The sequence below is a fragment of the Haliotis cracherodii genome, unplaced genomic scaffold, assembly GCF_022045235.1.
Source record: "Haliotis cracherodii isolate W230 unplaced genomic scaffold, xgHalCrac1.p SCAF_3, whole genome shotgun sequence".
NCBI lineage: Eukaryota > Metazoa > Mollusca > Gastropoda > Lepetellida > Haliotidae > Haliotis > Haliotis cracherodii.
This window is the reverse complement of record NW_027266286.1, coordinates 11028692-11100780: the sequence shown is the minus strand read 5'-3', so window position 1 is coordinate 11100780 and position 72089 is coordinate 11028692. Positions and strand designations below refer to the sequence as shown.

The window sequence follows — 72089 nt, the reverse complement described above, 5'->3', positions numbered from 1 at the left end:
GTGTGTGTTGGTGTTCGTGTGTTAGTGTTAGTGTGTATGTTAATGTTAGTGTGTGTGTTAATGTTAGTGTATGTGCTAGTGTTTGTTAATGTTAGTGTGTGTGTTAGTGTATGGGTTGGTGTGTGTGTGTTGGTGTTCGTGTGTGTGTTGGTGTTAGTGTGTGTTAATGTTAGCGTGTGTGTTCGTGTTCGTGTGTGTGTGCTAGTGTTCGTGTGTGTGTTAGTGTTAATGTTAGTGTGTGTGTGTTAATGTTAGTGTGTGTGCTAGTGTGTGTTAATGTTAATGTATGGGTTGGTGTGCGTGTGTGTTTGTTGGTGTTGGTAAGTGTGTGTGTGTCTGTTTGTGTTTGTGTGTGTTGGTGTTAGTGTGTGTTAATGTTAGCGTGTGTGTTGGTGTTCGTGTGTTAGTGTTAGTGTGTATGTTAATGTTAGTGTCTGTCAAAACACCCTGTTAAACTGGTTTGGGAATGTAGACCGATCAATTTAGAATAATTTCGACCCTGACCTTCAATGAAGACACATCACAGGGGCTCACTGCTGACCTAGTTTCTAAACTGTGTAATAAACACACTTACCTCTCTTCTTGGTGGTGCAGGCACTTGTCAGGGGTGTAGTCTGGGACACCTAAATTAAGTGGACCCTTGGAAAATACCAGATAAGTAGCGATTGATTCATCAAACGCGGTGTTGTGAGGCCGACCCTGTTGCTGGTAGCCTCGGGGCTCGTCAAAGCTGGCGCGGGTGAAAGGTTGCGCTAGACTGAGCCGCTGCTCGTATGTCGTGCACATAGCGCTGAGTCACTGCTATGACACTATAGTTACTGTGGTTGGTGTTAGTGTGTGTGTGTGTGTCTGTTTGTGTTTGTGTGTGTTAGTGTGTGTGTTGGTGTTAGTGTGTGTGCTAGTGTGTGTTAATGTTAGTGTGTGTGTTAGTGTATGGGCTGGTGTTCGTGTGTGTGTTAGTGTTAGTGTGTGTGTGTGTCTGTGTTTTGTGTGTTGGTGTTAGTGTGTGTTAATGTTAGCGTGTGTGTTGGTGTTCGTGTGTTAATGTTAGTGTGTATGTTAATGTTAGTGTGTGTGTTAATGTTAGTGTATGTGCTAGTGTGTGTTAATGTTAGTGTGTGTGTTAGTGTATGGGTTGGTGTGTGTGTGTTGGTGTTCGTGTGTGTGTTGGTGTTAGTGTGTGTTAATGTTAGCGTGTGTGTTGGTGTTCGTGTGTGTGTGCTAGTGTTCGTGTGTGTGTTAGTGTGTATGTTAATGTTAGTGTGTGTGTGTTAATGTTAGTGTGTGTGCTAGTGTGTGTTAATGTTAATGTATGGGTTGGTGTGCGTGTGTGTTTGTTGGTGTTTGTAAGTGTGTGTGTGTCTGTTTGTGTTTGTGTGTGTTGGTGTTAGTGTGTGTTAATGTTAGCGTGTGTGTTGGTGTTCGTGTGTTAGTGTTAGTGTGTATGTTAATGTTAGTGTGTGTGTTAATGTTAGTGTATGTGCTAGTGTGTGTTAATGTTAGTGTGTGTGTTAGTGTATGGGTTGGTGTGTGTGTGTTGGTGTTCGTGTGTGTGTTGGTGTTAGTGTGTGTTAATGTTAGCGTGTGTGTTGGTGTTCGTGTGTGTGTGCTAGTGTTCGTGTGTGTTAGTGTGTATGTTAATGTTAGTGTGTGTGTGTGTTAATGTTAGTGTGTGTGCTAGTGTGTGTTAATGTTAATGTATGGGTTGGTGTGCGTGTGTGTTTGTTGGTGTTGGTGTGTGTGTTGTAGTTAGTGTGTGTGTTGTGTGTGCGTGTTTGTGTGTGCGTATTGGTTTGTGTTAATGTGCGTGTGTGTGTGTTAATGTGCATGTGAGTTTGTGTGTGTTAGTGTGTAAGATTGTGTGTGCTAGTGTCAGTGTGCTGGTTAGTGTTAGATATAGCTCAGTTTTAGTTGGGGTAATTATTTTATACTTCAGTGTGAAAGACTGAGTTTTGAGAACTGAAGTTGAGAAAAGTGATATTTTCATTGCAGTGAACATAACAGTCACTTGATATATACACTACCGTACAAGTCAGTATGAGGTGGTGTAACTGTTCAAGGATTGCTTATGTCTGTGGCCAGTGATACACAAAATTCCAAGGGTACCATTGCCCACCTCGGACAACTTTGTGGCATTATCAAGCCTCTGAAAGTTGAATTCTTCGAGATAGAATACGACTGTTCGTTTGGAGTAACACACACGCCCACAATATTTACATCATATGTGATCTGAAAACACTTTAGTGGTCGCTGTTGAGAACGTATGTGCAGTGGCTTAATCATCAGCCACAGTTGGTTAGTGTGCCAAGCCCTTCACAGTCCAAACTATCACTGAATCTACATAAATATAAACAACAGTGTAACTGTGACGTATTTAATTTGTCATTTTTTACCAAATACTTATTAATATGTTCAAGACCATCTCCTTCAATACCAAATGGTGAAGAAACGACTCATCGAAGGTCCGGACTCTGGTGTCTCCTCAAATTGCCGACATAATGAAGTGCATGTCATGATAACCTGCTGATAACCCGAGTTTAACATAGCGAAGTACATCAAACTAGCGTATAACAACAAAGCTGATAACATTGAGTAAGTATTTAAGTTTCATTTTTACATCAAGTATAAAGTACAGTAAACTACGGTTATAACGAACACGCTTATAACGAACTGACGGATATAACGAACTTACTTTTTGGTCCCGACTATTTGCTGTAGTTATGCTGTATATATGCTTATAACGAACTACGGTTATAACGAACTAAAATTACAAGTCCCTTTGAGTTCGTTATAACCGTTCTTTACTGGAATGCAAGAGAAACAAGACTAGTATGACACTTTCTGGAAGATAGTGTTGGACAAACACATACAGCATAAAATGTAACTGTGCAAGTCTTTTTTCGATGATTGCGTGACGACAGCTTATGTGACGTGTGAATGAAGTTCCTAAAAAGCATAATACTTCCATCAACGTCTAATGCTCAGCACCACTCAGTCACAATGTCGAAAAAATATGTATTTTTAAAGGTATGACCTCTTTTGTTGAGAATGGAATCTTTCTCTGTGCTGTGATGTCAAAGGCAAATTTTTGGATAAACTTTTCAATCTAGTATCTACGCTGGGTGATATGTTTGCACTACATGTACACTATATAACGAACAAATATCACACATTACACTCTTCAAAAAAAGAAACGCACAGGTAGTATGTAGTTCACTGAACCTGACTACACAAAAAAATCCGGTATATAAATTGGATTTATGTTATTGGAAAATGTTAGTGGCCTGATATTCGACAAAAATGGCGTCAAATTGGTGGTGTTGTCGATTTGCAACGTCATAAGCAGAATTGTTTTCAAACTTGTTCAAAAATGTCATGGAGAAAAACAGTAACACAAAATGCACATGCAAAGTATGGCATTCGTAGCTCGTGGTAGTGGGTATAAAAAGGCAAGCATAAGCCAATAATTTGTCATTCAATTGTCAACATTTTTCAAGTTCGAAAATGCCGAAACTCAGCGCTGCCGATCGGAACATCGCCATAGGACGTATCCAAAGAAGGGAATCGCAGTCTGCTGTTGCACGCCACTTCAACGTCCACCACAGCACCATTTGCTGCCTTTGGACCGATACACACATTTAAATTCCACTGCTGACCGTCCGAGAACCGGCCGACCAAGAGTTACCACCCCTGCACAGGATCGCTACATTCGACTGTTCCACGTACGTCATCGCAATGCCACAGCTACAGAGACTGCAGGACGCATCCATGGTTTGAGGAGGATATCGGACCAGACTATCAGGAACATTCTTGGCGAAGCTGGAATCCGACCCAGAAGACCAATTATCGTCCCTGTTTTGCAAAAGATCCATCGACAGCGACCCTTGCGTTGGTGTCATACCTTACAGCCTTGGAATTTGAGAAACCGGAGACGAGTGTGGTTTAGCGATGAATCACGATTTCTTCTTCATCAGCGAGATGGAAGACAACAAGTTTATCGTCGTCGAAATGAGCGTTTTGCCCCACATTGTCCACGTGAATTCGGCAAATTCGGTGGCGGTAGTGTCATAGGGGTCCATATCCTACACCACAAGATCTGACTTGGTTGTGGTTCAGGGAAATTTGACAGCAAATTGCTACATGAATCAAATTCTTTAAGCACACCTTCTTCCAATCACTGACCGCACACAGCTCGTGTCATGGTACACTACCTCCATAATATCAACATCAACGTCTTGCTCTGGCCGTCCAGATCTCCAGATCTCAACCCAATCGAACACCTCTGGTATGAATTCATCGACGTGTAAGTCAACGTCAGAAAACGCCGCAGACACTCCCAGAACATGCCAACGAGTTACAAGCAGAATGGCGCAGAATTCCGCAGGACTGAATTCGTACACTTATCAGTGCCAAGGTGATGCAGAGCCGTGATTCCTGCCCGGAGCGGTCACACGAGATACTGAGAGCCTTTTGGCCTTATGTGACATGGCAATGAAAAAGTTTTCAGTGCCTTTGTACAACGACAACATGTGACTATCGAGCTCCAAAATGTCATATTTGTATCTCTGATATTTAATTTAATATATCGAGTTTATGAGGAACAATAAATATACTAAACATCTACCTGTGCGTTTCTTTTTTTGAAGAGTGTTCACTCAATGTTTCAAAACAAAATAATTATCAAATAAATATAGCACGGTATAATTACAAGGATAACTTATTAGGGCGTTAAATAAACAAAAAACACATTTGGTACCAAAGTTTAAAGGGAAAATTAATTCAACATAGCTACTTGAGATGTTAATACTTTAGGGCATGCTTTATCACAAATACTTGACCAAAATTAGATTTGAAAAATGGATTTGAAAATCGTTCCCAAAACGAATTTTCCGTTACTGGGGTTAAAACGGCTCGCGGTGTTTGACGCGCTGCACATTTGCAGCGACTGGGCGGTGCCCACTCTGCCTGCTAGAATCGCTTTAGGGGGCCTTTTCTGTCTGTGCATTCGTATGATTACCGTTTTTGCAGCTTACGTCATCTTATATGCTTTATTAGTAACATTGAAGACGCCTTCAGTTGTCTACTCAGTGGATTAACCTCTGACAGGCGTTCCTTGAGTGGAATAATACCGCGGACAGCAGCAGGTTTTTTAGGGTACCCAAACAGGGGTTTGGTCCTAAAAAGGTAGTTACTGACAATTCACAATGTCAAAATCAGAGGTCGTTTCACACACATAACAATGTATGTATATCTAGGATGAACAGAAATAGCAACACTTTTAGATTTCTCTTGACTGGCCGCTTCCTGATCGGTGTCTGTTCAGCTGCGAAACATCACAAAAAGTGTATATAATAGATAGAAGCGGCAACCAAGTCGACATATCAGCCAATGAAATCATTTGTCAAGCACTGCTGCTCAGGTGCACCAGTAGATGTAGACCATGCCCCCAAATAGATTTGTTGGGGAATCAGATTACGGAGCGTGTGATTTTAACACTTCTTTCACTTGGACATTTAAATACTTTCTACGGATGTTCGGATTTTTTTCTCTCGGAAATTTACTCAATGTGTCTGGAAAAATTCACATTCGCAACAAAATTACAAGCATTTTTTCTCTTTATTTGCCCTTAAATGACTGACTGTCTTAAAATTAAATCTCAATTTTTACGCAAGAGAGGAAATTTCATAAAAGTTCAGGGATGTCCTAATCCCATGCAAAAGAAATTATCTCACCACGCTCTTTCCACAAGGTGAGCTCGGAATCCAGTTTGATGTTTGGTTAGAGCTGCGTGCACTATTTTCATCTTTATTTCTACAACATTCTGCATGTTGTCGGTAGTAGAAACAACATACAATATACATTACATGTCACTATACATATGACATGGATGCCAACTAAAATGTTCATGCAGTTATTTTTATTAAATGATCTATGTCTGTGGCGCATGAAGAACTGTTCGTTTTGAAGGGTAAATTGGCACTGTTGGCAGTGGTCTGACAAACCTGACCCGCGCAAGCCCCTTACAGTGATAACTCATTCGCGAAGGTCTCTTAACTATCACTGGTACCAATCATACTGTACAAGGCGGGAGTTTTTTTTCTTCAGGGGTGCCAAACTCCTGTTTGCTAACGAAGTTGCCGTGCTACATTCTTTCAGTGACTGTCATAAGCTACTGCTTCAGCATACTGAAGGCCATAATTTGTTTGTTGTCCGTGATCCCCTAAATTCTGATTCGACTCAAGACGCTTGACTCACCCCACGTGTATGTGTGTGTGTGTGTGTGTGTGTTAGTGTGTGTGTGTGTGTGTGTTAGTGTTAGTGTGTGTGTGTGTGTGTGTGTGTGTGTGTGTGTGTGTGTGTGTGTGTGTGTGTGTGTGTGTGTGTGTGTGTGGTATGGTTGATGTTGTGAGGAATGTCCCATGTCGTCACTGGGTACGATGACCTGCATTAAACCAGGTCATGGAGTATGACACACGATCCATTTAAACAAGCAGTTGGGTTACTGGGAACCTGTTCTAATGAGAACCCCCATGTAGAAAGTAATATTATCTCAGCATAGTCATATTTACACATGCTTTGTTAAATCTTAAATATGACCAGGGTAGGAAGTCTAATTTGCCTAAATTGTACATTACATTAGACCTTTTATGTTTTATCAGTTGTTTTACACAAATTTAAGTAAAAAATTCAATGTTGGATGTCGGGTCAAAAAAAAGTTTCAACTTCCAGATTACTGCTGACAGAAACTTGTAGGTCAAACTTTTAGGAAGTAAGATTGCAAAACAATACGAAACTATAATTGATTTTGAATGTTTTTGTTAGAATATAGATTTGTATGCATATTATTCGCCATTTCTTATGAACTGTGGTGATACAATCTTGTGTTGTTATTAATTGCACCTAATTGTAAAACAGTGTCGTCAAAAACACAAAATTGTTTTTCGAATTTAAGGTCTTGTCTGTTTTTCTCAACGAACATAATAGTCCAACTGAGAGTAGTTTGATAAAGGCTCTCTTTGGTCCACAAGATCGTCATAATTTAAGAAATGAGGAAATCTTTTAGAAATAGTAAATGTAGCATCAAAATGTTAACATGGTTCACAGTGTAAGAACTGAAAGATGTTTAATTGTCATGTTATTTTTCTGTTGTGTACAGAGTTACAGATAAGCTGCGTATTAAGTGATCACTTGCTTGATAACAGTGTTAGAACCTACACCAAAATGTCGCTCTTGTAATAAAGAGGTTGTTCATCCATTATATGTTATCTTTATATATAATATCAGTTGTCTGATGACTCAATTGTCATGAATTACACATAACACAGGAATTAGTTATGTAGTATAGAGTGGACAAGTTGGGGTTAATTACTGTCAGACATACATGGACTTGGTGCATGCAGACATTACTATAAGGTTGCATTTTTCACTAATAGGTTGCACTGGTGCATGTTTTATATAGTTAATTCGAGCCCTGGTACTGGGAATGATAAAACTAGAGGAAGGCGAAGTGGCATCTGTTAACAAAGAATCTCAGTGGTGCAGTCGTTAAAGGATCTTCTTGAAAAAAGCCTCTTCTTCTCGTATAATTCGTTATAAACATGTTGATGTGTGAAAATGATCTGATTTTCTGTCTCGTAATTTCACATGCATAATTATTCTTTTACAGTGTGTCATAGTTTTCTTTTAGTGTTCGTCAATCAGTTGTGATATAACGTTGTTTCCTTTGTTCTGTTGAGTATGTCTCTGTGGTGTGGAAATGAAGGTTGTTAAAGAGATCACACCTTGGAGCAGATATTCGAAAATAGTGAAACTGAGGTAGTCCTTTGTCGAAATGTATGGTTAACCAGATTTAGTATATTCAGTTGCTTTTTACATATAAAATGGTTACACCGTTAGGATGTCATTTTGAAATATTTATCCAAGAAAACATCAGATTTTTACATTTGATGATGGAGGGACTGGATTTAGTTGTTTTCATAGGATGGTAACTTAATTTGGGTCCATGTTTTGGTTGTCTTGACTTTACGGGGAGATGACTTCAAGTGCAGATTTAGGTTGTCTTCACAGGGTTGGGATTTAGGGTCTAGATTTAGGTTGACTTCACAGGGTTGGGATTTAGGGTCTAGATTTAGGTTGTCTTCACAGGGTTGGGATTTAGGGTCTAGATTTAGGTTTTCCTGTACAGGGTTGGGATTTAGGGTCTAGATTTAGGTTGTCTTCACGGGGTTGGGATTTAGGGTCTAGATTTAGGTTTTCCTGTACAGGGTTGGGATTTAGGGTCTAGATTTAGGTTGTCTTCACAGGGTTGGGATTTAGGGCCTAGATTTAGGTTTTCCTGTACAGGGTTGGGATTTAGGGTCTAGATTTAGGTTGTCTTCACGGGGTTGGGATTTAGGGTCTAGATTTAGGTTTTCCTGTACAGGGTTGGGATTTAGGGTCTAGATGTAGGTTGTCTTCACAGGGTTAGGATTTAGGGTCTAGATTTAGGTTGTCTTCACAGGGTTGGGATTTAGGGTCTAGATTTAAGTTGTCTTCACAGGGTTGGGATTTAGGGTCTAGATTTAGGTTGTCTTCACGGGGTTGGGATTTAGGGTCTAGATTTAGGTTTTCCTGTACCGGGTTGGGATTTAGGGTCTAGATTTAGGTTTTCCTGTACAGGGTTGGGATTTAGGGTCTAGATTTAGGTTGTCTTCACAGGGTTGGGATTTAGGGTCTAGATGTAGGTTGTCTTCACAGGGTTGGGATTTAAGGTCTAGATTTATGTTGTCTTCACAGGGTTGGGATTTAGGGTCTAGATTTAGGTTTTCCTGTACAGGGTTGGGATTTAGGATCTAGATTTAGGATGACTTCACGGGGTTGGGATTTAGGGTCTAGATTTAGGTTGTCTTCACAGGGTTGGGATTTAGGATCTAGATTTAAGTTGTCTTCACAGGATGGTGAATAAGGGCTCAGATATAGGTTGTCCTCACCATCAAATTCCTGTGTGTTGACGATGTCATGGGATGGTATTCAGTTAAGCAAGATAAATCTACACTTTGATACTTGAGATTGCTAACATGGAGGGTGTGTGTGCATGATGGTTACTTAGCACGTACATTGGTTTATTGTTACATGTAAATAGAGGCATTTCATATTTAGATATATACCCAAAGAATGTTTTTTATTCTGTATTTGATCATGCGCAACAGATTTTATGGCAGTGTTCTTCTTGTCATAGATGAATTGTTTGTATATTTTTTATACTATTGAGTACTGATTTTTGGCAAATAAATTGTTATGCTGTTACTCAAATGTGTGTTTTTCTTGAAATATAAACATGTTTTAGCTCATGTTGATGGAAAGCCATGTTAATGTCTTCTCTGAAACCTCTGGATCAATGAAACTGAAGCTTTGCACGTTTGTTCTCTCCAATGATGTCTGAATTTGTTTAAGAGATTTTAACCTGACTTTCAATATGGCGACCATTAATCGACATAACTTGGCCATTTTTCTTTTTTAAATTGAATAAAATTTTGCATGCATGTTGTAGGTGGTGGGGCTCACCATACCTCTTCACCTCTGAAGGTGATCGGTGAAGCTGCAATTTCATTTAACTCAGATCTCTTAACTCAATTTCGATACCTCTGACAAGCCCTCCATAAGAGGTCGCATCCGTTGAAGTCTTTCGCAAGTCAGTGTGCATCATTCTAGAACCAATCGGGCAAAGCATTCACAACAGCAGTACTGATTTCTGTATCTCGAATAGGAACATAAACAGGTAGTCCCAAATACAAATTATATAAGTGCTATTTTAGTTATTGGATATTTTCTGAGCGCAATGGCATCTACACGCAAAAGGGTGCATTGTCGAGAGAACATCTATGTTCTGTGTGGCCCTTATCCATTTCCCCCTCATCCTCTGCATCTTGTAGTGTGGTAACATTTAGTCCCAGAAATATAGTTATCTAATTTAAAAATATATACCCGGTATCCACAAAATAAAAAGTAAAATTCAAATCAATCTAATGAAAATCAGATCTTAGTTCTTGCTGCAGCTAAACAAAGATCTTATGGGCCATGTAAGAGTGACCTTTTGAGAACTTTGACTGACCAAATGAATGACTAATAAGAAGTCAACATTAGCCAATCAGAAACCAGCTTTCTTGAGCTATACAGCACTAGTTACAAACTGATGACATCCATTCCAGACTACGATCTCGATTAAAATTTTTAGAGCTGAACAAATGAACATTCTGGAATGTCTAATATATGGTTGAGATTGTATGGCAGTCCTTCCCACAGGCTATGCATGTCTCTTCCGTTCAAATGTTTATATGTGTGAAGCCCATTTCTGGTGTCCCCCGCCGTGATATTGCTGAAATATTGCTAAAAGCGGCGAAAAAACCATACTCACTCACTCACTCACTCACTCACTCACTCACTCAAATGTTTATAACCCTTTGAAGTGAGAGATAAATGATGATGTTGACGGAATCAGACGTACAGACGTTACTGTTTGTCAGAATACCCTGTGTTAAACATTTTGAGCTTACATGATTAGAAAACAGATTCCGACAGTCACTTTCCTGATCTGGTAAGCGACACTCTGATTGGTTGGATGAAAGATTGTTCTGACTTGACCCATAATAGGATGTTCCCAGATCTTTGTTTCGCGTAGCGAGAATTAAGATCTTAATTCAATGAGATTGAATTCAAATGGAGCCCAGGACAATTCATGATATCAGAGACTAACCAGATCTGCAGTCCCCGTCAGACCTTCTCCAACAAAGCTGACGACAACAACAACCAGGACAGCTTTGTATTTGGGATTTCTACCCATCTAGATGGCAGCCACAATGTCAGTACCACAAGTCCTTATCATTCACAGCCTCAATGTCAGCACTTCAAGTCCTTATGATTCACAGCCTCAATGTCAGTACCACAAGTCCTTATGATTCAGAGCCCTAATGTCAGTACCACAAGTCCTTATGATTCACAGCCTTAATGTCAGTACGACAAGACCTTATCATTGACAGCCGCAATGTCAGTACCACAAGTCCTTATGATTCACAGCCTCAATGTTTGAACTACATGTCCTTATCATTGACTGTATATGCAGCCTTAATGTCAATACAAGTCCTTATCATTGACAGCCTCAGTGTCAGTACGACAAGTCCTTATCATTGACAGCCTCAGTGTCAGTACGACAAGTCCTTATGATTCACAGCAGCAATGTCAGTACGACAAGTCCTTATCATTCACAGCCTCAATGTCAGCACTTCAAGTCCTTATGATTCACAGCCTCAATGTCAGTACCACAAGTCCTTATGATTCAGAGCCTTAATGTCAGTACCACAAGTCCTTATGATTCACAGCCTTAATGTCAGTACTACAAGTCCTTATCATTCACAGCCTTAATGTCAGTACGACAAGACCTTATCATTGACAGCCGCAATGTCAGTACCAAAAGTCCTTATGATTCACAGCCTCAATGTTTTAACTACAAGTCCTTATCATTCACAGCCTTAATGCCAGTACCACAAGTCCTTATCATTCACAGCCTTAATGTCAGTACTACAGCTCCTTATGATTCACAGCCTCAATGTCAGTACTACAGCTCCTTATCTTTCACAGCCTTAATGTCAGTACTACAAGTCCTTATCTTTCACAGCCTTAATGTCAATACAAGTCCTTATCATTGACAGCCTCAGTGTCAATACAAATCCTTATCATTGACAGCCTCAGTGTCAGTACTACAAGTCCTTATCATTGACAGCCGCAATGTCAGTACGACAAGTCCTTATGATTCACAACGGCAATGTCAGTACTGCAAATGCTTATCATTGACAGCCGCAATGTCAGTACCACAAGTCCTTATGATTCACAGCCTCAATGTTTGAACTACATGTCCTTATCATTGACAGTCGCATTGTCAGTATTACAAGTCCTTATGATTCACGACGGCAATGTCAGTACTCCAAATCCTTATCATTGACAGCCTTAATGTCAGTACTACAAGTCCTTATCATTGACAACGGCAATGTCAGTACCACAAGTCCTTATGATTCACAGCCTGTTTGAACTACAAGTCCGTATCATTGACTGTATATGCAGCCTTAATGTCAATACAAGTCCTTATCATTGACAGCCTCTGTGTCAGAACTACAAGTCCTTATCATCGACAGCCTCAGTGTCAGTACTACAAGTCCTTATCATTGACAGCCTCAGTGTCAGTACGACAAGTCCTTATCATTGACAGCCTCAGTGTCAGTACTACAAGTCCTTATGATTCACAGCCGCAATGTCAGTACGACAAGTCCTTATCATTCACAGCCGCAATGTCAGTACAAGAAATCCTTATTTTTGACAGCCTCAATGTCATTACTACAAATCCTATTCATTGAGAGACCGGTATATTAAATCACCTGTCCGTTTCCCAATTTCCACCCATTTCATCGTATCACCTGTCTAGGAACTACCAGCATGGGCAAGACATGTGACAGAAGGCCCTCACATTACACCACATTATGTAAAACCCTGTTGACACAAGGACAGGGATAAGCTATCACTCAGGTCATACCTACACAGTCCGTTTGACTCCAAATGAGAACGATGAATTGCAAAATAACTCGAAATCCAGAAAAATGTATGAAACATCAATACGGTACTTGACCATTAATACCCTGTACCCAACAAAATCTGAATTTTGTTTATTTTAAGACCCACACACGGATGAAGTTCCTTAAGAAACTATCATGTAATTTTGTATAGAAATGTGTACATGACACGTAGGGGGGACAAACCGTGGAAGGCACAGCGCAAGCACGCATGCACTGCACGTTCTGTGGTAGGGGAAATGACAGAGCGTTAGAGGGGCCGTCTCATGATAATTTCAGTCGCAATCTGACTCGCTCATGCCATAGATGTCGTCGTCGGAACTGTTGGTGCCTGAACTGACTGCCACTATTATAGGTTGGACTGTTGCTGGCCGTAGTCCATCTCGTGACCAATAACGTGGCTCTATCTCGTCAACGACTGTGGCCACACAACGCCTCCATGTTTCTACTGTTACCCGACCAAGGGATTCCTTTACGAGTTGTTCAACGTCTCGTAATTTGAACGTTGTGCTCGATCGTCCAACGTCACCCTTGACGGTGCCCCATACCAACTCGATTGGATTCAGGTCGCAGTGATACGGTGGCAGTCGTAAGACAGCGTGACCCTGACCCTTGATGTAACTGTCAACTATATACACGGGGTCAGGTTTCATAGTTTTGATGATTTCATAGAGCTGTGGTTTCGTCGCTCGAGAAGGAAAGGTAATGTTCCTCCGTTGCAGCCAAGTAACCATGTCTCCTTTACGGTTATTAGAGGTTGGAGTCTTGCTTCCTGGATCCTGTACACTATGATACGGTGCATTGTCCATGACAATGAGAGACTTGGTAGGCAAAGCAGGGACTAATTTATCTTTCACCCGCTCCAGAAATACATTGCCGTTCATTTCTGTGTGGTAGTCCCTGTTGTCTTTGGCCTTGGCTCTAAAGACGAGGTCACAGTCTGGGAGAAAACCCTGACTAGCAGAACCAGCATGGAGAACTATGAGTCTTTCACCTTTTCCCATTGGTAACTTTCTACCAGACTCCTTACAGTCACCACTGGGTACCCACTGACTGCTGGCTGTGTGTGACGCATTTACCCATGTCTCATCTAAGAAGACGGGCTCATATCCTTCTTCACGTTTCTGCTTGATGGTACGAAGGTAATGATTTCGGAGACGAACAATGTCAGACCGTTCACACAACACAGCCCTATTTTCTCCAGTTATCTTTTTGTATTTGTAACCAAATGTATGCAACAGCTGCCATAGTTTGTACTTTGTAACACGTAAATCATGATCAGTTTCAAGGTGTTTCTTCCAAATTCTTAGGGACAGGTACTTTTAACAATTGCACGTCTGACTTAAAGGGGCACTGATCTAACGCAATTCCCCGGGACTGCTTGTTGCCTTTGTTATTGTTTTTTCCCAGTGAGTACTCGGATGTATAGCAGAAATCTAGACTAGTTCGCGACCTCTGCTGCGCCATTCGTAAGCGCATTAGTCACTTTTATGGGTAGTAATAAGGGCGTATGGTCACATTGATCAACAAAATGAAATACAGTTTTCGAGATAATAAGGAAATGTTGGTATCTTTGTGGGTAGCATCGGTAATCGTGACGAAGTTTTGATAATTCGCTGGCTTGGTAATTTTGCGATTTTCGTTTACACTATTTTGACTTGCAACACAAAGTAAATATTTCACCTGAGCATTGCTTTTTTTATAGTGTGTATATTTATTACTGTCAATTGTGTAACAAATTTATTAAACGTCTAAATATTCAGTTATTTTACAAAGTGACTGAAAAACATTTCCATCTGTATTATTATGATAACGAATTCCAAACATTTTGATGTTTAATGTCCTCACCAAGAGACTGAAAATGTTACGTTGAAAAGTACATTTCTATGTTGTTTGGCTACTAATCCTACGTAATAATCTGTTGTGATGTTTGTAGGCCCTTTTGATCGTCTTAATCAATCTGGACAGATTTTTTAGTCAAAATGATTGAAATATTTACACATTTTATAAATTGCCTGAAGGAATCACATTTTACAAATTGACGGTAGTATATACACGCTTACAAAGGAAAAGACCTGTGAAAACAACGTCTATCGCGCATTGAAGAATTTCCCAACCAAGACGAATCGGTTCAAATGAAGAAAAACAAAATGCAAATATCATAATTACAACCTACCAAATTTATGTGTATAAATTTTAGGCAGCTTCCATGTTCGAGGAATGTATCCGTGAATATCCACACAAAGGAACAATATCCCACTCGTCTGCAGCTGTGCAAAGAAACTTATTCGATGTCACGTGTCTCAGTAACAATCAAATATTTTAAAATATATATACTTGGATTGTTTCAGGTGTTTTACATAGGTGTCAAGTCTCAATGGTCGGCTGAGAAAGCCCACGTGACAACTATTTTCATAACGTCCACGGTTCCTAGTGATAGATAACAATGATCAATCAATCAACGTACTATCAGTTAACCCTTTGAACAAAGTATGTTGTTTTTACATCGGCACTTCACGCCATGATATGAGTGTATTCCCTTTGTTTTAGTAAACCTAGACATGTAAACACTCTTGACATATCCACTGTGCAAGATAACAGGGATTAATCAATCAACATATTTTCTGTTAATCCTTTGATGACTAGGAACAATCCGTTGATTTACAAAAAAAAGTAAATCAACTGATCATTCATCTCTTGCTGGGCTGCCACGTGCATATTACATAACACACATTTCACCTCACTTCAAACCTGGATTTAGACTGAATAATTACCCCAGACACAATAAATGCCAAATGGGCACCTACGTCAGGTAATCTAAGTGGTGCTACCACTAATTCTACCTGTAATAAATTCATTAACTGAGCATCAAGTGAATGACGACATATACACAAGTGTAGGGTTATAAGAGAAAACGTGGATGACAACAAGGGAGTAGTAATCGTATTATCGACGGAAGCCGAAATCCGAAAATGCTTAAACTGCATTGATACTTTTTTTTAGCATTAAACTATAACCATCTGGGGTATTTCCAAATGACGACATCCTATGAGCTCCTATGTTCTTTTTTGTCTGTTTGTTTAGGCTGAAGAAATTAATTAACATGCGCCCTTTGTCGAAATCTTTATAGATCACAGTTAACCAATCAGTGTTTATGCAAAAATGCGTAAAACAAATATTGCCTCCAGCTTCCAAGTTTATTTAGCTGTCCTTGCAGACGGTAGCCCAGTCTCTGGTCACGCTCAGTTGCGTTGCGTATCATCCGGGTACTCACGGGGGAAAAAACTCTGAAAACTGTCTAATTTATCAACCTTGCGTGGTTTTGACATGTTCCCTACCTCCTTGGCCTGACTATTTGTATCTCGTCGACTAACAACATTTTTCAGTTTCTGAGGGGACATACCAAGAGCTTTTGAAGCTCGTTTCAAGAATTTATTAATTGCATAAAAAGGCTTTGCTCTTTCTGCTTCACTTCTAACATAACATAATCTGCACCTTATTTTTATTATCCTGCCTTCTGCAGTTGCCTCCCCTTCATTGGCCCATGTGCATGTCCATGTGTGCTGTGTTGTACAGAGCTGGTAGAGAGGTTGCCAGTCTGTGGGGATCACGTACAAGGATGGAAGGATTCTGTCATGGACAGCCTTTGTGGGTAAGTTCAGCTTTCTTCATTGAATTATGTGCGCCATATTGATAAATGCCATGGCTGTTATGGTGATGTCAAAATTAAAGTTTAAATGTCATTTAAGCATTACTACATGCCCATCACCACCAATGTTCCACACATTTTTTTGCAATTGCATATTGAGAGAACTAAACTGAAGTACAAAAGAAAGTACACACCCCACTATTCTGACAGTAAAAGAAGACAGGGAAAACTTTATTGTGATTGTAATGTTTAATGTCATTGTTGAGTCATTTTCAAACATGTTTAGAATGGATTTAAAGATTTGTGGCCACAATAACGTCCATAGGCGGTCACTCATCAAAAATCACACTTGTAGAAATGATGACAGTCCCAGGTATGAAGGCCATGCGAGTGGTCTCAGTACCTCGTATGACCCCCATTTGAGTTAATGCAAGCCAGGACACGCCTTCTCATGGAAAAGGTCAACCGTCGGATGACGTCATTAGGGATCCGCTGCCACTCTTCTCGCAGAGCCTGTTCCAGCTGTGGTATGGTGGTTGGTGGCTGTGCACGTCGTCGCAACTGTCTACCGAGATGGTCCCACAGGTGTTCAATGGGTGACAAGTCCGGAGAGCGTGATGGCCAAGGCAAAAGCTGAATGTTCTGACAGTTCAGGAAGTCCATAGTGAGTCTAGCGGTGTGTGGTCGGGCGTTATCTTGCTGAAAAAGAAACCCCTGCCTTTGCCTCTGCATGAAGGGGATCACCACCGGCTGTAACACTTGGTCCCTGTACCTCTGGGCTGTCAGGGTCTGGTGGAGAATGACCAAATCCGTCTTCTGTTCGCCGCAAATGCCTCCCCAAACCATAACGCTGCCTCCGCCAAAAGGATGAACTTGTTGGACACATGCTCCAGCCAGTCGCTCGCCTCTACGTCGGTAGACTCTCACTCTACCGTCAGCATGATATAGGTTGAATCGACTTTCATCGGTAAAGAGGACTCGTGACCAGTCAAGACATTGCCAGCGTCTGACTCTTCTTGCCCAGCAATGACGGCTGATACGGTGTTGAGCGGTCAAGGTCATCCCACGGAATGGTCGATAAGCCCGGATACCAGCAGCTCGTAGTCGTCTCATGACTGTGTTCCTGCTGATGTGGTGACCTAACGCTGTCGACGCTGTTGATGCCATGGTGAGGAACCTGTTGCACAGGTGTAATGTGCGTATGTACCGGTCTTCTGCAGGGGTCGTCACTCTCGGTCTTCCTCTTCTTGGGTGGTCGGATGTCTGGCCAATCTGGTTGACACGACAAAGGAGTCTGATAATGGTTTGCCTGGTGCAGCCAAGGGTCCTTGGGATGTGACTGTTCGACGCCCCCACTTGGGACATTCCCACGGCTCTCTCTCGCTCCGCCGCTGTTAAACGTGGCATTTGTCTTGTGTTTTTTCGTTGAATGTGTAATGAACGATAGAATCCACTGCCTTTTATACTGTTTCTACGCACATTGCACGTGCAAATAGAGAAAATTGCCATTTTCACAATGTGTGCTTTCGTTGCCTATCATAATGTCAAGGTTACGTTTCTGCGATATGCTCTCAATGGTTTTGTTCATTACATTACGATAGCGCCAAAAATGTAACAACTTTTTCAACCATATGCGTAATATATGATGTTTTAGGGGTGTGTACTTTCTTTTGTACTTCAGTTTATATGTAACAGGCTGATCTAGAATTGTGTCTTGCAACATCATTTTTATGGCAAACAATGTCTTTTTGCAATAACAGTCTGAAGCATAATTATGTTTAAAGCATTTTGGGGGACAATTGATTTTTTTAGACAAAATCCCAGATCCCCCTCAAATATCAAATCTTTAGCAGTCTGGTAGTTGGTGATCACCTTAATTATAGTGACTAGCCTACAGTGTCTAACTAATCACAACTTCAAGATATAGGCCCCATAATTATCAGGATATGTTGACAAATATGTTTATCATCCAATACTCACCAGGCCTCCACAGGAGATATTGTGTGGATTATGAAATTGCATCTCAATGCTCTGCAGACCATTATGAGGTCATCAGTTACCATGACATCACAATCAAATGACACAACTAATCTCCCTGCCACTGAAGCTGGTTACCTGTATTTTGTACACTCAAGACATTGGTTATTGCTGTTTACAAACTGAAAAAAAATTGGGAAAATGATGGTGGATGTAAAATAGAATCTCACCCAAGTGTCTTTTGATATGAGAAATATCTACACTTGTCGATAATGTTTACAAACTTGTGGTGATATATATTTGATATCAAAAGTGAGAGGGTACGTAAAACCTATTTCATTCAAAGTATTTTTCATCTCTCTGTGATTTTAATCGTAGAATACTTGTTGGTTTTAAATGTTTTGGCTTGAACTTCCTGACAATCACAAGTAGCCAGAGGGATGGTGTAAATCCTGCTGGGGTACCATGCAGGAAGCAGATGTACCATAAGTTCCCATGGTCCCTAGTATGGTGGCCTAACTTTGGTTGCTGGTGATCTCTAGCCCAGTGTTACAATGTATTGTTCAGAATAGTCACCTGTTTATAGTAACATGCTAGTTTTAAATCTATATCTGTGATAGTCTAGTGATTTTACTGTCATTAGTCGACAGATTTTATAGTCTATATTTATATCTTATTCCTGTACAACTTGAACTAGTCATGATATGGCTGAAATACTGCCGATGTGACTATAAATCTTACCTCACTCACTCATTGATATCAAAAAACACTTGGGTGAGATTTTCTATGTATTTCACCAGACAACCCATGCTGATAACACTTGGCCTATGACTTGTACAAGGAAATGAGTGTGACGATAGGCTTGGTTTAAATGTATTGCAGATTTGGACAAAAGCATAATGTTTGATAATTTGAATTTATTAAATTTAGAGGTATTATAATAATGAATTCATTCCAATAATGTAAAACTACCAGTATTTAGTATAATAGTTTCATCATTCTTGTGTTGGTCTTGTTGTCCACAAAGAACCATTGATGATATGAAATTTTAACTGATATTTCCCATCACATTTGATCATATTTTGATCATATTGTCAGCCTCTGTGAGTACATAGATAAATTCCTCTCTATTTAAGAATTCCTGGATGGGGTAAGTTGATAGTTGCAGTGTCTCCTGATCACATAGATGTCAGAGTGACAGACCAAGATCACGATTAGGGAACATCTGAGATTCAGACCCATTGCCCCCCAAACAAATTAAATTGGGTGACAGAAAAATCAGAGCATACCTTGAGCATGTGTTGGGTAGAGTCAATATATGAGTAGTAACTCACAGCTCAGGTATGTAACTTAATGTTTCTGTTATGAAATGTGACAACAACGAATATAAGTATTTAGGTGTTACTTTGGGAATTAGGGTCTTTACGTACAGTTATATCTGGGGCACAAAATGAAATTTGAGAGTTTTTTTTATGAATTATCATGGCTCAACTATAAATTGTAAAAAACCTTTATAATGTTTTTTTTAATAAAGTATTCATATTCATACTGTCAAATCATTATGTAGAGAAAATATTATTGCATTGTTTACCTGAGTGTGAAATCATATTCATTAAAATTTTGCTCCATGTACTAAACCATCTCAATAAATCTATCTGTTGAAATAGTACTTAATCTTATACAAATCATAAATACATGTACTTGACATAGCACTCTAACTAACGAGACCAATCTGTAAGTAATATGAATAAGTGCTCCCTACTAAAACTACACATTTTGAAGACAATCCATTTTTTCTTGTGTGTATTCAGATATTTTTACAGGAAACAGCAGCGTTGAAGTGGTATATACCTAGTAACTATTATCGAAAAGATGTAAGTTCACTGTTCGATCAATGACAACAAATTTAACTCATTTATAGTTGTAATAAGCACCCCTTTGTCAATTTTCTAAGTGCAAGGGACTTAATTCATTCTAATGAATACAGTACTCTAGGATTTAACATTGGGTGTACACATATTAATGGTTATAAGCTTACCTAAATACAATTATGGATACACGCTCCTTAAATAACATGGTCCACATCAGTTAAATCCATGCACATATCGTAAGTATAGGAAGCAGAGTTCACATGGATTTCAGCTTCTTTATTCTTGCAATTCAATGTTTCAGTACAGGTGCTAGTACATATATCAGGGGCACAAATGGCCCAGTCATCCAAGGCGCCACGATTCGCTGTGCAGAGGTGCGTCCCTTGGGCATGCCAGAGACCTATGATTGTGGGTTCGCATCCCGGTTCGCCCCGATTATGTTTCTAGGTTTGTCAGCACCATACCCGTGCTTGTGGGTTTCACCGAAGTGGTAAACATCTGAGACCTGCATCACTTCGGCTTTCCTCCCGAATTAACTATAATCAGAGGTACCTGTCTTAACTCCCTTCCAAGTCCCTCCCAAGCAGTGTGCTGAACCTACAGCTTGGCAGGCTTTATCATCACGTTCAACAATACAGGGGAATCTTTATTGTAGCATGGTAGAGGAACTAAGCTTTCTCAAATGTTATATTTGGGATAACACTTCCTTAGTAAAGTACAAAGTCTTATACTTTCTTGGGTTGAGTCCCATCTGGGATTCGAACCCACACTCTCAGTGTGAGGTACAAAATCACTAGCACACCCTCAGTCACCGAGGCTTCCACAAAAATGAAAGTCCAACAACTGGTAGTCTTGATCACATACTTTGTGTACCCCTCTGACCAGTGTAAATTGGCACTGCTCCCATGGCCGAAAGCTATGAATATACAATGTCATTATAAATTATGGAAGTATTCGAATTTGTACTTTACTAAGGAAGTATTATCCCAAATAAAATATTTGTAACATCTGACCACTTGCTAAACTGGATTGTATAGCCATATATCCTTACAATTTAAATGATAATGGCATAGTATCGCAATAGCGTTTATAACTATTTTATTGCAAATACCTTTACAGTCAGAACCTGGGACTTTGACACTTTGTGTTAGAATATGTAGTAGAATATATAAGTATTTGCTTGTCACGCCGAAGACCCGGGTTTGATTCCTGACATGGGTACAATGTGTGAAGCCCAAATCTGTAAAACCAAACTCACTCACTCAATGTAGAGCATGGTATATTCCTAAATATTTTAGTTTGGTACTGTTGTTACATGTTTATAAACATAATAATTGGTTATCTTGTTTTGAAATATACATGTGTATACATAAATGCAATTTGACTGTACATAATATATATTTAAAGATCACTGTATAGTGTATGCTTATAGATATTTTGTCAATAAATCTATACACTGAATCATGTACAGTGCCACAGATTACAACTCTTAACAATAAGTGTATATGTTAACTCAAAAGTAATTGGAAAACTTATTCATTTTGGGGCATTTCATATTGACTGGAATAACCTACCAAAGAATTGATAACAATCTGTTGGGAAAATATATTCAGTTCACTTATTTATTTGAAAGGCTGTTCCAAAGTCTACAATTGTATTTGTGGTAATGGCTTGAATACAATAAGCAGAATTGAAAGTGAACCCATGTATTGCCTTTTATTTGTATTTCAATGACAAAAAACCTGGAACATCAATGGCCTGCTATTTATTACAGTAAAAGAGCTAGGGATGTATTTTGGAAAAACAATTTCAAAAGCGAATAAAATGGGACCCTATTGATTTTTTTTTATCCTTCCCAAACCTGTCATGTTTTTATAAACACCACACCCCTGTTAAATAAACTTGTTCTTTTATGAATAAAAATCATGACCAATTTAAAGCAAAGTAATCTAACTAGTTCATATGTGCAAATGCAATATATCATGATCGCAACTATACTGAACCGCAAAAGAAACATCACCCCAAGTGACATTGCATGAAAAGTTATCATTTAAATATCTGGGTAATTTTTGTCAAAGTTTCTTAAATTTAACATTACCTTGTCCACTGCTGGTGGCACCAATGCTTGTGCTGTGTTGCCCACTGAAGACGGTCCAGGCGATGACGTGGTGGCAGTATGGCCTGTGGCACTGGAGGTGTCTGTTCGTCAATCGTAGACGCACAGTGTCCGCACTTAGGTGTCGCTGGTGTGTCACCATGGTCTGTCGAGCTGTTTCCGCAGCAGTATCAAAGCGACCTTGAAGATGCTGTCGCACAATCTGACGATCCTGACGTCGGGTGGTGACCCTTGGTTTTCCACTAAGTGGTCGGTCATCTGTAGTTTTGGTGGTCTGGTACCATTGCTGGAGCCTGTATATGGTCCTTACGTGGACTTGAAATGCATTGGCTACTTGCCAGGCGGTTTGTCCAGCTTGCAATCGTCCAAGGGCTTGGTGTCGCTGATTTCTTGTCAGTCTTGGTATGTGGTAGCAATTCAATAATGAATGAATGTTACCGATCCAGGTGGATTTTTATAGGGCAAGAAATGGGGGAATGCATGTGCATTTCAATTTGCACGGAACTCACGTGCAGTGGGTTACCATGGCCATTGCCGTGATGCGTTTGGGCGATCGGTTTTATTGTCATCTGCTTTGTTTTTTAATCCTCAAATTTCATTTTCCGGACAAGGTCATGTTAAATTTTAGAAACTTTGACAAAAATTACCTAGATATTAAAATGTTTTCATGCAATGTTACTTGGGGTGTCGTTTCATTTGCAGTTGAGTATATTTACTTTTATTAAGTCTCCCACTAGTAATATACACCCTCATAAAAAATAAAATATTATATATCAATTCCATGTCTACATCTCTATTTGTACTTGAAGCCAGCTGCAGTTTTAACTCCACGGCATAATGACTTTCATATAAATAAACAATTGACATAGCTATTTATTCTTATTTTTATTTCGACTAACTTTGTGTGGAAAAGCTGGAATAAATCTGTAAAACATAAATCAAAAAAGTGTCGCTTTAATCATCAGTTATCAGTGAAATACAAGTCAGTTTGGTCTCTACAAAGCCAGAACATTAGTTATGACTATATTAACATGAATCTGGAACATTTATGATTGCAATTTAGGACTTTTTACTGATTTGCTGCCGAATGACTGAGCAGTTCTAGATAAATACATGCCTATTTTCCCAAGCCTTGATAAAGAAGACGAGTCCACCTGTCGTCTCATTAAATGTTTTTCTGTTCCAGGATACAAACCTAACATGGTACAATACTTGGCCAGAGTTGACCAGCTGCTTCCAGGACACACTCCTTGTGTGGATCCCATGTGGATGGCTGTGGCTGCTGTCACCACTTTACGTGTTCTACCTCACATCACAAACTGATGATGTCATCAAATTAAGCCTTTTATTCATAGCCAAGTTGGTATGTTTTGTAACACAAATTCACACATTAATTGTTTGATAGGCATTACTTAGAAGTTGTTGGATGACAAGATAGACGCAATCCTATTGATAACAACTAAGTTGTTATCAATAAAATTGTGTCTATCTTGAAATTCACACATGTCATTACCTTTTCATTGACTTTCCTATAATCAAAGCACAGATGATGATCTATCGACTACAAAATGGGTTTTTTATAACAATAAGATGATTTATGTATTTGACTGATCTCTATAACAATTTTATTATTTACCATTTTGATAAAAACTTGGTACTGAATGATATTCACAGTAAAAGTATTATACCTTAGTGATTAGTGATGTACTTAGTGATATTCATAGTATTATAATACTTCCGAGGTAGAGTATAACATGACATTTACACTCATTATAGAGGCCATAACTGAGGCTTGATATGAGGTGAGGTGAGATGAAATGGGGTTTAACGTTGCCTCCAAGATTATTACACTTATATATATATATATATAGCGATGTGCATGCATGTGTGTGTGTATATGTTTGTGTTCGGCTGCTTGTACTAGTCCGGACTGATGTTGATTTATAGTGGTAGCCAAATGAAATACCATGCCGCAGTTGAACATGAATACCCCACTCAGACACAGTATACTGACTCCGAGCTGACCAGTCCTTGTTTTAGTTCCTTAATGCCGAGTGCCAGACTGGGTAACAACAAGTAACACCTTTAACGTCCTTTGGTATGATGCGGCCGGGGATCAAACCCCGGACATTCCGCTCTACCACTAGACCACGGAGGCAGTCGCTTGATACGAAGTAGTATTCAAACTATACAGGTTATAACAGGCTTGGTACTTAGTGATATTCACACTCTACAAGTTATAACAGGCTTGTACTGATATTCACACTATACAAGTTATAATGGCCTTGTACTGATAATCACACTATACAGGTTATAACAGGCTTGTACTGATATTCACACTAAACAGGTTATAACAGGCTTGATACAAAGTCATATTCATAGTATTATAACATGACTTGCACATGTTAACTGGTACCCATTTTCATTCACTCCAGAAAAATATTGTTTCACTGGCAGATAGCCTTGGGGTTTTTAAGCTATCCACTCTGCAGTGAATTACAAATGGAATATCTATCTCTTCACTATTGTCAATACATTACACATTATGTGGGAATATCACTACATCATTTAGCGTGAAGATCCAGGTTAGAATAGGTCTTCTTAAACCCATGCATGCCGTAAAAGGCAACTATGCTTGTCGTAAGAGGCGACTAACGGCATCGGGTGGTCAGGCTCACTGACTTCACTGATGCATGTCATCATATCCCAATTGTTTGGACCGATGCTCATGCCATCAATCACTGGATTGTCTGGTCCAGACTCGAATTTATTTACAGATCACTGTCATATAGCTGGACTATGCTGACAAAACACACAAACAAACAAACATAATTTGGCAAAGGCACCACAAAAATAAAGGAATTATATATTTGACAGCTGGCAGATGAGGCAAACGTTACTTTTTTTTACCCAATGCATTCGGTTAAACATTGGTTCATTTCAGCTCAACAATACCTGATAAGCAAGTAACCTGAGGTGTGTTCCGATTGATTTCTCAGTAGGGTACACAAGCGGGCTTTATGAGCGGGCTTCTTAGAAATTAATCTCCTGCTCCTTAATCAATCACAAGCTGATGTTATTATGTAAGGTGAGATAACAGCTGGGACCCGTTCCACAAAGAGATCTTAGCGCTACGACTGTCATAAGCCTATGTTAAAGTATGGGAGTTACGATCATCTTACCGTTAAGATCGCTTTGTGGAACAGGGCCCTGAATCTGTTTTATGTTTATGTCTTTTTATCATGCTTATTATTCTCTTGTAGTTCACATCTTGTCTGTTGATGGTGACCACTCTTGTGAACATGATACAAGTTTTCAGCCATCACCATGACAACCAGTCTCCTTCCTATTTTACTGCTGACGTCATCTCACCTATCATCCTCTTCTTCACATTGGTAAGTAAAATATACACCTGGAAAAGAGTTAAACGCCCATCTGCCTTTTTCACCAAGAAGTTTGAAAATCTGTGCACTGGCCCCAAATCTGAGACACTGAGAAATTAGACATGATACTGTTTCCTGAAAGAGTAATTCCTTGTCGATTATTTTGGACAACAATTATGACATTTTATAAAGTCGTATTCTAATTATGGTGGACATTTCATTGAGTGTATTATTGGCAAAACTGGTGTGTGACCAGGGTGTCAGTTGTTAAAAATTATTTTTATGCCCCCAACATGACTTTCTGTGAGTCCTATGATGAGACTGTCAATAACATGTAAAGCTGCCATGTGCCTAGATTACTGCTTTAACCCTCCTCCTCATACCTCCAGTGAGATGTCTGATGCACTTCTAGGGTAGGTTTGCCATTCTCAGTGCAATGCGAGTGACAGTTCCTGTATATTGGCTACGAGTGGGTCCTGCTTTTACGCCCCAGGATATATATGACAGATGCAGGTCAAGGGATGGTTGTGAAGGCATTCTGTTGGAAAGACTGAAAGTTACCTCTTGTGAACAGTGTGGTCTCGCATTGTCGTCCAGGTCTGGTAGCCAGTGAGTGCTTATAAATATACATGATACATGGTACAATGATCAGATTCAGAATTTGAAGCCATTTACCTGTCACCCAATTCCCCTGCATAGTGACCACTCAGCGTCCAGTCATGGAATGGCCGACCCCATCATGACTGATCCTCCACCAAAGTGGACTATGGGACGAATGTTCTGTGACATGCAACAAGAACCTGATCTCATCTGCCTGGTGGATCTTCCTCCATATCCTCAACGTTTTGTCAAACGCCATCCCAAATAGACACTGCAAGGAACTGAGAGCATATAGGTTGCTTGATCACCCTGCTTATCCTGTTGCATTGAGTCGACTTCTCAAGTCCATGATGACAGTTGTCTGTGGGGCATTCAGTTCTCCTTCAGAAAGGTGATTGTGCTTGTAGGTTGGCTGGTTTGTTTGTTGTTTAACACTGCACTCAGCAACATTCCTGCTATATGACGGTGGTCTGTGAATAATCGAGTCTGGACCAGACAGTCCAGTGATTGACATCATGAACATTGATCCACGCAATTGGGATCGATGACATGTATCTACCAAGTCAGCGAGCCTGACCACCCAATCCTGTTAGTCGCCTTTTACGACAAGCATTATAAGTCGCCTTTTACGGCAAGCATGGGTTGCTGAAGTCCTTTTCTACCCCGGATCTTCACGTGTCGTGCTTGTAGGATTGTAGGATTGTCCCTAAACAAAGTGAAGCAGGTTGTAATCTTCGCATGCTAGCATCACACAAGGACCTCCAGACCTTGGATGGCCCTTTACCTCATTAACTAGCTGATATTTCTGTGCCAATCTGCTTATAACCAAATTGTGGTAACGGAGCTGACCAACAATGGTTGTGGTTTATTCGAGATTAATTTCCTCAAAATGCTATTCAATTTCACTTTCACAAAATGAACATCTTGTCTGTAAGAAATAAGTTCGACTGGTCTAAAGTATTTTAGTTGTAAAACACACCTCACTAAGAAAATGTGATATACCGTATTCGACGTAATAAGCGCCCAGGCGCTCTCAAAATTAGAAATAGGGGCTGTTATTAGAATAATATTTTGATGAAAAAAACAGAGTTGAAAGATAAATTTTGTGGTTTATGCTGACAGCCTGAAATATTTATATACCACATATATATTTTTCCAGAATTTAATTGCCCATAATTAAGGATGCATATAACACACCAGTGCGTATTATACACGAATAAATAAGTCTTTTGTACATTGATCAATCGGAAGGGGTGCTGATTGGGATTGTTCACTAGCCAATATATTAAGAAATATCGCTGTGGGCACTTATTACGTCGAATACGGTAATCAAGAATAGACAGTAATTCCTTTGGAAGTGCATTGCTCATACACATAAACACTGTGAATGTTATACCCAGGATGTACATTACTGCTGACATTGCTGTGCTGTTGGCTGTAGGTGTTGTCCTGTGGCCTATCTATGCTGGAGAGGAAGAAGGGCTTCATCACTTCAGGCGTGCTGTTCTTCCTCTGGCTTTTCCTGGTCCTCGCCGGAATTATCCCCTTCTACCACATCATCATACAAAAGGCAGGCACTGAGCTTTTCTGACAAGGGCTAACTAATTAAATGTTGTTGGTTTATATTATTACTAACTAATCATGGGCTGATAAGCAAGGTAGCTTTAGTTTTATAAACAATATTTTTGTCTACATAAAGGTGGTTCTACATGCCAGATATAAATAGCCTAAAGATGCCCTACAGGTTTCATTTGAGGTACTGGTAAATTATGTACTATAAGTTTTAAATTCAATGGAACATTGCAGATTCATTTTGTGTTACAATAGCTGTTTAATATTTTCATTGTTTCATACATGTTCACCAGGCATTCTGCAGTTTGGCCTGTTCGACTACTACTCTCCATAGTACTGACAGTACAACTACTTCTATACATATTTCAGCTGTATTAAAACAGACATCTTGCAGTGCCCCAAGTTCTATTGCAACAATATGACACATACTAAAACAACTACTTCTGTACTCATTTCAGACATGTTCAACAGATATCCTGAAGTGTGCCATGTTCTACTGCTACTATTTACTCATCATAGTACAACTAGTTCTACACTCATTTGCAGAGAAGAGGAGTAAAACTTACATAGCAACAGTACGATACTCTTGACATTCCTGAAAATGAATTCTCTGAATTCATTAAACTCATTAAGTACACTGTACTATCTCCCCACAATGTCAAGGAATGCATTTTATATCATGATTTACCAGGTAACAACAAAGTGAGTGAGTGAGTTGGGTTTAACCCCACTTTTAACAGTATTCCAGTTATATCACGGTGTGTCAGCTTAATGTGGGAGGAAAGCCCAAGGTGATGCAGGTTAACCACTTCTGTGAAACCCATGAGCACGGGTATGGTGCTGACAAACCTAGAAACATAATCGGGGCGAACCGGGATTTGAACCCGCAATCATAGGTTTCTGGCGTGCCCAAGGGATGCAACTCTGCACAGCGAATCGCGGCACCTTAGACAACTGGACCACCCGTGCCCCCAACAACAAAGTATTTATGTAGGTTGTTCCTAGCACAGAACATCACCATACACCTTCAATAGGTTTCTATTTCAGAAAATGCCTATGCCTAATGGTATATTAGGAGTTACTCTTAAATGTGACAATTGTCTATTAGGGGATTGTGTTATTTCAATATTTGTTTACATAGTGTTATTTTGCCAATCTCATTTAATTCAGATCTTAGTTCTTGCTATCGCTAAACAAAGATCTGAGGACATCCCATTACAGGTCATGTCAGACCGACCTTTCATCTCACCAATCAAAGCGTCACTTACCAGATCATGAAAGTGACAGTCGGAATGTGTTTTCTAATCATGCAACCTCGAAAACGTTAACACGGGGTATTCTGAATGACAATTACATCCTGTAAGACTGGTTCCATCAAAACTATCGTCTATCTTGCTTCTGTGGGATAAACAATTGAATGGAGGAGGCTTTGCACACTACATGGGAAGCCCTGCCATACAATCGCAAATATATATTAGACATTCTGGAATGTTCGTTTGTTCAATTTTCAAAATTTTAATCGAGAACTCTGTCCACATATTTTTCAAGTGTAGTCTGAAATGGAAGTCGCCAGGATAAAACGTGTGATGTAAAGCTCGATAAAGCTGCTTTCTTATAGACTGATGTCGACTTCTTGTTAGTCGTTTCAGTGGTCGGTCAAAAATCACGAAGGGTCGTTCTGACATGACCCTTAATGGAATGTCCTGAGATCTTTGTTTAGCGGCTTGGAGAACTTACATCTGATTTTAATGAGATTGCTATTTTGCTTTCAATACATACATTATGTTCATGCCTTAAACCACAATTCTACCATGGCATCGAAGGATGGTCTAAGTTAATTGGTTAATTCTACTATTTTTAAAGTGGTTAATGAGTGATATCCACTGATTTTAGGGCTGCTTCATATTGCAATCACTGCATTCAGATTCTTTAAGACATTTACTGGTATTTAATCAATGTTGAACCGCTTCAAAATATATAACAGAATAGGTTTATCTCCTGAGTACATCATGGATATGGCAAAGAATGTTCATTTACCTATCAATTATATTAATTTTGAAACAACCACCTGACAGTCATTTTTCCAAGATAGATGACATTTAATCGGAGTAAAGAGACATAGCATTGTTTGAGGCTTAAAGTAAGTGTCCTGGGCCCACTTACACAAAACAATCTTAGTGCTAAGACTATTGTAAGCCTATGTTAAAGTATGGGAGTTAAGATCATCTTAGCGCTAAGATCGCTTTGTGCAAGTGGGCCCTAGTTATTAGGCATTGACACATCAGCACATTCTGTCCCCCCACAATGACAGAATGCCATATTCTCCTGATTCAGTAAGAAGTAACACACACCCTCAGGGCATGTATTTTGATAGTCATTGCCTTTATACTTTGATTGAATATCTAATCTGAGGATGAAGTAACATGGCTACAGTAGGCGGTGCCTAGTGGGATGGTGACAGGTTTGCGAGGACCTCCTGCATGTGATTATAGTTTACTTCTTGTGTTCCAGTCTCCAGAGGTGGACGCCTCCTTCTTGTCAAGAGTGCTGTATGAGTGGACAGCTAGGTTGGTAGCAGTGTGACACCCTTTTGCACTATTTGTCTGTCCATTCTGTCTAAACCCACGACCCATCCTTCTTGTCCGAAGATTTGTATGAGTGGACAGCGAGTTGGGAAGCAGTGTGACACCCTTCTGCACTATCTGTTTGTCGGTCCCTTCTGTCTAAACCATCAACCCATCCTTCTTGTCAAGAGTGCAATGCCAGTGGACAGTGAGGTGGGAAGCAATGTGTCACTCCTCTACACCATCTGTTTGTCCCATCCTTCTGTCCAAACCCTCAACCCATCCTTCTTGTCCAAAGATTTGTATCAGTGGACAGTCAGCTGGGAAGCAATGTGTCACTCCTCTACACCATCTGTTTGTCCCATCCTTCTGTCCAAACCCTCAACCCATCCTTCTTGTCCAAAGATTTGTATCAGTGGACAGTCAGCTGGGAAGCAATGTGTCACTCCTCTACACCATCTGTTTGTCCCATCCTTCTGTCCAAACCCTCAACCCATCCTTCTTGTCCAAAGATTTGTATCAGTGGACAGCGAGCTGGGAAGCAGTGTGACACCCTCCTACCACATCTGTTTGTCCCATCCTTCTTGTCCACAGATTTGTATCAGTGGACAGCGAGATGGGTAGCAATGTGTCACTGTTCAGGTTGTTGGTTTGTTTACACAGCACTCAACAAAGTTCCAGCTATATGACGGTGGTCTCTAAATAATCGAGTCTGAACCAGACAATCCAGTGATCAATATCATGAGCATCTATCCACTCAGTTGGGACTGATGACATGCTTCAACCAAGTCAGCGAGCCTGACCACCTTCTGCACCATCTGTTTGTCCTGTTCTTTGCTCCATCCTTCTTATCAAGTGTTTTGTATCAGTGGACAAAAACAAGGTTGTCTGTCTATCGTAATAGCCATATCTTGTGTGTCATAACACACTGCCAAACATTTTGTATATACATGTATTAGAAAATTATTTTAAAGAAAATATTCCTCAATACAAGCCAAATAATTCTCATCTCAACAAAGCTCTTGAAAATTATTCTCTGAAATGTTCATAAGAATAATTCTTATTAATAAAATACTTTTTAATTTTTTTTAGAAAAATATATATATTTCCAGATAATGACAGTGATTTATTTTGTTTGAACAATCACAAGTAGTTTGAGAGGTTAATCTGAGACCTGTGAAATCATATTTATTTATAGTATACCATTTTGTATTTGTTTTGGGCAGGCCACAAAAAGGCTAATTACTGTTATATAAACTTGGTTGCAGTCTTGATAATATTTGTGTTATTTTCCTCTCAATATTACTCATTGGTCAATGGAGTACAGCTTCCACACTCTATCTCAATCATTAAGTGATATTTGGAGGAAAGGGAATGCCAAAAAAGTGTATTTGTTTGTTACAGGCTTGTTATTAATGGCTACAAGACCCCTATAAAGGAGAAGGATGTGTACAACATTCATCCAGATGCTGTATGTGCAAGACTGATGGAACCTTTCCTTCCCAACTGGCATCAGGTGAATGAAAATTTTAAAGCAACAAAAAGGTGAGCTATGGGAAGTTATATGATTAGTTGTTAGTTGGTTTGTTGTTTAACGCTGCACTCAGCAATATTCCAGCTATATGACGGCGGTCTGTAAATGATCGAGACAATCCAGTGATTAACATCATGAGCATCGATCCACTCAATTGGGATTGATGACATGCATCAACCAAGTCGGCAAGCCTTACCACCCAATCTTTAGTCGCCTCTTACGACAAGCATAGTCGCCTTTTACGGCAAGCATGGGTCGCTGAAGACTTATTCTAACATGGATCTTTACGGGCTAGAAGTTATATGAACACATATCCATAATAAATGAAAAAAGATGGTACTTGTTGTAACCCTGTCTGGTGCTCGGCATTACGGATACAACAAAAACCAGCTAGCTTGGAGTCAGTATACTGTGTCTGAGTGGGACATCCATGTTAAATTGCAGCATGGTGAGTGAGTTGGGTTTAACGCCGCTTTTAACAGTATTCCAGTTACATCACGGCGTGTCAGCTTAATGTGGGAGGAAAGCCCGAAGTGATGCAGGTCTCAGACATGTACCCAGCACGGTTATGGTGCTGACAAATCTAGAAACATAATCGGGGTGAACCGGGATTCGAACCCACAATCATAGGTTTCTGGCGTGCCCAAGGGACACAACTCTGCACAGCAAATCGCGACGCCTTATACGACTGGGCCACCCGTGCCCTCTTGCAGCAGGGTATCTCAGTTGGCTGGTATTATGAAACTGACATAAATCCAGACTTGTATGCAGCCTCACACATGCATGCATGTCACATGATAACAGCAAGAAGAAGAAGAAGTGGAATAGTCAATTTTTATGGCACTATACTCCTTGCATAAGCATGCTCAATGGACAAGTGTGCACTGAACATTCATTCTCAGCTCTCCGGGGAGTACCAGAAGGTTAACAACCACATAACCATCTAATCCTACCGGGTACCCATTCACTGCTGGGTGAACAGAGGCCCATTTCAAACAAAGTCACTTTCCCAAGGAGACACCACATGTGTTACATGTCCTTCAGTGTGGGGCAGGACCGAAGCCCTGGAAACTCTCATGAGTGAAATAATCATGATTAACAACATTAAACCCCATTTCACCTTTCCGTGACCCTTCTAGTCAGACCCATGTGATGAGTAGTATAAAATCAGTGGTGGCAGACCCTGCTGATGTAAGGTTACTATATCAAATAACACAAACAGTTGCCAGCAAGCTTGTGACAACGGAGTGCCTTAACAATTAGAGTAGGGCTGTGCTGGGGCTGGTAACTTGGGTATCCGGGTATCCGGGTATCTGGGTCGGGTGGGTACTGAGTAGGGACCGGGTTCCCACAGGAAAGCCCAGACCCATGGTTAGTCATGTGATATATTGTTTAATGACAAAAATTATATAGAACTCTATGAATCCACTACAAGTCATTAATGTTCACATTTCTTTCTAACTCTGCACCCATTCCTTTTGATTTTCATATGATTGAATAAAGAACTTAATTCAACTTAAGTGTATGAATGACCAGATTGTTTAATACATGAATCTAAATACGTTTTGCCAGGGCTATGCTAAAAATGTTCCCAATCTGACATTTTGAGACATCTCCTGAGACCTGCAGTATAGGTACCCAGGTAGGGTGGGGTATCGGGTGGGTATACCGGGTAGGGTTTGGTAATCGGGTGGGTATACCGGGTAGGGTCGGGTAATCGGGTGGGTATACCGGGTAGGGTCGGGTAATCGGGTGGGTATACCGGGTAGGGTGGGGTAATCGGGTGGGTATACCAGGTAGGGTGGGGGTAATCGGGTGGGTACCCGGGTAGGGTCGGGTAATCGGGTGGGTATACCGGGTAGGGTGGGGTAATCGGGTGGGTATACCAGGTAGGGTGGGGTAATCGGGTGGGTATACCGGGTAGGGTGGGGTAATCGGGTGGGTATACCGGGTAGGGTGGGGTAATCGGGTGGGTATACCAGGTAGGGTCGGGTAATCGGGTGGGTATACCGGGTAGGGTCGGGTAATCGGGTGGGTATACCGGGTAGGGTCGGGTAATCGGGTGGGTATACCGGGTAGGGTGGGGTAATCGGGTGGGTATACCGGGTAGGGTGGGGTAATCGGGTGGGTACCCGGGTAGGGTGGGGTCATCGGGTGGGTATACCGGGTAGGGTGGGGTCATCGGGTGGGTATACCGGGTAGGGTGGGGTAATCGGGTGGGTATACCGGGTAGGGTGGGGTCATCGGGTGGGTATACCGGGTAGGGTGGGGTCATCGGGTGGGTATACCGGGTAGGGTGGGGTCATCGGGTGGGTACCCGGGTAGGGTGGGGTCATCGGGTGGGTACCCGGGTAGGGTGGGGTCATCTGGGGGGTACCCGGGTGGTAAATTTGGACTCGTCACAGCCCTAATCTGTGCCATGATCCATTCACTGGTACAGGAGAAAAATATCTCATCTTGTTTGAAGTAGCTTTGAAAGCACTCCAACAACTATTAACCAGATATCATGGCATATATATAGTATCTTTCCATGAAAAGGTCAAAAGTCAAGGTCATGACAAAACTATTGATGCAATCATCACTAAACTTGGTACATACCTTGTACACAATGGGGTATTGTTTTGAGACGTTTTGTTTAAGATTAGTCCAAGGTGAAGGTCAGCTTTCAGGTTTTCGTAAAATATGTTTATATCCTTGTCATTTTCTTAAGCATATTTGGGGGCATGGGTGGCCAAGTCGTCTAAGGCGCCGCGATTCGCACTGAAGAGTTGCGTCCCTTGGGCACGCCAGAAACCTATGATTGTGGGTTCGAATTCCGGTTCGCCCCAATTATGTTTCCATAGCCGTGCTCGTGGATTTCACCGAAGTGGTAATTGTCTGAGACCTGCATCACTTCGGGCTTTCCTCCCACATTAAGCTGACACGCCGCGATATAACTGGAATACTGTTAAAAGCGGCGTTAAAACTTACTCACTCACTCACTCACTTAAGCATATTTACGTCTAAAGGTATGGAACTTTATGTTTACAAGAATATTAACCAAGCCTCCCACATGACATGCCAATTGCATTTATGCCAAACATCAAGGTTATATATGAGGTATTTATTAAATGTAAATTATTTTGTGTCATACTTTCTCTTGAATATGGCACAAAGATTACTGACATTGGAAGACATCCTACAATGGACTTATCCAGATGGTCCTGGGAAATTCTTTTGATACATACTGTGAAAATATCAAAATTCTTTCTAAAAAATATCAATGCATTTATCATCACCTAGTATATACCTTCCTGAGGAGGGGTCCTGGCTTTGGTTAAGGTTATTATTCAGAGCAGTATTTACATTGTCTTGTTTAGTGTGTCGTTGTTTCCAGCATTCGGAAATGCTAGAAAAATGATTTTTGACGTTAAAAAAGGATTAAAAAAATTCACAGGCTGTTGCTATTGTAATATAGAGTAACTACCAATTGATCTACCAGTGATTGGAAGTATTTCAGTCACAAGAAGTCCTATCGTCAAGTTTACAGGGAAAAAAATTGAACGAAAACAGTTTGTTCACATTTATTATAAGTCCAATGATGGCAGTATGAAAAGGACTAGAGGAAATATAGCATGTGACTTTGTTCTAACATAACAAAATGATGCTGCGTTTGTTTTGTCAACACTGCTCCCATGATGCATGTTACATTACACTTGCATAGCCATGTCTGTATTAGGAAAGTTCTTTACACTTTAGAGAAAGGGAGTAAACATTTATTTGTTTAGATAGATTGAATTACCGAAATGCCCAAGCTATGGAGTTTTCAATTCATACCATCAAGTCTATGGATTGATAAATAGAACAATAAGGTTTAAGGGTTGTCTCAAAAACAAAACGAGACGTAAAAGGGTAAAGTGTACAAGCTTTATGTTCAGAAGGTACCCTCGACTCGTAAAATTCAGAAGGAAATTAAAGATACAATTAGTGGCACCCGGTCATGTAGTATGCCAGTCAGACATTGTGAGCTCAAACCTATTGTGCCTCTTGGCTAACTGTGAAGGGCTCGTGGCAAAACATAACACAACATTCAAACTCACACATTTCAAAGGGAGGATAAATGCAGTCTTTGCTAGACATCAGCCTTGTTGAACCAGTTATCATACCTTTGGGTGATAAAACAGATTCGTATTCGTCTACAAAGAGAAACCATCTGTAGAACAAAAAATACTTCTTAATTCAAAAACCACAACCTTCCAATACCCATCACGTTTCATAGCTTTTAAATGTTCCATCATTTTTCCAACAAATATAATGCAGTACATTTCCTTAATTGCTACCCATCAAAGCACATGTCAATTGAGTATAACAACAGAAATATTTTGAGACCACCCCCAACGCGGTGACATTTGCACCTGGGAGAATGCACGGGACGGTGTGAGGTCATCACCTTGGGACAGGTGTTAGGTGATTACCCCAGGTTATAGGTCATTTCATACATGCATGACAACACACAAATATTTTCTAAGTTTATCATCATTTTACCCGTAAAAGTACATTTTAAGGGTAATCACAGTGTCAGTTAGGATAAGCTAAATTAGGTCAATTTGTGTTACTTTGATATATGCTATTTTCATAGCCTTATGACTTGTATTTATTAAATGATGCCAGAAAAGCATTTTTTCTAGCATTTCTGACAGTACTTTAATGGAAGCAAGGGACATTCACTTTTTTCACATTAATTTTGATGTTTGACAGTTTGTTTTTTTGCAGGAAATCTGACAAACAAAAAGAACCTTTTCAGAAAGGCAAGTCTTCCATCCATTTCACCAACCATCACACGTCAGATGAGTCAACTCCACTCCTGCGCTTCAAAAGTCACTCTTACAATGCAAGCCAAGAGGAAAAAGTATCCCCTCCAACGAAGAAGCCCAACAAATACCCATCTCTTTTGTGGGCCCTGGTGAAGACGTTCGGCATTCCAATTCTAATCAGCCATGTACCCAAACTAGTTTATGACTTACTCCTCGTGTTTACACCACAGATACTGGGGTAAGTTCACCTTGACATACAGCTATATACGGAGTGAACAAATGTGCAGGAATTATTAGGGTTCATACATTGTATAGGGGACCTGATGGGGGTACACTGCTTAGTTTAAAGCAACGAAAATAACACTATCCTAAAAGTGAGTCTGTTGAAGAGAGGGTTATCTGTTATTTCTGTCTGTTGAAGAGAGGGTTATCTGTGATTCCTGTCTGTTGAAGAGAGGGTTATCTGTTATTTCTGACTGTTGAAGAGAGGGTTATCTGTTATTCCTGTCTGTTGAAGAGAGGGTTATCTGTTATTTTTGTCTGTTGAAGGGAGGTTTATCTTTTTTTTCGTTGAAGAGAGGGTTATCTGTTATTTCTGTTTGTTGAGGAGAGGGTTATCTGTTATTTCTGTCTGTTGAAGGGAGGGTTATCTTTTTTTCAGTTGAAAAGAGGGTTATCTGTTATTTCTGTTTGTTGAAGAGAGGGTTATCTGTTATTTCTGTCTGTTGAAGAGAGGGTTATCTGTTATTTCTGTGTGTTGAAGAGAGGGTTATCTTTTTTTCAGTTGAAAAGAGGGTTATCTGTTATTTCTGTCTGTTGAAGAGAGGGTTATCTGTTATTTCTGTGTGTTGAAGAGAGGGTTATCTTTTTTTCAGTTGAAAAGAGGGTTATCTGTTATTTCTGTCTGTTGAAGAGAGGGATATCTGTTATTTCTGTCAAAAAGATAGATTGGTCGCTGACCTCTGTGTCACAGAGCATATTATCTGCCTCTCTATCAGAGTATAGGTGGATCCAGAGTGGGTGTCCAGGGTTTCCGACCCCTCCCCCAACCTTTTAAAAAACAAATGTGGTATGTTGTAGTCAGTAAAAATATCTGAGAGATGATCTTGATATTTTGGACCCCTCCCTTTTGAAAATGCTGTATCTGCCCTTGCAGAGAGTTGGTGAGCTTCACTGAAGACTCGAGCATCCCAGCATGGAAGGGTTACGTGCTGGCTGTAGCTCTGTTTGTGTCATCAGAGGTCCAGTCCCTGTTCATACAGAAGGTCACATATGATGCTTTTATCTACGGGATGAAGATAAGGGCAGTTCTAATATCTGTTATCTTCAGGAAGGTATGTTTCTTGATAATATGTTGGCAGAACCCAAGCACTGTATACAGCAATTTTAGAAAATATAGTAAACACCAAATTTCATGTTATACGCAACTTAGGATTTAGGTTTAGGCATAAAAGCAGTTTTCAAAATGACATATGACCCCAGCTACCTTCCATATATATAGGCTCAGTGAGTGAGTGAGTGAGTGAGTGAGTGAGTGCACCGCTTTTATGAATATTCAAGCAATATCACGGGACACCAAAAATATGCTTTACACATTTGTACCAATGTGGGGAATCAAACCCGGGTTTTCAGAATGACAAGCAAACACTAGGCTTAGTGACCACACCACCCCCATAGGCCAAGTGCTATATGTATGTTATATATTAACACGGCTAAATCCACATGACAAGGATATTTTAAAAACAATTATAATGTGAACAGTGACAGCATTGCAGTGGATAGTTTCACTGGGAATAGGACATGGGTAACATTGTGTGACCTTGGATGGATTGATGCTCCGAATGATTCATTCAATGGGCTGTGAGGTAGCCTTGTGGTTAAAGTGTTGGCTCGTCACGCCAAAAACCCGGGTTTGATTCCCTACATGGGTAACAATGTGTGGCCTTGGATGGATTGATGCTCATTCATTCAATGGGCTGTGTGTTGGCCTTGTGGTTAAAGTGTTAGCTCGTCATGCCAAAAACCCGGGTTCGATTCCCCACATGGGTACAATGTGTGGAGCCCATTTCTGGTGTCCCCTGGTGTGATATTGCTGAAATATTGCTAAAAGCGACATAAAACAATATCACTCACTCACTCATGCAGTCAGCCACTTGTTTGCCTGACCCAACCTCAACTATTTACAGTCTGTCTGAATAATGCTGGAATATTACCCACAAACATTATTTCACATCCTCCCCAAACCCTTTCAGTCTTTAACAATGAACAGCCAAGCCAAGAAGGACTCCACAGTTGGTGAGATAGTCAACTTGATGTCTGTGGATGCTAACAACATCAACATCCTCATCACGTACCTGTTTGCCCTGTGGTCCAGCCCCCTCCAGATCATCCTGGCACTCTACTTCCTGTACCAGACCGTCGGCAACGCCATGTTTGCCGGGCTCGCCATCCTGCTTGTCATGATGCCCTTTAACGCCTTCATCCTGGGAAAAGTGAACAGTCTGCAGCAGAGCATGATGGGAAGCAAGGACAGACGAATCCGGGTGATCAGCGAGGTGCTCAATGGGATCAAAGTGAGTGAAAGGAAACTGGTCAGATAGAATATGACTCTTCTCAACAATATATTTATAGTTGGAATTGTTTTTATTATTTTCAACTGGCTGATACCCTATTTAGAGTATGATGACATTTGTGGCCAAACCATGAGATAAGGGACCTCATGGGTAAAAAATCATATTTTGACTTATATTTTTAAACTACAGTATTTTAGGAACACAAAAATACAATTCACCAGCTTCCAATTTTATTTATGACAGGAGTATATGACACCATAAATTTGGACTCCCATTTTCAGACTTATAACTTTTTATGTAATAAATTGTATTTTGGTAAAAAGTTTTTAGATATAATGTTGGAGTAATTGAAAGTAGAAATGTATGCTGAAATGTTTTGAAATAATGTTTTCTTTACATTTCGAACCAGGGTGGAAAATAAGATATTTCCGTACAGTCATCATACATGGCATATTTTACAGAAGTAAGTTGACATCGTCTTTCTTTATGACATCAGAGCACAATTGTATCCTGTCACCCATAAGGTCCCTTTTCTCCTGGTGGGTCAGATTTATGATATTTTCAATAGTACTCATTTCTGTGACATTCGGAATTACACAGTGTGCCAACTAGTTGTGAATACCAGTTTTACATTTATGCCCCAATAAACCCCAAAATTATTAGAAAATTTCTAAATGTTACATATTTTCACACTGATTTATACCCTGATCTGAAATAATACCCGACTAGATCATTTGCATGTGTCACCTGTTTTCAAGACCCTAAAAAAGACAACTGTTTATTTCTGTTTTCATAAGACACCAAATTAACATTAGGCAATTGTTAAACACATTCTTTCACACTGAAAAAAACCCATATTGACTACCTGCATTCATTTTATGAATTAATGAACTAGGCTCAAATTTATTTGATATTTTTCATCTTCACAATTAAGCTTATTGTAAAATATATTTCTAAACATTCATTCCCCTTCATTTTAATGTCATTTCAGGTTCTGAAACTGTACGCATGGGAGGAATCTTTCAGAGGAAAGATTGAGAAAATACGTAACATGGAGATTCACTTCTTGTGGAAAATTGCTCTTTACTTCTCTGCTGTCACCTTTTCCTGGACAGCATCTCCATACTTTGTGAGTACTCCTTCTTTCAGATTGTTCATTCACAACAGCAATCATTAGTAGTTTCCATACTTTGTGAGTACTCCTTCTTTCAGATTGTTCATTCACAACAGCAATCATTGGTAGTTTCCATACTTTGTGAGTACTCCTTCTTTCAGATTGTTCATTCACAACAGCAATCATTAGTAGTTTCCATACTTTGTGAGTACTCCTTCTTTCAGATTGTTCATTCACAACAGCAATCATTGGTAGTTTCCATACTTTGTGAGTACTCCTTCCTTCAGATTGTTCATTCACAACAGCAATCATTAGTAGTTTCCATACTTTGTGAGTGCTCCTTCTTTCAGATTGTTCATTCACAACAGCTATCATTAGTAGTTTCCATACTTTGTGAGTACTCCTTCTTTCAGATTGTTCATTCACAACAGCAATCATTAGTAGTTTCCATACTTTGTGAGTGCTCCATCTTTCAGATTGTTCATTCACAACAGCAATCATTAGTAGTTCCCATACTTTGTGAGTACTCCATCCTTCAGATTGTTCATTCACAACAGCAATCATTAGTAGTTTCCATACTTTGTGAGTACTCCTTCTTTCAGATTGTTCATTCACAACAGCAATCATTAGTAGTTTCCATACTTTGTGAGTACTCCATCTTTCAGATTGTTCATTCACAACAGCAATCATTAGTAGTTTCCATACTTTGTGAGTACTCCATCCTTCAGATTGTTCATTCACAACAGCAATCATTAGTAGTTTCCATACTTTGTGAGTACTCCTTCTTTCAGATTGTTCATTCACAACAGCAATCATTGGTAGTTTCTATACTTTGTGAGTACTCCTTCCTTCAGATTGTTCATTCACAACAGCAATCATTAGTAGTTTCCATACTTTGTGAGTACTCCTTCTTTCAGATTGTTCATTCACAACAGCAATCATTGGTAGTTTCCATACTTTGTGAGTACTCCTTCTTTCAGATTGTTCATTCACAACAGCAATCATTAGTAGTTTCCATACTTTGTGAGTACTCCTTCTTTCAGATTGTTCATTCACAACAGCAATCATTGGTAGTTTCCATACTTTGTGAGTACTCCTTCCTTCAGATTGTTCATTCACAACAGCAATCATTAGTAGTTTCCATACTTTGTGAGTGCTCCTTCTTTCAGATTGTTCATTCACAACAGCTATCATTAGTAGTTTCCATACTTTGTGAGTACTCCTTCTTTCAGATTGTTCATTCACAACAGCAATCATTAGTAGTTTCCATACTTTGTGAGTGCTCCATCTTTCAGATTGTTCATTCACAACAGCAATCATTAGTAGTTCCCATACTTTGTGAGTACTCCATCCTTCAGATTGTTCATTCACAACAGCAATCATTAGTAGTTTCCATACTTTGTGAGTACTCCTTCTTTCAGATTGTTCATTCACAACAGCAATCATTAGTAGTTTCCATACTTTGTGAGTACTCCATCTTTCAGATTGTTCATTCACAACAGCAATCATTAGTAGTTTCCATACTTTGTGAGTACTCCATCCTTCAGATTGTTCATTCACAACAGCAATCATTAGTAGTTTCCATACTTTGTGAGTACTCCATCCTTCAGATTGTTCATTCACAACAGCAATCATTAGTAGTTTCCATACTTTGTGAGTACTCCTTCTTTCAGATTGTTCATTCACAACAGCAATCATTGGTAGTTTCCATACTTTGTGAGTACTCCTTTCAGATTGTTCATTCACAACAGCAATCATTAGTAGTTTCCATACTTTGTGAGTACTCCATCCTTCAGATTGTTCATTCACAACAGCAATCATTGGTAGTTTCCATACTTTGTGAGTACTCCTTCCTTCAGAGTGTTCATTCACAACAGCAATCATTGGTAGTTTCCATACTTTGTGAGTACTCCTTCTTTCAGATTGTTCATTCACAACAGCAATCATTAGTAGTTTCCATACTTTGTGAGTACTCCTTCTTTCAGATTGTTCATTCACAACAGCAATCATTAGTAGTTTCCATACTTTGTGAGTACTCCTTCTTTCAGATTGTTCATTCACAACAGCAATCATTAGTAGTTTCCATACTTTGTGAGTGCTCCTTCTTTCAGATTGTTCATTCACAACAGCAATCATTAGTAGTTTCCATACTTTGTGAGTGCTCCTTCTTTCAGATTGTTCATTCACAACAGCTATCATTAGTAGTTTCCATACTTTGTGAGTACTCCTTCTTTCAGATTGTTCATTCACAACAGCAATCATTAGTAGTTTCCATACTTTGTGAGTGCTCCTTCTTTCAGATTGTTCATTCACAACAGCAATCATTAGTAGTTTCCATACTTTGTGAGTGCTCCTTCTTTCAGATTGTTCATTCACAACAGTAATTATTAGTAGTTTCCATACTTTGTGAGTACTCCTTCTTTCAGATTGTTCATTCACAACAGCAATCATTAGTAGTTTCCATACTTTGTGAGTACTCCTTCTTTCAGATTGTTCATTCACAACAGCAATCATTAGTAGTTTCCATACTTTGTGAGTACTCCTTCTTTCAGATTGTTCATTCACAACAGTATTTGAGAAATACTGTGTTCTTATGTATGGATTTTATGTGAAACCTGTCAAACTATTTCTCAGAAAGTACCAAATTCATGTCAATGGCTTTGTGTTCAAAAACCTAATACCTAGATGAAGTTTGGTAGCACACAATGAAAAAGAATGAGGCTACCCACTCTCACTATCATTATCAATCGTCACTGCCTGATACGTAAGTTACTATCACAGCAAAAACAAATTGCCTCTCTACCAGTAAACTGGCATTATTGTAGACCTGATACATCAATCCATCATTCTTTCATAATAATGATTATTTTAGTCGACAGTATCATAGAGTCATATAAATTAAGGTTTGCAACTGTCAAATCTATCTGAAAACAATGATGGATGCTTTTAGAATATTTCATTTCTGCAAGAAGCAGTGAAAATATTGAATGACTTTCTAGAAACTTCTTTACAAGTCATTAAGTGTTCATATAATTACTATGAATGATACTAATATTTACTATACATGAATCTTATAATGTTTATGTCACCAGACCCGTTAAGATTCAGGGTAGAATAGGTCTTCAGCAACCCATGCTTGCCGTAAAAGGTGACTATGCTTGTCGTAAAAGGCGACTAACGGGATCGGGTGGTCAGGTTCGCTGACTTGGTTGATGTATGTCATCGATCCCAATTGCCTGGATCGATGCTCATGATATTTATCACTGGATTGTCTGGTCCAGACTCGCCGTCATACAGCTGGAATATTGCTGTGTGCGGCGTTAAACAACAAACCAACCAACCAATTCACCAGAAATGTCTAAAAGCATGCTGATAGTGTTACACTTTTAATAGAATTGTCCATGGATCAGTGTGTATATAATAGGGGCTGTGCTGGAATGATTGTATGCATCTCATCCAGTTACCCAATTATGCTGGGTGAACAAATGTTTTGATGCATTTCTGCTGAACTAACCACAGTACAATATTTTTATCTTTCCTCATGTAGGTTGCCTTGGCGACGCTAGTCACATACGTGTTCATCACACCATCTCACTACCTGGATGCCAAAACCACATTCGTGGCAATAACTTACTTCAACGTCTTCAGAGTAGCCATAAATCTGGTCCCCATGGTTGCTACAGATATTGTCCGAGTGAGTTTATAATGTGTGCAGGTTATATAAAACTTTATAAGGAACCTGTCACTTGTAATAACAGACTCAGCTTATTACCTGATCCTTGGGCCTGTGATGATCCAGGGTAGAATAGGTCTTCAGCAACCCATGCTTGACGTAAGAGGCAACTAAAGGGATCGTGTGGTCAGGCTCGCTGACTTGGTTGATGCATGTCATCGATCCCAATGGTGTGGATCAATGCTCATGTTGTCAATCACTGGATTGTCAGGTCCAGACTCAGTTATTTACAGACCGTTGTCATGTAGCTGGAATAATGCTGAGTGCATCGTTAAACAACAAACTAACCAACCAACCTGATCCTTGGTTTGTCAGCACCAATCCTTTCCCCCTTGTATTTCACCAAAGTGTTTTGGCTGTCCACCCACATTAACCTGAGATGCATTGATGTAAATGAAGCTGTTCAAAGCTGTGTTAACTCTAAATTACTCACTTACTTTTATAAGGGTGTTGGGGGAATGGGTTGAATCAGTGCAGGGTCATGAAACATATGGCAGGTTGTGCATCCTTGAGAAGGTCATGAAACATATGGCAGGTTGTGCATCCTTGGGAAGGTCATGAAACATATGGCAGGTTGTGCATCCTTGAGAAGGTCATGAAACATATGGCAGGTTGTGCATCCTTGGGAAGGTCATGAAACATATGGCAGGTTGTGCATCCTTGAGAAGGTCATGAAACATATGGCAGGTTGTGTATCCTTGAGAAGGTCATGAAACATATGGCAGGTTGTGTATCCTTGAGAAGGTCATGAAACATATGGCAGGTTGTGCATCCTTGAGAAGGCCATGAAACATATGGCAGGTTGTGCATCCTTGAGAAGGCCATGAAACATATGGCAGGTTGTGCATCCTTGAGAAGGCCAAGAAACATATGGCAGGTTGTGCATCCTTGGAAAGGTCATGAAACATGTGGCAGGTTGTGTATCCTTGAGAAGGCCATTAAACATATAGCAGGGTGTGTATCAATGTGAAGGTCATACAACACATGGCAGGTTGTGCATAGTTGAGATCATGAAAGATATTGCAGATTGCGCATCTTTGGGAAGGTCATGAAACATGGCAGGTTGTGCATTCTCGAGACGATCATGAAACATATGACAGGTTGAGCATACTTGGGAAGGTCATGAAACATGGCAGGTTATGCATCCTCAAGGTGTTCACGCTTGCCAGGTTGAGCTTCCTTGGGAAGGTTTTGAAAGGTTGTGCATCCTTGGGAAGGTCATGAAACATATGGCAGGTTGTGCATCCTTGAGAAGGTCATGCAACACATGGCAGGTTGTGTATCCTTGAGAAGGCCATGAAACATGTGGCTGGTTGTGTATCCTTGGGAAGGTCATGAAACATATGGCAGGTTGTGCATCCTTGAGAAGGTCATGAAACATATGGCAGGTTGTGCATCCTTGAGAAGGCCATGAAACATATGGCAGGTTGTGCATCCTTGAGAAGGCCATGAAACATATGGCAGGTTGTGCATCCTTGGAAAGGTCATGAAACATATGGCAGGTTGTGCATCCTTGAGAAGGCCATTAAACATATAGCAGGGTGTGTATCCTTGGGAAGGTCATGCAACACATGGCAGGTTGTGCATAGTTGAGGTCATGAAAGATATTGCAGATTGCGCATCTTTGGGAAGGTCATGAAACATGGCAGGTTGTGCATTCTCGAGACGATCATGAAACATATGACAGGTTGAGCATACTTGGGAAGGTCATGAAACATGGCAGGTTATGCATCCTCAAGGTGTTCACGCTTGCCAGGTTGAGCTTCCTTGGGAAGGTTTTGAAAGGTTGAGCATCCTTGGGAAGGTCATGAAACATGTGGCAGGTTGTGTATCCTTGGGAAGGTCATGAAACATGTGGCAGGTTGTGTGTATCCTTGGGAAGGTCATGAAACATGTGGCTGGTTGTGTATCCTTTGGAAGGTCATAAAACATGTGGCAGGTTGTGTATCCTTTGGAAGGTCATGAAACATGTGGCAGGTTGTGTATCCATGGGAAGGTCATGAAACATGTGGCACGTAGTGTATCCTTGGGAAGGTCATGAAACATGTGGCAGGTTGTGTATCCTTGGGACGGTCATGAAACATGTGGCAGGTTGTGTATCCTTGGGAAGGTCATGAAACATGTGGCAGGTTGTGCATCCTTGGGAAGGTCATGAAACATGTGGCAGGATGTGTATCCTTGGGACGGTCATGAAACATGTGGCAGGTTGTGCATCTTTGGGAAGGTCATGAAACATGTGGCAGGTTGTGTATCCTTGGGAAGGTCATGAAACATGTGGCTGGTTGTGTATCCTTGAGAAGGTCATGAAACATGTGGCAGGTTGTGCATCCTTGGGAAGGTCATGAAACATGTGGCAGGATGTGTATCCTTGGGAAGGTCCTGAAACATGTGGCAGGTTGTGTATCCTTGGGAAGGTCATGAAACATGTGGCAGGTTGTGCATCCTTGGGAAGGTCATGAAACATGTGGCAGGTTGTGTATCCTTGGGAAGATCATGAAACATGTGGCACGTTGTGCATCCTTGGGAAGGTCCTGAAACATGTGGCTGGTTGTGCATCCTTGGGAAGGTCATGAAACATGTGGCAGGTTGTGTATCCTTGGAAAGGTCATGAAACATGTGGCAGGTTGTGTATCCTTAGAAAGGTCATGAAACATGTGGCAGGTTGTGCATCCTTGGGAAGGTCATGAAACATGTGGCAGGTTGTGTATCCTTGGGAAGGTCATGAAACATGTGGGACGTTGTGCATCCTCGGGAAGGTCCTGAAACATGTGGCTGGTTGTGCATCCTTGGGAAGGCCATGAAACATGTGGCACGTTGTGCATCTTTGGGAAGGTCATGAAACGTGGCAGGTTGTGCATCCTTGGGAAGGGTCATGACAAAACAAGACATGCATTTGAGGATGGTCACAGCTAAAAGGACAAAGGCCTACACGCCATCATTTATGAGTAGTCCTCAGCTGTTTACAAAATCTGTGAAATTCATTTATAATAAGTGGGCCCCGATGGCCCAGTTGTCTGATGTACTCAATTCCTTGATCCTCAGGGATGCCAGAACCTATGATCGTGGGTTAAAATCCGAATTTCACCTGATTATGTTCCAAGGTTTGTACACATCAGACCATGCTGGTGGGATTCACCAAAAAGGTATAGATGTCAAATTTCTCCCACATCAAGCTAACACACCATGATATAACTGGAATACTGTTCAAAGGTCCATGGATCTGACAGCTGCGGTATGAGTGAATGAGTATGTTTTTACACCGCTTTTAGCAATATTCCAGCAATATCACGGTGGGGGGACACCAGAAATGAGCTTCACACATTGTATCCATGTCGGGAATAGAACACGGGACTTTGGCGTGACGAGCGAACGCTTTAACCACTAGGCCACCCGACCACCCTAGCTGCGGTATGATATTCACTATTTTCTAACTCATCATGTATATGAAAGAACAAATGCCATGACTCATTGGATGTTTCCAGGCAAAAGTATCCCTAGAGCGGATAAGCAAGTTCCTGAGTCATGATGACCTTGATGAATCTAGTATTTCACACAGCCAGCACTTTGGTGAGTTCAGTTGTATGGATGCCACCAGTGCATGAATAGCTAAAGTGAACGTTCAAATCAGCCACAGGCATAGAGTTGTGGTGTATGTTATCAGTTTTTTTCTTTCCTAATTCATAGTGAGGGTTATGAACACAATGTCTTACCAACTGGGGGCACGGTCAACCCAGTCGTCCAAGGCGCCGCGATTCGCTGTGCAGAGTTGCGTCCCTTGGGCACGCCAGAAACCTATGATTGTGGGTTCGAATCCCGGTTCGCCCCGATTATGTTTCAAGGTTTGTCAGCACCATACCCGTGATTGTGGGTTTCACCGAAGTGGTAAACGACTGAGACCTGCATCACTTCAGGCTTTCCTCCCACATTAAGCTGACACGCTGCGATATAACTGGAATACTGTTAAAAGTGACATTAAACCCAACTCACTCACTCACTCACTCTTACCAGCTGTAAGGTTTGCGAGTGTATACGTTCGTTGTCAGAGGTGAATAAATACATAATTGTATGAGAATACTAATAAAATATGTTTTTTTGTATCTAAACAAAGTATGTCCCAGACACATGATAACTTTAGATGTACTTTTGTTCTTTTGAAATGTCATTTTCACATTTAAACATACAGTTATATCGGATGACAATAAAACCACAATGTAAATGTAAGGTTAGCTAAATTGTGCATTGAAGAAAATGAAAAGACATTGGCTAGAGTTTTGAAACTAGAGGGCACAATGTTATATGGCATGTATGGTGTGTCTCTCTGTCTGTTACAAACCTTTCTTCTTTTCCTTTGCCCTGAAGTACAAGGCCTACTTCACATGTAGAATCCCAGACATCTGATCAGATTTTAGCATATATTGTAAACGTGGCCTTTGCCCTTTAGCAAGAAAACTCCACACATATCAGTGCTGAACTTTTGTACTTGATCCTAGCTAGGTGTCTCTGAAGACTGCTTACAGAATAAGGATGCAAATTAAAATTGATTATTTTTCTTGTAAGTAGATTTTTTCAATCTTTTACAGATCATGCTGTTACCATGGAGAATGCATCTTTTACCTGGGAACCTGAGCTTGACCCATGGCTGCAAAAGTAAAACATCACACATGTGCTTCTTGTTACATCCAGATGGATGTAGACTTGTAACTGTTATACATTTACGTCATGCAATCTATAGTGTAGATACATAGACATGTATTGTAGCTTAAGACAAAGAATGTTTATACTCTAATTTGAATTGAAAAACAAAAGACTTTATTGTATTTGTCTCATTTCCCAAGAATCAATGTCAACATCCCTGAAGGCAGCTTGGTGGCAGTGGTTGGTCAGGTGGGGTCGGGGAAGTCGTCCCTGATGTCGGCCATGCTGGGGGAGATGGAGAAGGTGCAGGGATTTGTCAACATGAAGGTATGTTATGCCAGAAGGCTGTTTAGTTGGGTCAGGCCATCTTCCCGAGGCAAGAGAGTTAACTGACTTTAAAAGTCCAGTTTCCACCCCTGCTGAACTAGGCTGGAATTACTGGGCTGATCGTAGTGCCACCAGTGTCTATTACCATTTTTGTCCCTTCTAAGCCTCTCCTATGGACCAATCAGATTCCACCTCTCGTATCACTTGCCTTTGCTTCACACAAAATCAAGATCTATATTGTGATAAAACGGGTCTCACATCGCGAAATGCATCAAATCATGTGAGCACCTTGATTAAAAAACGTGAAAAGATTTGGAAAATATCTGCTGACAACGAGTTGGCGGTGCACATGCTTTGCAAATCCTGCAATCGAACGAAATCTGCACGACAGCTTACGAACTGGATTTTGATTTTGGTGCGAGATTTTTATTGGACTATGCACAGACTTGTTAGTCCAGCCAAAATGTAACTCCATGATACCAGCCTAGTTCAGCAAGGGTGGAGACTGAAAAGATGGGTCAGGCAGATGTTGGTGTGGTAGGTGGGGCGGAAAGTCGTCCCTGTTGTCGGCCATGCTGGGGGGGATGGAGAAGGTGGAGGGATCTATTAAGTTGGGCCTGGCAGATGTTGGTGTGGTAGGTGGGGTGGGAAGTCTTCCCTGTTGTCTGCCATGCTGGGGGAGATGGAGAAGGTGGAGGGATCTGTTTAGTTGGGTCTGGCAGATGATGGTGTGGTAGGTGTTTTAGTTGGGAGGGGGTGCAGGGGGAGAGCATACAGGACGGGTTTGTCAGGAGATTTTTGATGAGGTTGGAGTGGGTGAATGTTGGGCAGGTAGGGATTTCCAATTGGGCACCTTTGGGACAGGACAGATGTATTGGGCATGTTTTGAGTGGGGCTGGTGCAGGAGAGGGTGGAGATATGGAGCGGGGCCGTGTTCCTGCTGTCAATACTGGAGGCGATAGAGAGGTATTCATCCATCAATGACGTTGGGTGTAACACTGCATTTAATAGTGTTTCACTCACATTACCATGGAACCACCCAAGCTTCTATGCCCATGCCATTTTGAAGGTTCATTAAGCTTCACTGGTAACAATTTTAAGAAGATCATTAAAGGGGAAGGAAAAACCATGCTCGTCATACCCAACTCAGTATGATGTGTGGACTGTTTGAAAATATCTTCAAATATGATACATCTAATAATTCACTTATTCATCTCCAATCATGCAGGTATAGCATGGAATTTAAGAAATGTTAAAATATGAAGATATCAATACTAAAGTCATTTATATTGAAGCAGCCAGAGCACATTTTGTTGACCAAAATGAAAAACTTGTTTTCACTAAAGAAAATGGTTTCAGGAGTCCAAAAATCCAGATGACCACAAAATGTAATTCACAAACTGTGATATATTGTGCCGAGTGAATATTTGTTTTGAATTTACATAGTTGGCATTCGTACCCACATAACTGGTGTCTCTTCTAGGAAAGGTGAAAATACTGTAGACAATGTATGAACCTGTTCTCATATTATAATGAAAGCTGCAGAATTTCTGTAAATAAAAAAAGCATTTATTCCACCATGCAGCATTATTGAATGTAAGTATACTTAGAAACTACATTTAATCTTAACAGTCAGACTGAATGAGTGAGTATGGTTTTGCACCTCTTTAAGCAATATTCCAGCAATATCATGCCTGGGACACCATAGATGGGCTTAACACATTGTACACATGTGGGAAATTGAACCCAGGTGTTCTGCATGATGAGCGAACACTTTTACCACTAGGCTACCCCAATGCCCCTCACCCTTAATATCCTTGATTTACATTCATCAAATATTTAAAAAACACTAGAGGTAATAAGTTTGTCTGCAATTCTTGCCAGGGAAGTATTGCCTACGTTCCTCAACAAGCCTGGATCCAGAACGACACCCTGCAGAACAACATCCTCTTTGGGAAGGACATGGACAGAAAACTGTATGACAAAGTTGTCAGTGCTTGTGCTTTAAACAAAGACCTGGAAATATTATCAGGAGGAGACCAAACAGAAATAGGAGAAAAGGTGAATATATTCCACTAGAAAGGGTTTCATCAATAGTAATTCCTGCCACAACAAAGTTGTCATTGGGTATAGGAACCAGCTCTGTTCCTGACACTTCTGGATTATTGTTTAATTCTTGTTCTTCACAAAACCTTTCATATATCCATAAAAGATGACATTCTATTTGTTCTTTTTTGTCATCAGGGCATCAACTTGAGTGGGGGACAGAAGCAGAGAGTGTCTCTGGCCAGAGCCGTCTACAACGATGCTGACGTCTACCTCCTGGATGACCCTCTCAGTGCCGTGGACAGCCATGTTGGCAAACACATCTTTCAGAAGCTTGTAGGACGTGACGGATTGTTAAAATCAAAGGTACTACAGCACAAGAAGAACCTGTCTCCTTTCTCATGACATTTTGGTACATCATATATATTATACTGTTAGGCACACTAAACACAGCACTAAAGCAGCAACATCCAAATTTTGCACATTTCAATTATTAGATCAGCCTTCTTAGCTCCAAGGAGAGTGCACATCCAAACTAAAACAACTGAAATGTTTACGGTAGGTCCTTGTCATACTTCAAATGCCCTGTATACAAGAACTTGGGTGTTATTCATTTTGCAGACTCGTATCCTGGTCACCCATGGAGTCCACTGGCTTCCACAAGTGGACACAATCCTTGTTCTGAGCAATGGCCAGATCTCCGAGATTGGAACGTATGAGGAACTCATGACTCATGATGGTGCCTTTGCCAAGTTTCTGACCACCTATCTCACTCAGCATAATAATGAAGACAGTGATGTGGACGAGGAAGAGGAGGAGGATGGTAAGTGTTCAGATTTGTTACTAGAAATGTTCCGCTAAGCTGTCACTCTGTGGCAATTCAAGGGGACCATCACCTGCTTGTCATGAAAACCCAGATGTATAGAATAACGCAATACAGTGGATAAAGTGTTAAACTGTGAGGTCAAAGTCTCAGGTATTGCCCAGTCTTATAATACGAAACACATAAATGAGGGAGTTGGGTCTAATGCCAAATTGGACTGTCTTTCACTTAAATATCTATTATTAGTATAGCCTTGGAAAGTCACTCTAATCTAATCTACTGCCTTGTGCTGAGAACAAATGAAAACCCAATGATGTGAGTCTGGCAAAATGTTGGACGAGAAGTCTTTGTGACGATTGAAATTCATCATTTTAACAATACTGTTTGTATGATTTGCAGCAGAATAAGACAAATGAAATCTAAATTTCAGCCCAGGCAATCAGGAAGGACATGTTGGAGCGACTTATATCTGTGCAGTCAGAGACAGAGACATCTGGAGACGAGATGATGAGGGGTCACATCATGAGCAGAATCAGAAGGTAGGTCTCCAGGTTAGTGACATAGGTCACCAGGTCAGTGACTTAGGTCACCTGGTCAGTGATATAGGTCATCGGGTCAGTGGCATAGGTCACCAGGTCACAGGTCAGTGACATAGGTCACCAGGTCAGCGACATAGGTCACCGGGTCAGTTACATAGGTCACCAGGTCAGTGACATATTTCCTGCCCAGAACAGGTATGGTATCCAGGAAGCTCCACTGATGTCCTTGAAAGGATTGATCTTACTTTCCTCACTGTGAATTTGAGTTTAGCAGAATCTCTGTTTTAAACAGATCATCGTTTCGTAACAGAGATGATCAATTTCTCAAAAGAGCCTGCTTGGACTACAGTTCCGTGGTATCTGAGCAAAGCTTAAATATCCACCTCTACCTGTGTAATGACTTGTCATTGTTCCTGCACACATCTAAAATCTAAAATCTGAAATTGTCGATGCCAGACAGTCATCGATGCTCAGTGGAAGTGACAGTCAGTCGATCGATCCTGCTCACCAGGTGGCACCGAGAGAAAGAATGAAGCTTAAGGATAAAGTTAATGCTGTTCCAACCCAGACTCCCCAAATAGATCGTCTCATTGAGGAGGAGGAGGTGGAAGTTGGGAAGGTTGGTAATGTACATGCCCTATAAACCTATTCATTGGGATCGCTATTAAGTAAGAGACTTCTTTCTATAGGTTTTAAAACCTATTGTGAGGTTTTACTTTCCAGTCGGGTTAAATCTCATAAACAGGGACGTTGTAATAAATGTTGTTTTAAGTTTCTTTTTTCGGTTTATAAGCATGGAAAAACACTTTCCCTCAGTTTTGGTAGACAGAGCATGCCCTGGGCGTCGGGAAAAACCGCGGGGGCTTCGCCCTCTTGGTTTTCCCTCTCCTCAGGGCATGCTCTGTCTACCAAAACCTCATGAGCCTGTTTTCTCCAATTCATACAGATGCTGCAATAGAGATAGTACCCCACAGTTGCTTCAACAGTTAGCTATAGTACCCCACAGTTGCTTCAACAGTTAGCTATAGTACCCCACAGTTGCTTTAATAGTTATAGCAATAGTACCCCACAGTTGCTTCAACAGTTTGCTATAGTACCCCACAGTTGCTTCAACAGTTAGCTATAGTACCCCACAGTTGCTTTAATAGTTATAGCAATAGTACCCCACATTTGTTTCAACAGTTAGCTATAGTACCCCACAGTTGCTTCAACAGTTAGATTTAGTACCCCACAGTTGTGTCAGGGATATTATATAATATCCCAGGGATTGTGAGGTACTATAGCTAACTATTAAAGCAACTGTGGGGTACTATTGCTATAACTGTTGACACAACTGTAGGGTACTAAATTTTATATAATGTCCTGGGTATTTTATTAATATAACTTCCGTTCAGATTGTAACAGTTGCTTTAATAGTTAGCTGTTGTACCCCACAGTTGCTTCAACAGTTAGCTATAGTACCCCACAGTTGCTTTAATAGTTATAGCAATAGTACCCCACAGTTGCTTCAACAGTTTGCTATAAAAACCCACAGTTGCTTCAACAGTTAGCTATAGTATCCCACAGTTGCTTCAACAGTTAGCTATTGTACCTCACAGTTGCTTTAACAGTTAGCTATTGTACCCTACAGTTGCTTCAACAGTTGGATTTAGTACCCCACAGTTGCTTTAATAGTTAGCTGTTGTACCTCACAGTTGCTTTACTAGTTAGCTGTTGTACCCCACAGTTGCTTCAACTATTAGCTATTGTACCCTACAGTTGCTTCAACAGTTAGCTATTGTACCTCACAGTTGCTTCAACCATTAACTATAATAAACCCGCAGTTGCTTGAACAGTTAACTGTTGTACCCCACAGTTGTGTCAACAGTAAGCTATTGTACCCCACAGTTGCTTCAACAGTTAGCTATTGTACCCCACAGTTGCTTCAACAGTTAGATATTGTACCCAACAGTTGCTTCAACAGTTAGCTATTGTACCCCACAGTTGCTTCAACAGTTAGATATTGTACCTCACAGTTGCTTCAACCATTAACTATAATAAACTCGCAGTTGCTTGAACAGTTAACTGTTGTACCCCACAGTTGTGTCAACAGTAAGCTATTGTACCCCACAGTTGCTTCAACAGTTAGCTATTGTACCCCACAGTTGCTTCAACAGTTAGATATTGTACCCAACAGTTGCTTCAACAGTTAGCTATTGTACCTCACAGTTGCTTCAACCATTAACTATAATAAACCCGCAGTTGCTTGAACAGTTAACTGTTGTACCCCACAGTTGTGTCAACAGTAAGCTATTGTACCCCACAGTTGCTTCAACAGTTAGCTATTGTACCCCACAGTTGCTTCAACAGTTAGATATTGTACCCAACAGTTGCTTCAACAGTTAGCTATTGTACCCCACAGTTGCTTCAACAGTTAGATATTGTACCCAACAGTTGCTTCAACTATTAGCTATTGTACCTCACAGTTGCTTCAACAGTTAGCTATAGTACCCCACAGTTGCTTCAACCGAGACAGCATCCCACAGTTGCTTCAACAGATAGGTTATAGTACCCCACACGAGACACAGTTAACAACTCAAGATTGCAGGACACTGTGTGTCCCCAGACTAAAACAATACAGCAGAAATCCCAAAGGACCCCCTGAAGTTTGAACACTGCTCCTGGATGGAGTTAAGATGTGTTTGATATTTAAATACTATTACAATAGATACAATACAACACAAATAAGTAAATGTGAATATTTAATTGACTGAGAGTGAAAGCCACAGAGACCACATAATGTAAAAGCTTTTCAGTAATATTGACAGCCTCAACCTAGAAACTTTAGCCTACCCTTTTCTTCCAAAGATTTAGTGATATTATGCGCTGTTGATCAGTGTCCTCAAAATCTCTCAACTACTCTGCCTTCTTCTAGCAGACGACCATCTTTAGCTTGATCTAGCAGCTCCTCTGGTGGAGGAGAAATGGGATATAGCTAAGGGGAATAACTCTGGTCAACACTGTAGCACATCTTTATGTTTAAGTATGATTGACATGGAATTAAGTTCAAATCTCTCTTTGGCCTTATCTTTTTAATCAGTTTAAATTTTTTAATCAGTTTTAATTATTTTGTAACTTCTATTTATAATACCAGTATATTATTTTTTATCTTTTACAGTAAATTGAGATTCAAGAATAATCACAAAAACTTCAAAAATTATATTTTTGTAAAGAACGCTTTGCTGGGGAGTAGGAATGCATTAATGTTGGTATGATGCAATTACAATGGAGTGTGCGCCTATGCCATAGTGCTGACAATGTAAATGTTTGTGTATAGCAAGTATAGCCTTGCTAGGATAATGATGCCTTCTTGTGTATCTCAGGTGAAATGGAAGGTGTACCTGACCTACATGAAAGCACTAGGTATTGGGAACCTGGTATTGGGCGTGTCCATGTATGTGTTGTACGAGGTCTTCCAGGTGTGGGGCCAAATCTGGCTGAGTCAGTGGACCGACGACGTCAACCTTGGCAACACCAGCCTTCTGTCCAACAGCACAGAGAGGAGGCAGTACAACGACTACTACATGGGAATATATGGCCTCTTCGGAGTATTACAGGGTTCGTATCAACTGATAGTTTGATGAATACAAGAAATACTTAATCAGAGAGGAGGCAGGACAACGACTACTAAATGGGAATATATGAGCTCCTTGGAGTATTACAGGGTTCGTATCAACTGATAGTTTGATGAATACAAGAAATACTTAATCAGAGAGGAGGCAGGACAACGACTATGACATGGGCGTATATCACATCTTTGGAGTAGGAAAAATGAAAAATATAGCAATAGTACCCCAGAAGGCTTCTTTCGGCTTCTGTGGAGGAGAGGACTTAAGGAACAAGATTAGATTTGTATTTGTTTTTATTACCAATGTGCGTTTGAATACGTAGTGTAATATTTCAATATCTATAAAACAAATAATTGAACAGTGTGCTTGATTTTTTTTGCTAACTTGTTTAAACACACCCACCTTCGTCACTGATGGAGAGCAAAGGTTACTGAGGGGTCTAATGCTTTGCATTACCTCAATGATATACTTAAGCTTGTTGCAATCAATTTAGATGAGTTGCCCTGATTAGGATGATAAACTTTTTTGAGTGTGTGATAACAAATGCTGATTCGCATCATCATGTTTATGGCCTTAAACCAGATCAACTTTGTCATGCACACACTTCTGACAAAACGGTGTTATTTCAAATAACATTTTTTTTAATAGTCAGGATTTAACATGTTTCTCTTTTATGGAAATGAAAAACGTGAACTTATTTATTTCTGGACTTTATGTAAACTGTTCCTGTATATCAAAAATGATATTCATATGTCAGACAATGTACATTGTATATACAGGTAATTACATCAATATTTTCATGCATTTGAGTGAAGGCAAAAATGTTACCATTCTCAAGAAACCTTTTACTTATATTTTCCTATGCACAAGATGCCCAGAATATGGTACTGTTTAGAAGGGGAAAAATTGTTATAAACTAAATTTGATGTGAACACCAGAAATTTTGCACCAATTATATAAAGAGAATTTCAAGATTGAGGGACAGTAATAATTAATGTATGACAAACACTTTTATGAGATGAGTACCGTATTCAACGTAAAAAGCTCCTCGCTCTAATAAGCACCCACAGCGATATTTGCTAATATAGTGGCTTGTGAACAATCCCAATTAGCATCCCTTCTGATTGATCAATGTACATAAGACTTATTTATTCATGTATACTATGCACCTTTAAAATGGGCAATTAAATTCTGGAATATATATCTATAATGTATCTTCTTTTGTGTCATTTCAGGCTGTCAGCATAAACCACGAAATTAACAATTATTTCAACTCTGTTGTTTTTTTCTCACCAAAATTATATTCTAATAAGAACCCCCTATTCCTAATTTTGAGAGCTCCCTTGGCGCTTATTATGTCGAATACGGTAATGTATCTTCAAGTTATTGGGAGATGCATGACTATGAAAAAGATTTGGTTTCTGTTGCTGAAATAATATGTCACATGCTGCCAACAACTCAAATAGTAATCAAAAGAATTGTGTTAGGGGAAGTATAACAGATCACAAACCTCTGTCTATTCACAGCTCTATTTGTCCTTGGCTTCGCTTTCCTTATCCACATCCGATCCGTGCATGCATCCCGCATCCTCCATCACAAGATGCTCACCAATGTCCTCCGAGTTCCCATGTCCTTCTTTGACACCACTCCGATTGGCCGCATCGTGAACAGGTTCTCTCAGGACTGCGACGTCTTGGACAACCAGCTGCCCATCACCATGGAGATCTGGACAGACTTAGCAGCCCGCTTTGCTGCAACGGTGATCATCATCAGCTACACCACGCCCATCTTCATGGCTCCGCTTGTTCCTCTCTTCATCCTGTTTGTCTTTGTCCAGGTGGGTTGTCTCCCCTTGTGGGACATCTGGGGCAGAATGGGACCACAGAATCTTGCTTGTGAAATCCTGAGAAGAATAAGTCGCCAGTTATCATGCTTCCCTTAACAACATGGTAGATTTAAAACAGAAAAAGTCAATTGTAACTTCTCTTGTCTTTATAGGGCCACAGTTTTTTGTGCTTGTTTCCAACTGACCACCTCTGTAGCCTGATTAGCGAAAGGTCTGGGATTCGATCCCCAGCCTTGTCGTAGCAAAAGACGTTAAAGATGGTACTTTTATGCACTCATCATTAAGGGGCTAAAACAAGGAATAGTCCTGCCGGAGTCAGTATAGTGTGTCTGAGTAGGGTATTAATATTATACTGTGGCATGGTATCTCAGTGGGCAAGCACTATAAAATCGGCATCAGTCCGGACTAGTACAAACAGCTACATATACGCACACATGCATGCACATTGCTATATAAGTGCAAGAATCTTGGGACGCAACGTTAAACCCCTTTTCGCCTCACCTTGTTTCAGACTTCCATGATACTTGTACATTTCAGATCATAAAGATAGATATTACTCCAAACTTAAGTATACCAAACAGATTGTTTTAATGATGTACTGAAACGTTCTTCCAGAGATTTTACGTCACCACATCCAGACAGTTAAAGCGGTTGGAGTCCAAGACACGATCCCCCATCTCCAGTCAGTTCAGCGAGACACTGTCAGGAGCGAGCGTCATCCGGGCATACAAGGCCCAGGACCGGTTTATCCTGGAATCTGAGTCCAAGGTTGACACCAACAACAGATACCTCTACAGCAGCATCGCAGCGAGCAGGTCAGGCTCAGGCGTGCCCATGAGAACTGGGATGAAACAATGAAAACGCATAATCAATTTTAACACAAAGGACAAGGAAACGATTTTAACCATAAATATTTACTCACATGACAATGCAGGATGATAGTTGTGTTTGATTAGCTCATGCCTATATGCACAGAACAACTTAATTGGATTTTTGTGTCCATTTTATGAAATATTACAAACTACGAATATGTGATTTCAAAGTTTTTTCAGTTTTGAATGAACAGTTTGAACTAGGACAAGTTATATTGTATCCCATTGTGGTCTTGTACTCACTCTTTATATTACTTCAATCGTTTAGATGGAATTAAGTAATTACGACTGACTCCAATTATTAGTAATCATTTCTAACTTGTTTATCTCCCTTATTCCCCGTGGAGATCCTGGTTAGCTTAGATGAGTCCCCATGTCGCCATTTGTGGTTACATCTGAATCTGATTGGGTGGTCACTGGTAAGACTCTGAGGCCTGGCTGAAAAACGGTCTTTGTGCCTCGATAATGTGAATTGTGGCCAATGTTTTCACCGACTGATTTGCCCAGTCCACAGTCAACGATTTTCATTTTTCATGCCACTGTGTTGCTATCTCGAATGGAATTGATGTGAGTGCACAGGTGCATATCCTGGAAAACATCAAAGCATCAAATTACCAGAAGCCAGGTGTTTTTGTCACAGGGTAACCAGGAAAAAAAGTTGTGAAAAGTTTAAATAAATGAATGACTATGTTCTCTTTTCAGTATTCTTAATTCAGCAATATAAAAATCGATAATATTTCTGCAACATTATGTAAGGAGACACTTGAAACACATATTTGTTTGGTTGGCTGGTTGGTTGGTTGGTTGGTTGGTATATTCCAACTAATGAGGGTGCTACATACATAATCCAGTCTGATCTAGACAATTCAGTGGTTGGTTGCTGAAGAACAATTCTGTATGGTAGACTACATTTTGAGCCATATTGTGCTTGACAATTATCAACATCCTCAAATCTCCTGTCCAGGTGGGTCAGTGTCCGTATGGAATTCTTGGGGGCAATCATCGTCCTGTTGGCGTCAGTTCTATCAGTGGTCACTCGGGACACAGTGACCGGAGGAGTTGTTGGACTCTCACTGTCATACGCCACAGAGGTCAGTTACGGTAACATACAGTCACAACTCAACTGCACATCTGCTTTATCCATGTGCCCTAATGGCTACACATACATCTTTACCTACTTCAATGACTGGCTTGCCAGACATACCATGCTAGATCTTTGCAATGGGGAACTGTATCTGTCCAGACACCTGCAGGAAGTCATGCCAGGCTATTGTGTTCATTTTGACCGTTGTTCCCCCTTCATTACTATATCACTTAATGTTGTGTATGGTGTATGTCTTTGTTTATCTGGGTTGGTCGGGTAGCCTAGTGGTTAAAGTGTTCGCTCGTCATGCTGAAGACCCGGGTTCGATTCCCGATATGGGTACAATGTGTGAAGCCCATTTCTGGTGAAGCCATGACATTACTGGAATATTGCTAAAAGCGGCGTAAAACAATACTCACTCACTCACTCTTTGTTTATCTGATTTTGTTTTTAGCCCTGCTATGAACGTTAATAATATTTAGGGCATATGGTATTGGATCCTGTCATAGTGAAAATTCTCTTATTGCTAAGACTTTTAGTAAAACTTTCACTGTATTGTGTAGCTTTGTCAAAACCAAATAGATCTAGTGGTGTTAAGAACATCAGTAGCCATAAGAACTTTATTTAATTATTTTGTAAAAACTCAATGATGTGTATATAAGTTGAGACCCCTTATTAATTGCACCTTGTTTGTGGTAAACCACATCATCTGTGTTTTCAATTTTCTGTCTTTTAGATTCTAGGCGTCATGACGTTCCTGACACGGCTGACGTCGGAGGTGGAGACGATGATCGTGTCAGTGGAGAGGATACAGGAGTACACTCAGCTCAAGGAGGAGGTAAAATACTTCACATCCGATTTGAACATTAGAACGTGTCTTCAAGCTAACACGTAGCCATATTGTCATTACCGCTGTCATGTGACATCATGTCTATCAGGGCCACTTCCGAGGTCACATTGATAGAGCGTCTGCTCCGAGATTGGAAGGTTGATGTGGAAGTCATTAAAAGATAGTACTAGTTACCCTACCTGGTACTCGGCATTAAGGAGCTGGTCAGCTCAGAGTTAGTATTCTGTGTTGAGTATTCATGTTATACTGCTGCATGGTATCTCAATGGGCTAGCATTATAAAACCAGCATAAGTCTGGACTAGTACAAGAAGCCACATACACACATGCATGCACATCGCGAAAAAGTACACCAATCTTGAATGCGACAATTCCACCTCAGCTCATGTCCACAGTTATGTCCTGTAGATTTAGATTATCCATACAGTTAGAAATTATCAAATAAAACAATTCATACAAAGTACACATGTAATAATGACTATACACACACCGTGTGACAAATGTGTAACATCATGTGGATTCACACACATGTAATATTGGTTTGGTTTGGTTGGTTTGTTTAATGCCCCACTCAGCGATATTTTAGCTATGTATACTTGAGTCTAGACCAGTCAATCCATTGATTGACATCATGTGCATTAATCTAAACGTTGTGATATGATGAAATCGATCAGCCAAGTCAATGAGTCTGACCACCTGATTCCATAGGATGTAATAGCTTCAAAGAATGTCTTCCATAATATTTTTGGGCTTCCCAAGTTTACTACCTTAGCCCTTGGTCACCCTTTATTCTCTTTCAGATTAAATCCTCCTTGGGGCACTTATTGCATTTTCCTGGCTCAAGAAAATCTACATGACATAGTTGTAACCATTTTCCTTAATAAAAATTGTTACCACACAAAAAACTTTGTTTTTGTATGATATACGTCCACCCTTATGGTGCCTCACCCTCCACGGCACGTCACGCCAAGGGAAGCAACTCTCACCCAAATCACTTTCCTTATGTCATCTGACAAAGACAGACGTGCTGTTTTTTTCAAGACAAAACAAAGTACAAGATAATCGTTCGTACAAGAACCATGGCAGACCAAACTGTATGTATGGTACATTTCTTTCATGCAAAGGCGTAATACCTCGCATTGTAAAGTTATAAAGTTGTAATTATATGACACGTGTACGATACCTTTGAAACAAAGGCTGTCGTAGCGTCCATTTTGTAGTGCCACGTATGATACATGTAACACCAGGGCCATCAAAAACGGCTTGGGTTTTTTAATGTTATATCATCGGGCTTTAGCCTACAATCTTTTCCTTTAATAAACCCAAGGTGGTGTGTTAATTATTTTTAAATTACACTTACCTTTTTTACGGTTTTTTACACCTTCGCGCGTAACACGCCCACTTTGGTGTTATAATTATACTACGACATTGGCTATTAGTATCGCGTTACCAATCGCATTCTAAATTACGCCTTTGCTTCTAGTTACACAATTTATGCGCGTATCTTTCCGATCTTTCAATCGCACTGATACACTTTATTACCCTTCCCGCCAAACTCAAAAATTACGGTCTTTTTTACAGACCTTCAAACTGTGTACGGGGTGCTCGGCTTCGATTCCCCCCCCCCAAGACAGGCATGATACTTGCATAAAGTGTTTGGCCGAAGACGGGCATGACGATGGGTCATGCCCGATCTGTGTTGCATTCACACCACGGGCGCAGAAAAAGAGAAATGTGGACCTCTTACACTTTAAGGGTCTATTGAAGGCGGGGTTGGACATTAGATCGGCAAAGACCCCCCCCTCCCCCTCTAAAAAAGTAAGAAAGGGAAAAAAAGCAGCTGAGACTGTCTTCACCGCTCCCTCCCCGGGGGCCTGGGGAGAAGGCTCTAGGGTCCCCGTCACAATCACTGCACCCTCTCCTGCACCGTCTTTGGCAGACATCTCTGCCTTGTTGAGGTCGCAGATGGCGTCGATGATGGAGGAGGTAAAGTCTCAGCTCCGAGAGGAGATGCGGACCGAGCCTTCCCCGTTGTCGGCGCCGGACACGGCTTCGAGACCTTGTGATATGCCCGGCGTCGGCCGAGGCAGGCCACTTGGTCTCGGGGACGATCTCAGACCGGGCTTCTGCGCCGGCTCGAGGTCGCTCCCCAGCGGAGGGGTGGCGGGCACTGGCCCGTTCACTACCGATGCACAGTTCTCCCTAGCGGAGCCAGACGCCTCTTCCGAGGCCGAGGCTTCCTCTAGCGGATTTCTAGCCCAGAGCCAGGTGGGTTCCCTTGAACCCCCGGCACCTCGGGACAGGGACTCGGCTTTGGGCCGGGGATGCGAAGGCCCAGGCCTTCGGGCATCCCCTTCCGACTTCGTCTGCCTCTTCTCTCGGGGAAGAGTCGATTAATTTCGGCTCGGAATCGAGAGAGGAGGAGTGGATGGAGGAGGGGGGAGACGACTCGGAGACCTCGGGAATATTTTCCTTCGTTTCCTCGTTGAGGCATGTACGGGACAAGATTGTCCAGGTACTGCCTCAGGTGGCTGCGCCCATGCCCCAGTCGGATCCGACTGAGTTCCGCCTTCCGGGGGACGCTTTTGCTCCGAGCAAGTCGCCCCAGGTGCGGCTCCGTATTCTGTCCTCATTGGTGCATGAAGTCATCAACCCTCTGTTGTCGGGTGCCCGCAGGAAGTTCGACCTGCCCGAACTTATTAAGCGGTACCCGTTAGCAGAGGATGGTGATTTTGAGGTACTGGTGGTGGACGAATGCGTCTGGACCTCCGTAACCCTGGGGGGGTCTTCGACCCCCAACTTGGCTAAGGTCAAGCAGGGCCGGCGGTTGCCACCCTTTCCCGCGTGCGGTACGGAGCTGAAGGCTGCTTACGTTTGCTTCGAGGAGCAATATCGTAACGCATGTCAGCAGCTCTTGGTGTCCGTACACTCCGCTTATCTGTCGGCCGTACAGAGGGAGTTAGCGGGAGAGGGGCCGGCCGACTCTTCGGAGTTGGCCGCGCAACTTACGGAGGTACATAGTCATCTTGCGAGGGACGCTAGGATGCCAGGATCTTCTTGCTTTGCCATATAAGATGGGTGCCACCCTCTTCCCTGGGGCTCAGCAGGTGGTCCGAGAGGCCGCACAGTTGTATGCCTCCATCAAGGATTCTAAGGCCTTGTTGGAGGTACCATGCGTTAAACCGCGTAAGCGGACCTCTCCACTTGCTTCCTCCTACGCTGATGCGCCGGGTCAGAAGTCTGCACCTGCTTGGAAGCAGCCGCTTCCTTCAGGTAAGGGCGCCGGGAGGAGCAAGAGAGGCAGGGGCCGGGGCAGGGCAGCTGGTCGAGGCCAGCAGCCTTTTCGCGGGGCCAGGAACCCATCGGGTTCCCATTAGCGCCCGAAGTGCCCCGGGCGGACCCACGGTCGCATGTTATCGAACTGCCGACAGCCGGGGTCCACTGCCTCAAGCCGGATGTCCCCGTAGGCGGCCGAGTGGCTCTATTCCTGCAGGAATGGGAGACAGTCACATCCAATCCCTGGACCCTGTCCACTCTAAGGGATGGCCATTTGCCTCGGTGGAAACATCATCCGCCCCCCCTTCTCCGGGATAAAGCACACTCCGGTGCCTGCTACCCTAGAGAAGGCGGAATTCCTTCGTGCCGAGGTCGACGCACTTCTTATGAAGGCTGCGATCGGACCGGTTCCCGTGGGACAGGAAAGCGAGGGCTTCTACTCGACATATTTCCTAGTCACCAAAAAAGACGGAGGGTTCAGGCCTATTCTCAATCTGAGAAGGCTGAACAAACTTATAGAGGTACCGTCCTTCAGGATGGAGACACTGCGCTCGGTGATCTCAGCTGTCGAGACCGGAGAATGGCTAACGTCAATAGACCTAAAAGACGCCTATCTCCACATACCCATACACCCCGAGTTCAAGAAATACCTCAGGTTTTCTTTCGACGGGAGGTGTTATCAGTTCAGGGTTCTACCATTCGGGATCGCTACGGCCCCGAGGGTGTTCACCAAGCTGATGTTGATTCCCGCCCAAGTGGCCTGGTCAAAAGGTCGGTTCTGCCATCCGTACCTCGACGACTGGTTACTAAGAGCTCTATCGCAATCCCTGAGTCAGATAGCTACACAACAAGTGATAGATATTCTGATCACTCTAGGGTGGATAGTCAATCTCAAGAAGTCAGATCTGAGCCCTACTCAGAATCTAGTCTTCCTAGGGGCGAATTTCAACACGGTGAGCGGACTTGTATCTCTGTCACAAGATCGCATTACCAAGGTCAGAAGTGTTACTTCCCAGTTCCTTCTGTCCGCCAGTCACACTGCTCGTACATGGCTCCAGTTACTGGGCAACAATGCGGCGACAGTGGATGTGGTTTGGCGGGCGCGCTTGAGAATGAGACCCATTCAACAAGCGCTCCGTTGACTTTGGGTGAACTCGGAAGATCTCAAGACTGTTCTCGAGACTCCGCATTGGCTCAATGCACACCTTCAGTGGTGGACCGAGGTCGGGAATCTGTCCCGGGGGCTCCCCCTCGACACTCCCGTGCCGTCTCTCACAGTTCAAACAGACGCGTCACTCTCCGGCTGGGGAGGCGTTCTGAACGATCACACTGCCTCGGGACTATGGTCCCAGCAGGAGATCAAACTGCATATCAATGTGCTAGAACTGAGAGCGGTCAGGTTGGTGTTCCAACGCTTCCTGGATCTGCTTCGTGGCCAAGTGGTGCGTCTAGAGATGGACAACCAAACGGCGATGACTTACATCCGGAAGCAGGGGGGAACGGTGTCTCCGTCGCTTCTCCAAGAGACGTGGCAGTTCCTCCTATGGTGCGACTCACACGTTATCAGGGTGCTACCTGTTTATCTCCCGGGCGTAGACAACGTCCGTGCGGACGCTCTGTCTCGCCGGATCCTCGCTCCTCACGAGTGGAGGCTCGACCCGGGGATATTCGGGATTATCTCCCAGTTATACGGGTCGTTCCAGGTGGATCTGTTTGCGTCTGGGGTGAATCACCAGACACCAACGTTCTGCTCCAGAGTCCCCGACCCGAGGTCGGTGGCACCGGACGCCTTCCAGCTAGATTGGACGGACAGAATTCTGTGGGCATTCCCCCCAGTACCTCTGATTTCCAAGGTCCTGTCTCAGCTAGCCACTCAGCCTGCGCGACTACTTGTGCTCCTGGCACCCCTTTGGTCGGCGCAGAGTTGGTTTCCAGTCATACTCAGGTTTCTGGCTCAGCCTCCTGTTCTATTACCTTTACGACCGGACCTCCTATCCCAGAACGAGGCCCTCCACCCAAATCCCAGGATTCAGTGGGTGGCTTGGCCACTGTCCGGAATCGCCTCCAGGAGAGCGGTATTCCTGCACGAGTTGCAGACACAATACTGGCTTCGCGGAGGGATTCGACAAACGTTCAGTACGAGGATAGATGGGCCTGCTATGCGCGCTGGTGTGTCGATAGAAGATCCCTTTTCTGCAGATCTCGTAGCCGTACTTGAGTTCCTCCAGTCGCGACTAGATGTCGGCCTGGCCGCATCGACAGTCCGGGGGTACTCTACAGCTATCGCTGCCTTTCACGTCCCCGTCGACGGGGCACTTTGGGTGCGCACCCATTAGTGCAGCGTTTTTTAGCAGGTGTGGACAGGATCCGACCGCCTGTCAGGCTGATCAGTCCCCCTTGGGAATTGTCAATCGTTCTTGATTGGCTGTCCGGTCCTTCCTTTCGGGATCTGTCGTCTCTCTCTCTTCAGCTGTTGAGCTGGAAGACGGCATTCCTTGTGGCGGTAACGTCCGGCAGACGGGTAGGCGACATTCACGCAATGTCAGCCGATCCCGAACTAACTGTCTTTCACCGGGACAGGGTCAGTATTCGCCTGCCGGCTCTTACCGTCCTAAGGTCGCACACGCCTTCCACGTGACGGCTCCTATTGAGCTACCTGCTCTTTTACAGCCTTCTTCGTCGGGGACCACTACAAGACATGCTCATGTCTTGGATGTCCGCAGGACCCTTAAGTCCTATATCAGCAGAACTAAGGGTATCCGTAAGGATCATCAACTATTTTGCTGTTATGGCGGTAGGAAGGCTGGCTCACCTGCGAGCAAACAAACTATCTCCAGGTGGATAGTCTCTACTATATGTACGGCGTACACACTTCAAGGCAGGGACCCCCCTACCAAGTTAAAGGCTCATTCGGTTAGAGCAGTGGCTACGACACAAGCGTATGCCGCGGCTCTGCCCATTGAGGAGATCTGCTCCGCGGCTATTTGGAGCCAGCCGAGCACGTTCATCAAACATTACCAACTCGACAAACACACAAGCGAGCGTGCTCGGTTTGGTCAGTCAGTTCTCCGAACTGGGCAAAGTCCTACATCTCTAGCCGATTGAGCCTTCGAGATTTTAGACCGCCCGGACCGGTTATAACACTGCTCAGTAACGGTCCGGATTTTATCTTCTACGGTCGATACAATACCAGCCATTACTCCTCGATAATCATCGTATTTGCACATGCACTCCTTCGATTTACGGGGACCCTCTGGCCTAGCTCTGTGCGGGTTTATAGTCTCTCGTGATCTGTGCCCCCAATATCACTTGTTCAAAAAAGTGGGGGGTGTGGGGGGTGTGTGTGTCTCAAGTTCTCGATATGATAAGCCACAAAGAATGGCTCTTTTCATTGTGTATGGTCGATAACGCCCTGTCTCCAGCCCCCGCCTTTCGACGGTGGTGCCTCACGATAAGGTTGGTTCCATTTATAGAACTCTTGTTTATTCATTGAAATAATCAAAATACGATGTATTTATGCACGCTTGTTGCTGACGGATGCCACTTCCTAGATTATCTTTAGGAGTCTATCTTGATGCAATAAGTGCCCCAAGGAGGATTTAATCTGAAAGAGAATTTTACAAACCTGTAGAGGTTATGAATTCTCTGATGAAATCCTCCTTGGGGCACGGCCACCCGCCTCCCCACATTCCGTCAGCATTAGACATATGGAAAGTGATTTGGGTGAGAGTTGCTTCCCTTGGCGTGACGCGCCGTGGAGGGTGAGGCCCCGTAAGGGTGGTCGTATATCATACAAAAACAAAGTTTTTTGTGTGGTAACAATTTTTATTAAGGAAAATGGTTACAACTATGTCATGTAGATTTTCTTGAGCCGGGAAAATGCAATAAGTGCCCCAAGGAGGATTTCATCAGAGAATTCATAACCTCTACAAGTTTGTAAAAATATCTTTCAAGTCATGTTTATTCTTTGGCTTTGGGAAAGATGTGGCTAATTCATCGAAGCTGCAGCAATTAATGGTGCAGAGCTGCATCTCTTAGGCTTGCCAGGAAAGTATGGCCATAGGTTCTAATCACCTGATATGGTTTCTTGGTTTTTCGGCACCATATTCCTAATTTACTCAGTCATAAGTATAACCTGCAACCATTGTGCTGAATCCATAGTTATAGCTACCAGAGACAGGAATGTGCCATTGCTATGGGAATCAGTTGTTCTGGTATGGAGTCTTACATGTAGGATGGTATGTTTTCCTAAGGCTCCAGCACATATTGAAGACACAAGGCCTCCACACAACTGGCCTCGTGTAGGAGAGGTGACCTTTGACAGCTACAGCACACGTTACCGACCTGGGATGGACCTCATCTTAAAGGACATCAGTTTCACTGTCAACCCTGGAGAAAAGGTCAGCAACAGCTACACTTGCAGTCTTCAAACTGACTTTCAGGACTAAATTAAATTCTTACAAAACGAGATTTATGAACACTATTAAGACCAAGAGACAGGACATTTCAAGTTGACAATATTGGAGACGTTGTAATCTAAATGTTCAATATATATACGTAACATTTTACATATATTTGTTGAAAATTTTGATATGCAGTTTATTACTGTAGATGTAAACCTGTGGGGATTCAAGGACAAAGTTGACCCGTAAAAATCTGGGGTAGAATAGGTCTTCAGCAACCCAGGTTTGCCCTAAAAGGCGACTATGCTTGTCACAAAAGGCGACTTATGGGATTGGGTGGTCAGGCTTGCTGACTTGGTTGATGCATGTCATCCTATCACAATTGCATTGATCGATGGTCATGATGTCAATCACTGGATTGTCTGGTCCAGGCTAAATTATTCACAGACCGCCGTCTTATAGCTGGACTATTGCTGAGTGTGGCGTCTAACAATAAACAAACAAACAAACAAAACAAACACACAAACAAAGAGGCAAAATCTTGGTCAAAATACCAATGTTTGTCTTATTTTGACACCATTCAGAATATCCACAGAAAAAGTTTTCATAATATCTTGTGTATTCCAGGTGGGCATTGTGGGCAGGACAGGTGCGGGGAAGTCATCTCTGACCTTGTCACTGTTTCGGCTGATCGAGGCAGCGGAAGGGCAGATAATGATTGATGGAGTGAGCATCAACTCTCTTGGACTTCATGATCTCAGAGGCAAACTCACAATTCTTCCCCAGGTAAGAAATTATAAATATTTTTTAGACTGTGGCTATTTCAACTCAAACAAACTTGAGGGTTTGGTCCTTTGTTTTTTGTCCTTTGCCATTTGCTTGAATCCATGATAACAAGATTTCACCTAAAGCTGCTGCAGGAAAAATATTATCAGTGCTTGTGACAAAAATTTTCTTTTCTTTATCCTGTAATTTCTTTCTGACACTGGTCTAATTTCAGGACCCTGTGATATTTACTGGAAGTTTGCGCTCCAACCTTGACCCCTTCAGTGAGTACAGTGACGAGCAGCTGTGGATGGTTCTAGAGCAGGCTCACCTGAAGCAGTTCGTACTGACACTGACAGACACCATTCACCACGAGTGTGGGGAGGATGGAGAAAACTTCAGGTAAGATTATATATATTTCTTTGACCATTATACTGGGTCTTCATGCCAAACTCTGTGCGTTGTTGATGCACCATGCTCATTGATACAGTGCCCAGACACACCATGTGTGGCCCACTGAGATACCATGCCGCAGTTTAACATGGATACACCACTCAGACACATTATACTGTCTCCGGGCAGATCAGACCTTGGTTTATATCTTGAATGCCAAGAACCAGGCAGGGTAAATATAAGTATCTTTTGAGGTCAGATGCTCTCTCCACTACAGCACAGAGGCAGCTCATGCTCAGTGATATGTAACACACTCCACAGTGTATTGTACAGATCACTCCCAAGGATTCACACACCCTAGGGATAAGAGTCACCAATCTCACCATGCACAATGCAAAATAATACATGCAGTTGAATAGATAATCAAAAACAGATAGATATATCTGTGACTGATATACGTACCAAGAATGTATGTGTGTAAATGGTTTAGATACCTTCAGGAATTCTTTTTTCAGAAGTTGTTTGAACAAAGTTTCAACATTCAAGGCTTCAGTAAACTTTTAAAAAGCATTATGGTAGACATTTGGAGGGCATTTTAAAAAAATGATGTATCAGGGACAAAAATGATGTCGGATGCAATTGTCTATTTTGATTTGTACAATAGTGTTGGACAGAGACAACTGGTGTGTCTGGCCCAGAAGTAAAGCACCATCTTGCCTTAGTTACGCCATTATGACTATCATGTTTCCAGTGTTGGACAGAGACAACTGGTGTGTCTGGCCCAGAAGTAAAGCACCATCTTGCCTTAGTTACGCCATTATGACAATCATGTTTCCAGTGTTGGACAGAGACAGCTGGTGTGTCTGGCCCAGAAGTAGAGCACCATCTTGCCCGTTACTCACCATTATGACAATCATGTTTCCAGTGTTGGACAGAGACAGCTGGTATGTCTGGCCCGGACTCTGCTGAGGAACACAAAGATCCTGATTCTTGACGAAGCTACCGCAGCTGTTGACATGGAAACGGATGACCTGATCCAGCAGACCATCAGGTCAGAGTTCAAGGACTGCACGGTGCTGACCATCGCCCACAGACTCAACACTGTCATGGACTATGACAGGTGATTTATTTGGATTTAAACTAAAACTAAATTTATTGTGTTTGTCTTGCCGTAATGCAAAATCTGTGTATGGCCATCTTAAAATCTCTGGAAATTTTCACGCTGAATGCATTTTTTGGTTGACTTTATGATCAGTACATACTATATTACATTTATTGATACATTTGTTTTGGTACCCTTGTCATTAAATGAATGCACCATAAAATACCCTGTGTATGTTTACAGGATTCTGGTGCTAGAACAAGGTTGTGTAGTAGAATACGACAGTCCACAGAATCTCCTGCTGCAACCAAACAGCATCTTCTGCAAAATGGCCAAGGATGCAGGACTTGCACAGTGACGGACATCAGATATGAACTACTACCACAAAGGATGCAGGACAAACACAGTGATATAATTCAGATATAGAACAAAACGAAGGATGCAGGACAAACACAGGGATATACATCAGATATAGACCACCACAAAGGATGCAGGACAAAAACTGTGATACACATCAGATATAGACCACCACAAAGGATGCAGGACAAGCACAGTGATATACATCAGATATAGACCACCACGAATGGTGCAGGACAAACACAGGGATATACATCAGATATAGATCTTGCCTTTCTGGTTTTCTGGTCTGAATAAGTATCCATAGGAATTAAAACAATTGTTGTCACTGATGGTGACAAATGTTATGACACTTGTTTGAAAACTTTCTGTAAATGAAGTTATTTAAAACTTTCCATATATATGTGAGTCAGCATGAAATCTATTTGTATGGACAAAATACCAAGGACTTCCAAGGGTAAAATATCTTCAAGGACGCTGAATGTTATGTGATGTTTCAAGGTGATGCACAGTCGTGTCCTGAAGTGCCTATATCGATGCTAACTGAAGCAAACAGTTTGGACATGCATTTATTACCATGAGGTCGTGCTGTAACTGTCAGCTGGTGGTGAGGAATAGTTCCCCTCATGACACTGCATAGAAGGAAGTCAGCAGATGTTATCAAGCTTGTCATAGATCACTCTGTACACTGCCTTTTGGATGTGATGAATTGTTCTGTGAAAAACCACAACCAGGAACACATGATGAGAATGATGAGAAGCAAGATGATATATAGCATTGTCAGTCTTGTCAGATTTTTCTGTTGGTGCTATATGTGGACCTTTTATTGTCCACTCAGTCTCATTAAAATCCGATTTTGTATTCTGATTATATCTGTATATTCAGTGTGTTTGGGATAAAAAATATACCAGACCATTTTTTTCTTGTTTTATGGACATAAATATTAGAAATAAAGGCCTTCGATGACCTAGGCGAATTTACAACGACAGTACCCCAGATTATAATTTCTTTTTTTAAACTTACTGTAGGTTATAGTAATATATGTAGTTTCTGTCCTTCTTAAACACTCTTGATCTCAAGAGTGATAACA

The 72089-nt window shown here is 41.4% G+C and overlaps 1 protein-coding gene across 1 annotated transcript; it reads left to right on the top strand.

The window, feature by feature from the left end:
- Positions 1 to 16146: 16146 nt before the first annotated feature.
- LOC139473641 (multidrug resistance-associated protein 1-like) lies at positions 16147 to 71886 on the top strand. The gene is made up of 30 exons (XM_071256319.1): positions 16147 to 16248; positions 23396 to 23572; positions 25473 to 25604; positions 27634 to 27762; positions 28223 to 28339; positions 30276 to 30331; positions 31733 to 31873; positions 36615 to 36893; positions 37812 to 37989; positions 38908 to 39228; positions 40220 to 40357; positions 43890 to 44036; positions 47558 to 47642; positions 48656 to 48722; positions 48911 to 49037; positions 50922 to 51098; positions 51282 to 51449; positions 51705 to 51906; positions 52337 to 52445; positions 52902 to 53064; positions 55808 to 56042; positions 57580 to 57890; positions 58515 to 58714; positions 59736 to 59862; positions 60592 to 60693; positions 68233 to 68379; positions 69010 to 69168; positions 69383 to 69549; positions 70466 to 70660; positions 70886 to 71886. The coding sequence occupies exons 1-30, from the start codon at positions 16147 to 16149 to the stop codon at positions 70998 to 71000; spliced, it is 4773 nt and encodes a 1590-aa protein (XP_071112420.1). The 3' UTR covers positions 71001 to 71886.
- Positions 71887 to 72089: the final 203 nt, after the last annotated feature.

Coding starts and splice junctions, on each gene's coding strand:
- LOC139473641 (XM_071256319.1), top strand. CDS start 16,147: ATGTCCATGTGTGCTGTGTTGTACAGAGCTGGTAGAGAGGTTGCCAGT. Junction 47,643..48,655: donor TTCACACAGCCAGCACTTTG/GTGAGTTCAGTT, acceptor AATCTTTTACAG/ATCATGCTGTTACCATGGAG. Junction 49,038..50,921: donor AGGGATTTGTCAACATGAAG/GTATGTTATGCC, acceptor AATTCTTGCCAG/GGAAGTATTGCCTACGTTCC.